Here is a 72,089-nt window from a genome sequence, read left to right on the forward strand (position 1 = left end):
CTAGCACCAGGTGTGCGTAAAACAGGTATGCCAAGCTCTTCATCCAAACTCTCTGAACTAGATGACTCATAACCTGTGATTCCAATTCCTTCGACTTTCTTCTTGCCTTTATCCATAGCACTACTCCCATTGCTCACACTCTCATGCCTCAACCATCCTGACCATGGACGTACATTGCTACTCTCAGCTTCTGCTGTGCTGGCCCAGACAAAGTAGTAGAACTAGAACTTGCTTGTGGTGGCAAGTTCACAGGCACATAAGCCTCAAGTGACTCAATGACTCCCTCAGCTTTTGCTTTGTACCAACTAGCAAGCTCATCAAACACCACATCTTGTGAGATGACCACTTGTCTAGTTTGAGGGTTATAACATTTGTATGCCTTTCGATCCTGTGCATATCCAACAAATACACATTTCTCTGCCTTAGGATCCAACTTCCTTCTTCTTTCATCAGGCACATGTACATAAGCTATGCATCCAAAAACTTTGAGATGTCCAATGTCTGGCCTGTAACCTGTAAGCCGCATCTCTGGCGTGCTTCCATGAATGGCTGATGTAGGTGTTTTGTTCAGTATATACACTGCAGTAGCACATGCTTCTGCCCAATAGTAATCTAGCATGCTCTTTTCATTAAGCATTGCCCTTGCCACTTCACATATGACTCTATTCTTTCTCTCAGCCACACCATTCTGCTGAGGTGTATACCTGTAAGTCAACTGTCTTCTTATTCCATGCTTCCTCAAGAAATGCTCAAAAGCCTTTGAGGTGTATTCACCACCTCCATCTGTCCTCAGACATTTAATCCAACAGCCATATTGCTTTTCTGCAAAAGCTTTGAAATCCATGAACTTTTCCAATACTTCACTCTTCTCTCTGAGAAAGTATATCCATGTCATCCTGCTGAAATCATCTATGAATGTAACATAGTATAAACTGCCTTTGATAGATGGGTTTTGTGCAGGACCCCATACATCACTATGTACGATCTCAAGTGGCCTGTTACTCATATTTCCTTCTCTAGGAAACCTCAACCTTGCCTGCTTTCCAAACTGACAGGCTTCACAAACATGCATATGTCCATCATATTTGAACCTAGGCAATCCATTGACAATGCCTCTTGTTTGCATGTTCTTTAATCTCTATATATTGACATGTCCAATCCTCTTGTGCCACATATCAATGTCCTGTACCACATTTTTACTTTTAGAGAACATGGCTGATTTTAGCTCAGGAATTCCAACATCCACCAGCTTAAACAATCTGCCTTCTTTCTTGCCTTTAGCAATTACTCTACATCCATGTTTGAAATCTTCAATGAAGCATCCATGCTCATTGAAACGAACCTGTAATCCCTGTTCCACCATTTGACCAACTGAGGCCAAGCTCTTTGTGATAGAAGGCACGTATAACACATCAAATATAGACTTTGTTTGACCATTATGCATGACCAATGGTACACTTCCAACATGTGTAATGACATGCTGGGTATCATCACCAGTTTCCACATAGCCTTTTACATCCATAGGCTTCATATGCTCAAACCATTCACCATGACATGTCATATGGTTTGGTGCTCCTGAGTCCATATACCATGTGTCATCATTCTTAGCATTTGTCGTCATAGAACCCACAACATGCTTCATGGCAAACAAATGATTTGCAGTTCCATCATTACTGCTTGATGCATAGTTTCCACCATGTTGTGCATAATTTCCACCATAATGACCACCATGCTGTGCTCTACCCCCTCTCAAATCATTCTGTTTGCGGAAACAATCTCTCGCTATATGTCCAAATTTGCCACAATAATGGCATTCCACATCTTGCATAGAATTTTGTTGGCCTTGCCAACGTCCTCGACCACGGGGGTTACCTCTGCCTCTTTGAGGTGCATATCCACGAGCACCTCGAGCACCATATGAAGGCTGAAAATTCTGTTGTGGAGGCCTGTCCTGCCATCCACACGACCATTACCACCACGTCCACGTGATGCGAATCTCCCCCTGCCTCTAAAGCCTCTCTGCGAGTAGAAAGCCTAATTTCTGCCATCATCATGGCTAGTAGATGCATCCAGAAATGAATCACTGAGCTTGATTTCCTCAACCAACAAGAGTGAAACCAACTCATCGAAGTCAGGTAAACCTGTACTCCTCACTGAGATAGATGTATCAAATGATTTGTATTCCTTGCCAAGACCACGCAAGGTAATATCCACCAAATCATCATCAGACATGGGGGCATTTATTGTGGCCAATGCATCTGCAAACTTCTTGATTTCTTGCACATAATCATGTATGCTCCCTTTATTCCTTTTCACATTGTGTATCTGCTGTCGCAACTGAGACTTGCAAGCACTCGTATCTGTATCAAACATCTTGACCAAAGTATCCCATGCATCTTTGGGATTCTCAGCATCCTGTATGTGTATGAGCATAGCATTAGAAATACATATAGACAAATAATGCAGCACTTTGAATGCTCTCTCTGACCATTGCTTATGAGCAATAAGCTGCTGCTGTGTAGGTTGTCGAGGTAGCTCAGGCTCGGGCTCAGCACCTGTAATGAGATTCCAAAATCCTTTTCCTTTCAAGAAACTCTTTATCCTGTACTTCCATGCCTGGAAGTTCTTCCTATCCAGCTTTTCACCAACAATCTGAACTGGATTATCCGACATGTTTGCTCAATGAATACACCTTCCGCACACTTCAAATCTGTAAATGAGCCTTCCTCAGCTCAACCACACTCCAATGAATGTTCCAGATACTCCAAGATAGCCAACAAACTCCAAATTTGATGTAGAAAATCAACCTGTAATCATCCAAGATGAACTGGCTCACGCAGTCCGAGATACCCTATTTTGATGCGCTTCCACGACTCTAAATCACAATGTAATGGTGCAATCAAGTATGGGCAACTTGCATTGACACCTAAACAACCTCAATGTAGAGTATCAACACCATCTGACATGTGTACATATCAATTTTTGAAAACCCCTTTCTTCTCTGTTTTTGGAAAAACCAAAAAAACCAGTAGGAAAATGGCTCTAATTTCTTCAATATTTGACCAAATTGAGAAACCAGGCATTCATTAGCTTAGCAATAGTGTCCATCAACTCCATGTAAGAGGAATTTGTCCAATTGTAAAAGACCAAAGATTAATTGCTCAATTAAAATGCTCTGTTTCTCTGCAACCAGTGGACAGCCTGTTTTAATCAGCTCATTCCCAGCTCAATTAAGCATCATTGACCAAACAAATCACATAGCCCTCTTCTCCAAAGTGTAAAGCATCCAATTTCTAAAGAAATTATGGAAGATATCAAGCACCCAATGTCGATCTCCTCATAGACAAAAAGTATAAAATCTGCTCTGTTTCTCTGTTTTGCTGGCTGCGCCGCCTATTGTATGGGGGGTTTAGGAGAGTTTGTGTTGATAATTGAAGATGGTAATAAGTCCCCAAGACACCTAGGTACATGTGCAATCCACCAATGGTTGGATTTTAGCCAAAATCACACTCCAAATGCATCAATTTTGGGTTTCCTTCTCTCTGTTTTGTGAGAGCTCAAAAACTAGAGATTTTCATACATCCAAATGCTTCCAAAATGCTCCAAAATCACAATAGGGCTTGCATAAGAGTTGTCATTACATCCCTCATTGTCAGATACATGTTTGCTTTGCCAGATTTACATGTATTTCCACCATACATCAATGTTCCCAAGCTTTAATGGAAAGCTTCAAAAAATAGAATTTCTCTTTGCTTTGATTTGCTCTATTTTGCTTTGTTTTTGCCTGTATCACCTGCAATCTGCTCAAGGATGTTTAGAAGACCTTACCTGGTAGGCCAAGCTCTCAGATCTGATAGTAGTTGGTGTGCTCCAAGCTTCACAGCTCCAATGGCAAGCTTCACAACTTCTTTTCACAGCTTCTTTTCCCTCTTCACTCACTCACTCACTCATAAACCCTAATAAACAGCACAAGGCTCTGATACCATGTTGAAAGAACGGTAGAGGGGGAGGAGACACACACACAGGAGCAAACCCTAATGTATATTGCAAACCCTAACCATAGAGGGAAGCCATGTCCACTCTCACACAAAGCATAATGCACTAATCCATAATCCACACAACACACTATGAGTTGTGTCCACACTCTACTAACCCTAGCTAATGTCCACACACTATGACCAGCTGGACACGCGGTCATTTATGTCTCACACATGTTCCTACCTAATCTGCCAGCACATAACATAGCTGGCTTATACTGACATCGAGCTTGAATCTCAACAATTTGGTCATTAAGGTGGTTGGACAGATAGAAGTGTTTGTAATTGAGACTGAGGAATCACTAGTACGCAATGAAAAATACCGTGTGACTATGGGAAAGAATCCATCATGCAAATCTCCCAAATTTCAAATCAGGGTAGGTGCTGGACGACTATATTGTGCATGCAAGCACTTTTATTTTGTATATTTGTGTATCTTTGGGTTAGATGCGAACCATAATATGTTTATACATCAACCCACTCTAAAAAAGGAGGACCTAATGAGAATGTTCAGCAGCAGCAATAGGAGAACAACGTGAAAAGGACCTAGTACTGATGACATTGTATTATAGTTTTGAAAAGATCCTTCATGTTGCAATAATAAAATGTCCTTTATCTCAATTCTGTAGCTAAGGACTATTTACTTTTTGTTTTTTTTGTTTTAGCAGGACAAGTAATATGGTTATATGTCAATGGCTTGAATATGTTCATTCCATTCATCTACTTTTCTAAATAGGGGGATAGCCATGCATCTACTTTTCTAAATTTAGGGAAAAGCCATGCATGTACTTTTCTAAATTTAGGGAAAAGCCATGCATCTACTTTTCTAAATTTAGTGGATAGCCCTGCAAAGTACCTTTTTGCTTTTTGCTTTGTGTATCTATAAATTTGACCCCTGCCTCTTACTTTAATCCTCGCTTCCAAATCTTGTTGCCTCCCTCTCCCTCTCATTGTATTTCTCTCCCTCACTTTTGTTCTTTTCCTTACAACTCTCACCATCATCAACTAACCTTTGTTGATCTCTAATGCCTTTTTCCAATGGCCCCAGCTTTACTTCAAAGGAAACCCTCGATAGGGCTTGCAAATATTTATCCAAGAAAATGGACAAAGATGCGACATAACATCTCAGAATCATGAAAGAGGTCCGAAATCTTTGGACAAAGATGCTAGTGGATGAGCCTATTGATTCTAGAGATTTGTATGTGTGGAACATAAATATTGGAAGCGCTATTGGCACTTGGCAAAGTTACGAGTATATTGTTGAAGAGACGGAGGAGCCCCTATGAGAGGAGTTAAAGAATAGAGTAGCCCAAAAAAGTGTATAGGTGTAGTAACCGTAGGTAGTTATGGTATGTTATCAATTTTAAACAATGTTTGATTACAGTAGCCCTTATAGTTGCAGATGTAATAACCTTTTTGAAATAAAGTGGTCTCAACTATAGATCGCCTTGTCTTTTGTATTAATTACCTTAGCAAAATTTCAGTTTGTTGTTGTTTTGATTAATTATGTCAAATTCTCAGTTTGTTATATGTTTTGAATAACAGTTTGATAGAAGAGTTATATTTGGAAGGTGTATGTAAATGAACTTGGTTTTATCTATAATTGAAAGTGGTATTTTCGATCCTAAGGATGTAATGTCTTCATGTTCTTATCTCTCTCACTCCCTCTCGTGCTCTCTCTCACTCCCTCTCGCTCTCTCTCTCTCTCCCTCTCGCTCTCTCTCACTCCCTCTCGTGCTCTCTCTCTCTCCCTCTCGCTCTCTCTAAGGATGTAATGTCATCATGTTCTTATCTCTCTCACTCCCTCTCCCTCTCGCTCTCGCTCTCTCTCTCTCTCTCTCTCTCTCTCTCTCTCTCTCAAATAATTAGACCATGATCTCAATTAGAATTAAAAAATTATTGACCTTAATAAATTTACATTCATCACTGCTTCTTAATATCTAGTACGCAAGGCATAGTGGATATCTTGCCTAGAATGAAATTATCTTCTATGTATAATTCTTTACATTATTCACGATGTTAATTGTGCTCACATGCAATGATATGCCGTGACGGTGGCTGTGAGCCCTGACGTGACGGTGGCTCTGAGGGAGCACGTGATGGTGGCTGTGAGGGTGTACGTGAGTGTGTCTGGGACGAGGTATGTCTCCTCGGTGGACGTGGAAGAGGAGAAGCTGCATGCCGTCTCGTCGGACTCGGAGGAATAGACGGCACTGGAGTGCCCTGGATACTCGCGGTAGGGGTATAGACACCAGGCAGGGAAGGAGGGGGATGAGCATACATATACTCTGTAAGCTCAACCGGACCAGGTTGGCGCCCAAAGTGATTCATCATCTCCATCAACCAATTGCTATACGCAAATGGATCGGATGAAGAACCTGGAATATCCATAAAGAACCTGCAGCAAACATCATCATGTACATCATTGACTCACACATTGTCATTACACAAGTCAAATGCCTGCAAACCATGAAATCTGAAACGCCGCAGTTTTCTGTCTGCAGAAACGCGTGTATACACCCATGCAAAGGCTTCAAATGACATACAATCACATGCAAAAACATGTAACACTATGCAAATGACATGCAACACTATATTCAATGGGCATGGAGTACCATGCAATGACATGCAGAAAAATAACATCTAGATGCAATGCCATGCCATGTATTCTAATAGCACATACATGCATTGACATTCAATTGGATAATAAAGGCATGCAATGATATGCAACACTATATGTAAAGGGCATGGAGTACCATGCAATGATATGCATATGTAATAACATCCAAATGCAATGCCATACCATGCAATGCAATGTATTGTAATGGCACATACATGCATTGACAAGGCAATTGGATAATAAAGGCATGCAATGACATGCAATACTATGCAAATGACTTGCGACACTATGCAAAGGGCATGGATTACCATGCAATGGCATGCACATGTAATAACATCTAGATGCAATGCCATGCCATGCCATGCCATGCCATGCAATGTATTGTAATGGCACATACATGCAATTGGATAATAAAGAGCAGGCAATGTTATACAAATGTAGAAAATAAACTCATATGCAATGCTATGCAAATGCATGTGAAGATGGGGGGGGAGAGAGAAATGAGGTGAAAGAGAGACAGGGGCCAAAGGGAGGGAATAAGAGATTATGCATAGGGAGGGTGGGACAAGGAGAGAGAGAGGGAGGGTGGGAGAGTGAAAGGGAGGGAGGGAGAGAAGAAAGAGGGAGGGTGTGAGAAGGTGAGTGAAAGGGAGGAAAGGAGAGGAAAATGAAGGGGAGAGAGAGAGAGAGAGAGAGAGAGAGAGCTTTCAAAGAGAGCTTCCAAAGAGAGAGCTTCCAAAGAGAGAGAATGATAGAGAGAGTTAGGAAAGAGAAAGGATAGAGAGAGTGAGATAGGGAGGATACATAGAGTGGGAAAAGAGAAGGATAGAGAGAGTGATGGGGGGAGGAAAGAGAGAGTCAGTAAAGAGAGACAAGGGTAGATAGATAGATAGAGAGAGAGAGAGAGAGAGAGAGAGAGGGAAATGAAGGAGAGAGAGATAGGGGGAGGATAGAGAGAGCTACCAAAGAGAGATAAGGATAGAGAGAGTTAGGAAAGAGAAGGATAGAGAGAGTGAGATAGGGAGGATACAGAGAGAGAAAAGATAAGGATAGAGAGAGTAACAAGGGGGAGGATAAAGAGAGTTAGCAAAGAGAGACAAGGATAGAGAGAGTGAGAGAGGGATGGTGGGAGAGTGAAAGGGAGGGGAGAGAGAGGGGGAGGGAAGAGGGTGGGAGAAGGCCAGAGAGGGTGGTGTGGGATGGGTTGGGTAGTGGTGGGACCAGGAGAGAGAGAGGGAAGAGGGTGCGAGAGGAGAGAGAGGGAGGGTGGGAGAGTGAAAGGGAGGGAGGGAGAGGAGAGAGAGGGAGGGAGGGAGAAGGAAAGAGAGAGGGGGAGAGGGAAATGAAGGAGAGAGAGAGAGAGAGAGAGAGAGAGAGAGGGGGGGGGGGAGGATAGAGAGAGCTGTCAACAATGAGAGCGAAGGATAGAAAGAGGTAGGAAAGAGAAGGACAGAGAGAGTGAGATAGGGAGGATATAGAGAGTGAGAAAAGAAAAGAGTAGAGAGAGTGAGGTAGGGAGGATATAGAGAGTGAGAAAAGAAAAGGGTAGAGAGAGTGATAGGGGGAGGATAGAGAGAGCTAGCAAAGAGAGACAAGGATAGAGAGAGTGAGAGAGGGAGGGTGGGAGAGTGAAAGGGAGGGAAGAGGAGGGAAGAGCGTGGGAGAAGGGGAGAGAGAGAGTGCTAGGTTGGGCTGTGGGCTGGGCGGTCGTGGGCGGAGATGGTGATGGCAATAGTTAGAGAGAGACTGTTCAAGTAGAGAGAGAGGGTACCCAAGAAAAGCTCCCTCCACCAAGCTCCCTCAAAAATCGCACTCTGAGTGCATGCCTGAGAAGTTGAAGCACGGGGTTATCAAACTCATCCCTAAGTAGCTCATTTGCTATACCTTGATTCACTGGAGAACTATTACCATGCTTGGGATCCTTTATAAGATTCTAGCCAAAGCTCTTGCTATTAGAGTTGGGCCCATTTTTAGAACGCATATTCACACGCCTCAGTATGGTTTTGTGGGTGGTAGATCCAACATGGACAACATTAATCTTACTATTTAGATTGGTATGGACTATGCTATGCACACTAAGCAGGATATGGTTATGTTGTAGCTTGATTTTGCCAAAGTTTTCGACAGTGTTAGATGGGTTTTCATTAATAAGGTCATGGTTAAGATGTGCTTTACCCCTAAGTTTGCTAATCTTATCTTTATTTTGGTTGAAGGTGCTTCTTCTCAAGTTGGCATAAATGGCACACTCTGTTAGGCAAGGTTGTCCTCTCAGCCCTCTTCTTTTTGGTATTGCTACTACTCACCCTTTGTTTATGTATCTTGATGCCATGTCTGATGAGGGTAAGATTTTGGCTCAAATAATATTCATAAGAAGGTTAATTTTTGGAAGTGTTTTGGAGTGGCCCCTTTATGTGAAGCTTGGGATAATTTAAGCCATTTCCTTACATTTTGTATTATCTCCCTCTTTTCGATTGGAAAAGGTCGCATGAAAAGGTCGCATGTTGGCTTGGTTTGAAAGCCCACCCTCCTATACAATTCTGTTAACCCAACAGGGAACCTGTGGAGGTCACGCCTGCCTGTGCAGGAACGGTGGAGGTATGTGCTCATTATATTCTTGTTAGCGCGTAAGACAATTGTTCCCCAAGTGCAACAAATTCTTGCTGTGAACTATTAAGATCCATGTCAAACTTTTGCATTCTTTTCTACATAATGCCTGTTGCAAAGCATGCTTTAGGCTTGGATTTGGTAAAAACACAGAGTCTTTTAAGGGCGCAGGTGGCAGAATTCAGGCATTTGTATCGGTGCTTTTTGTGAGGTTGAGGAGCTGGAAATAGGCACCCTCTTTCTTGAGAAGCTCTCTGTGAGAGCCCTGCTCAATGATGGCGCCGTTCTCAAGTATGGCAATGGAGTCAGCATCCTGGATGGTGGAAAGCCGATGGGCGACAATGATGGTGGTCCTCTTCTGCGTGAGCTTGTCCAGGGCCTGCTGCACTGCCTTCTCTGACTCCACGTCCAGTGCACTTGTTGCCTCATCCAGCAGCAAAATGGCAGGATTTCTCAGTATGGCCCTCGCAAGGGCGACCCTTTGTTTTTGCCCTCCGGACAACTGCATCCCCCTCTCACCTACCTCAGTCTTGTACCCTTTGGGCAAACCACATATGAAGCTATGTGCATTGGCGGCCTTTGCAGCCTCCACCACCTCTGCGTCTGTAGCGCTGTCTTTCCCATACTTTATGTTGTCATGTATGCTGGCTGAAAACAATGCAGGCTCCTGCTGCACTAACCCCACATGCTGCCTGAAAGACCTCAGCTTCAATCTCCTTATGTCCTTCCCATCTACCAGCACTTGCCCGCTTTGTGGATCATAAAACCTCAGAATCAATGCAATCACAGAGCTTTTCCCGGAGCCACTTGCCCCAACAAGAGCCAGGTTGCGGCCTCTCCAAACAGTCAAGTTGAAATCTTGAAAAACCATCACATCTAACCTTGCTGGATAGCTGAAATCAACATGCTTGAACTCGATTCCCCCCTTCACTTCTGCCACATCTTCTGCCTCTGAATCATCTGGATCGATAAGCGTATGCCGATCAAGGATTTCAAACACAGCATCTAATGCTTGTGACCCCTTTGCCATGTCAGGAGCCAAGGATAGTGCCTCCGCAATGCCGAAAGCAGTAATGATAAGCACCATGAAGCATTTCATGACTTGCCCGAACCCGGCATCCCCCTTTTGTATCAATGTTGATGCGTACCAGAGACCTAAGCCATATGAGCTGAACAGACAAAATTGAGAAAAGCCATACCCAAGCCCTGCTGTTTGTCCACGCACCAAGGCTTGCCTCTGGGGTTGTTCAAGATGTCTACCAAAGAGCTCCAACACCTTCTTCTCTGCACAGAAAGCTGCTACTGTGCGGATGTTGCTTACAGCTTCACCTGCTATGGTATTGGCTGCTTCATATGCCTTGCTTAGATCACCAGTGAAGCCTTTCATAAAAAGCATCTGCCAGGGCAGACGCCAGATCAGTGTCATAATCCACCAATAGGAAAAGACAAACATAATATCATACCGACAACATGCAAGAATTCACAGCAAGAAACATGATAAACCCTCATGGTACATCTATGAACTTGATGAGCTGTGATAACAAGGAACTCGAGAGTTGGTATCAAACCTGGCCTAAGTTTGCTCCAATAATAGCTGGATAAGTGGCAATGATGACAAGAGAAGCTCGCCACTGAAGGGTGAAGGCAATGCTGAATGCAGTCACAATCAAGCCAATGTTCTGAAGCAAGGTTGTCAAGCGATCTACAACTGCAGTCCTGACTGAGGTGGCATCTGTAGCCAGACGCGACGCAAGAAGTGTGCTGCTGTTCTCGTCGAACCAGCCGATTTCATTCCTTAGTATAGCTGTTGACAAAAAATCAGTGCTGTTAGACTTCCTGCTGCTGCTTGCAAAAAGTGAGGTTCTTACCTGTTTAGCTTATACCTGAAAACATCATCTTTCGTACACGCATTGTAAGACTTTCTCCTACTATTCCTGCAAAGTAGAATTCACCCGTATGTGCCAGCAATGACAGCACGCCGATTGCACAGCACAGAAGGGAAACTTTTGAAAGGCCCCTCTTCATGTGAGCTTGGTCAAGCGAATAGAAATACTCCAGAGCCTCAGTTACTGTCAATGCAAACAAAGGTATTTGAGCACCTGCTAGGATGGCACAGAGTGCACCAGAAAGGCCATAAGGCCATTCATGTAGGCTCATCATCAACAATTGCCGTAGAGATGGTTTAATCCTGACAGTACCGCTCATTCCAATCTCTGAGCCCATTGTTTTTATTCCTATACCGACAGAATTGGCTGTTGATTCTGCAATTGATCTGAAGCTAAATGTCCTTTGTGATGTAGATCCACAAGAGTTTCTGCATGGAAGCATAACAAAATCAATTTGATTTTAATTCATGATGTAAGACAAAGCATGAGCTTTTTGTTCCTCCTGAGTTAAAGAGTCATGTTATTGCCTGTGCTGGTTGGCTCCCTCCTGGGTCTGTGTTGAGTCGTCTTGAATTTTCATTAGAGAAGCATACACTCCGCCTTTCTCCCTCAATTCGTCATGCTTCCCGAGCTCCACAACTCGTCCTTCCTGCACAACAGCGATCATGTCTGCTTTTTGGATTGTTGACAGGCGATGAGCTATGACAATAGTAGTCCGTCCCACCATGACTCGATCAAGGGCCTCCTGAACGCTCTTTTCTGATTCTGCATCTAAGGCGCTTGTAGCTTCATCAAGAAGCAGAATTGAGGGATTCTTAAGCATGGCCCTGGCTATTGCTATTCGCTGCTTCTGCCCTCCAGACAGTTGCACACCTCTCTCCCCTACCTGAGTTCAGGGCAAATATGTTAAGCCGATATTAATCATGGCAATGTTCTACCACATCAAGGAAGGTTTTTGCCAATATGATCAAAACAATAGGGTGAAAAGGTGACCTGAGTCTCATATTGCTGTGGAAGTGCATCAATAAAGTCATGAGCACAAGATATAGCTGCGGCCTGGACTATTCTATCCATGGCAACGGTTTCTTTTTTCCCATACAAGATGTTTTCCCGAATGCTGGTGGCAAAAAGAGAAGGTTCTTGATTTACCAGACCAATCTGCTTCCTTAGCCACTTCAACTGCAGGTTCTTCATGTTGTGTCCATCCAAGAGGACTTCACCTATCACATGCGAAGGCCGTTATGAGAAGACATGCTGAGTCGAAAGCAAATCCTTTGTCCAAAAGGATGTGGAAATATACCTGATGCTGGATCGTAGAACCTCTCAACAAGCGAGATTATGGTGCTTTTTCCTGACCCGCTACTGCCAACAATTGCCATCATTTTCGCAGCTGGAATTGATAGTGAGAACTTCTGGAGGACGTTGACGTCAGGTCGAGAGGGATAATGGAAGCAGACATTACACAATTCAATATGACCTTCTGTTTTGGCAAGCTTTATGCCACCGTCTGTATCATGCCCGATTGCTGGTTTCCGTTTAATCATCTCCATAATCGTGTACCCTGAGACCCTTGCTTTGCCGAATGCAGCCAAGTCTGGAGCTGCTTGACCAAGAGCACTGCATGTGAAATTGCATGTGAGGATTAATAAATTAGTTTCTTTAATTAATGTTGCATTGCTCTTATTTACACATTTTTTCAATTCAAGGTAGCAGCCATGTAAGATTTTAAAAGCAGAGCTGCTCCATTGTTTTTGATAGCTGTCATGATGTTGACTAGATGCATCATGCTGCTGAAAGTATGGCAGAGGGCAGCTAGAGATCCATTAGAATGGTGTAGAAGAAGCTGAGGGCTGGAATAAACCCAAGACTATGTGGTGTTGGTGGTGAAGCTGGCCTGGCAGCCAGCCAACCATGTTGGCTAGTGCAGTTTTCCATGTCTGCAAAACATTCCTCGTTGATCATGTTGGCCATGGGCTGCTGGTAAGAGCTTCTTCATGCTTTGTTTGGTTTAGTGATCTAAGGATCTGCAGACATGTGACTTTATTTTGCCTTTCCATTCATCACCTTTGCTCTCTCTCCTACCTAGCTGTAGTGCCCATGTATGTTGGAAGTTTGGCCTGTACTGCAGGTTGGGGATGAGATGCTACCCTGGAACGTCTTGACAGGTCATGAACAAACGATACCATGAGTAGAAGAGGAGCTATGTTACTGGCCAATATGCTCTGAATTAGTGTTCCCATGTAAATACGTACATGCATGCATGTACCACACAGGTTTTTACACGCACTACCCCCACCCCCTCCCTTCCCTTCCTCCCAAGTCTTCTTCAATTGATGTCTTTGTACTAGTTGAATGTCATTGTGAGTATGCACAAGCTGCTGATTAGTCAAGAGGAGAACACATCACATCATGGTTACTAAGATGGAAGAGGATGATGGTGTGGACATAGAGGCACTAGAAAATATATGCTAGTGCCTTTACATAGGTCTTTTTTGGTTCAAGTAATAAGTTCTCTTCCAATACTCAAGTCAAGCTCATAGTAGGGGTTCAAGATTCTCTATGAGGTTTGGTGTTGGGACGATGGTCTTTCTTTGCAAGGTTTTGTTCTCATTCCCTCAATTGTACTGTCACCGGTCATGCTGCTGCTAGAGGAGAAGGCATACTGCTTTGATGAGTGTACAAGGTGTTTCAAAGCCAAATTTTATGGAGCCTCAGCTTGCTATTTTAAGTGATGCTTTAGGTGCATGGGATAAGGCCGTAGAAGCTATAGTTTCACTAGATGATAAGGTGTCCAAGTGGCTCCACCCAGCAGCCTTGGGGAGGGCCTAGGGGAGGCTAAATACATTGCACCTTTTCTTCACCAAGATCTGATACATCCTCTCCATTGCCTAACAAACAGAGGGCAATCATTATGAGAAGGAACTCAGCTCAATCAATCACTGACAAGCCTAAGTGTCCAAAACCTTCAAGTTTCTCTCAATGACTATGTCAGGGTAATTGTTGTGCTAAACAACATATAGTGCTAGATCTAGAATAATCCCACAAGTCAATATATGACCCTGGAGTCCTAGACATCTGCCACATTGAAGGCTAAAACATTTGCTTCATTGAGGGTCAGTAAAACCGCACACATGGTAGATTCTGTCAAAGTTGACAATGCGGAAGCAGTATTGCGTTAGTGAGAAAACGCTAAGGGAGAGAGGATGAGAGAAAACGCTGGCAGAGAAAGGGAGAGAGAGGGTACACAAACGCTAGAGAGAGGTAGAGAGAGAGAGAGTATTCGAACCAACACAACAGCAATGAATTAGATGAATTTTTACAATGGAGCTAGGGTGCTTATATATCCACAAATGGACTTGGCCGACCTCACTTGAGATGCATGCAAAAAATTTTAACACCCTCTCTGCAGCTCATAGTAGACATAAGTAGGAATACCAAGTCGATGAAGAAGCTACCATGGACACCCCAGCAGTGGCCAACCACTAGGTACACCTCGGATTTGCAACCACCAGCTTGTCACCACCACAAAAAATGCCATCCTGAGCACCAATAGCCTCAAAGAACATTGAACTGTAGACCACACTACGTCCAAGAATCCCCATTCATGAACTGTGAACACATCACGGCCAAAAAACTCCACAAGATAATGAACTTTGGTACACACCCTGTCCATAATCCCGAAAACAACAATGAATGACTGCAGCACATCCATAGTGTTTTATACGCCATGTTGGTTCCTTGCCAGATGCCTAGTGCTTTGAATTCCGACACACCGATCCAAACACCCAGAGATTGAACTCCAACACACGGGTCCAAGTCGTCAAAACGGGAGCACAAACTGCCCCTCTCTGCCACTCACATGCCTCTCTCTGGCTGAAGCACGTGGTAGCATCCATCCACCAAGCTAGAATGCTGGATCATGTGCCAGTGTAGTCCTCGCCACACCGGCAGAAGCCGTATCATCCTTGGTAGTATCACTGTCATTGTCATCCTCGTCAGCTTTGCCTTTGCCTTTGTCATTCGTCGAGCCTTGAGCTTTAGCTTTGGATTTGCAATCCCGAGCCAAATGCCCTCGCTTTCCGCACTTATAACAACGGCTCCTAGACTTCTTATTGGATTCTGATGCAGCATGTGCCAATTCTACATCCTTCGGAACTCGAATCTTGCCTTGGGAAATGAGCACTGCTTCCTCCTCAATGAGAAAAGAGCTGAGATCATCAAATTCCAGCTCTTCCTTCGTGACTTGTAAGCGTAATGCCCTCGAGACCATCTCATACTCCTCAAGTAACTTCGTAAGCACCAAGGCAGCTAACTGGGTACTAGTTAACGCACTATTCATAGCTGATAACTGATCATGGATAACCTTTGCCTTCATTAGAAATGAAGGCATAGAGGTCCGGGCTTCAAACTTGATGGAAAACAACTGGCCGAGAAGGGTTACTGCTCGCATTGTTGAGTCTCGATCAAACATTCCTGCAAGCTTTGACCACATTTCCTTGGCCGTCTTCAAAGTTTGTATGGTAGGGAAAATTCCCTTGGTGAGAGATTCTGCAATCGCCGACATTGCCTTTGCATTGTGAGCATCCCAATCCACAAGAGATTTGAGAAACTCCTCCTCCTGAAGACGTGTGAACCGATTGCTATCCCTTCGGGGACGTTCCTCCGAGCCATCAACAATGTCTCATAAGCCTTTTTTGCTAAACCATAGCCTCATGATCAAGTTCCAATGCGCATAATTGTCGCCATTGAGTTGTCGTCCTTGTTTGAACACGGGAGACCCATCTCCTTCGTCAATCCGATCCACCTCTCCCAAAAAAACGCAGCCCAAATCTCGTCCAACTTCATGCTGAGAATCAGTAGCACTCCTCCGGCTGAAAAACGCAGATTTGAAGGGGTTCTCTGTGATGAAAACGCTGCTAGATCCGATCAGCCCCCCTCTTATAGCAAAAATGCTGGTCCAAGGGTGCTTCTCGTCGTGATGAAAACGCAGCAAATCAATCGCTCTCCTGCCGGCTGAAAAACGCAGCCGAGATCTGCCTTCTCCTCGCGCTCCGGTCCCCTAGGTGTTGACGTGCCTTGGCTCTGATACCATGTCAAAGTTGACAATGCGGAAGCAGTATTGGGTTAGTGAGAAAACGCTAAGGGAGAGAGGATGAGAGAAAACGCTGGCAGAGAAAGGGAGAGAGAGGGTACACAAACGCTAGAGAGAGAGAGAGAGAGAGAGAGAGAGAGAGAGAGAGTATTCGAACCAACATAACAGCAATGAATTAGATGAATTTTTACAATGGAGCTAGGGTGCTTATATATCCACAAATGGACTTGGCCGACCTCACTTGAGATGCATGCAAAAAATTTTAACAGATTCTAGCATCCCTTACCTAGGAATGTCCCATATACATCCATCACTTACCAGTTTACGGACTCTGGAACGTTTCTCGAGATATATCAAAGTCGTAGGTTAATATGGTTTCACCCCACCCGACCTACCGTAACGTGCTTTGCCATCTTACCTGCACGTAACGGAAGCCCATCTTTTGTAAGAAGGTGCTGGGATTTATAAAGCAGCCTTACCTTGAGCTTAATGCCAAATAGGAAAGTCACCAACTTCGTGTATATACTTGCTTAAGACTAGAACTAGTGGCCTGAGACTATTTTTAAGTTTTGTCCGCCTAGTGTGAAAGCTAGTCTTTTGTATACAAGTCAATTTTGACATTAAGCAATGCACATTCATTCCCTTGCAATTAAGCAATACACATTCATTCCCTTGCAATAGAATCCTTGTGAGCTCTCTTTCTTCCCCTATGCTCTTGCTTGGCTGTATTGTGTTGGATTCTTGTATGCTTGATGGTTTGCTTGCTTGAATAGGTTGGAGTGTAGGCTTCTTCCGTTCATGAGCTTCTTCTCCATCCACCTCTTGTGAGAGAGAACCACCAGGAAGGCTCCTCTTCTTACCTTTGTCTAGACAAAGAGAGCTCTTCCTTCACCCTCATGGTGATTTACGCATTCTGATGTGACAATGGAGTGAGGACGTGACGGATGAGCTAACGCACTCACAAGGGAAGTTGCATTTGCGGCTCTACGACAAAGTACCAAACAACACTTGTTTTGACAAAGGCTAAGTGTCACATGCACTCTGCACTGTAGTGCATGGTGACAGATGGCTCATCATCATCAGTGCAACATTGTACAGTATTAGTACCCTTTAGGATGATAATTGTCGTACACCGTGACCCCATTGTAATCCTCAATCTAGGATTATTAGGCACGAGCTATGTAGGTCATTCCTCAGCCTTAGACAGTCAATCAATCAGTCGAAGTCCCTTAACCCACATGGAGAGAATCATTCATGCATATAGAAGTCATAGAAAGCCTTAGGGTTTGGATCAGCTCATGGTTGCATTTTGCATATCATCCATCCCATAGGCACATTAGACCACATAGACCATGGCAGAAGAATCGGAATATTATTCAGTATTATTCCAATATTTTTCGCATATTTTACAGCATTGAACTGGCATTTTTACCATATTTATCCATTTATGCAAGACAAGATGCAGTTGGCCAGCTTTGCAGCCAGCCGACCAGCATCAAAAGCCTATATAAATAGTTCAGCATTGCATCATTCATTCATCTCATAAATCAGCCCATCAAACGTTGGAGCCTTCAGCACAAGGAGCATAAGCAACTGAAGCATTCAGTCCTAGATCACATTAGCCCTCAGCGTTTTCAGTCCACAACACAAGGGGCATCAACGCATGAAGCATTCAGCCATCCATCATCAAAACGCAGCATCTACAGCATTCAACCAGTAGGAGCACTTCAGTACCTTGCGTTTTCAGCACACATACAATTTTCAGCATACATACATATCATCGTTTTGCTACAGCCCTATCGGTGAAGGTAAAACGCATTCGTTCATTCATTTTCAGCATATACACACAACCTAGAACAGTCTCAATCAACCCCTTCTCTCAGCCTTAGATTTGCAGCCTTCCCTCATTCCATTGGGAAGAGTGCATAGGCTCGAGATTGGTCATCATTGGTGCTTCTACAACTGTGTACAGTTCAGCCTGACTCTTGGTCCTCAGAGATCTTGTGTTTGGCTTATCGTCAGTCTCTTCAAAGTAATAAAGCAAATACTATTCCAGTAACGGGATAGGGGGCCCTTCAGTGAGTAATTCGGGACCCCATACGGTGTAAAGATTATCTCTCTCCCTCTCTAAATCTCTTAAAGTTTGAAGTCATAAAAGTGGATTGCTAAACTCGCGAAACTCAGGATACAGAAGGTGGTGTGAGACTTGTGTTGCAGGATCCTTAATTACGAATACTTCCGCTGCATGTTACACTAAGATAAGCTTTTTTCTTGAATATATTTGGCGTTGCTGACGGGGATTGGCCTAGGGTTTAGCTCCGTTTTTCCGGTCATTCCAAGCTATCAAGATCACCCAATATTGTGCGGTGCTGATTAGGAGGTCACACTTCGAAAAACATGCCTATTAGTTAAACGTAATATTGTACCAGCCAATTAAAACTTCCTTGAAGACTTGTAAGGACATACCTACTCATAACCTAAAAAGATTTTCCTATCATACAATCTGTACCAGCACCAAATTCCAAGGAAATTATTGTCCTTTGCAATTATTGGAGTGGTAAGTACAATTTTTGTCCAATAGTTGCTCACCAACCGTGTTATAGGCCCAAAGCCCCATGCACCACTTGAAATCTATGCCCAATTGTGTGAGCCCTCAAGGCGTGAGTTCACAAAGCGTGAACTCATGAGCCTACGGATGTGATGCGAGCCTACAAAAGAAAAAGGTTTTAAGAACTAAATAACAAAAAAAAGTTTTATTTTTTGCAACTTGGGTAGAACCCACGTGTCTGAATCCATTTACACCTACATACCAAATACCAATTCACCATAGAGAAACCCTTTGATGTCTCACCATTTGGCGCCCAAGTGGCTCTCCGCTATTTCATGCCAAAGTACGGGAGGCCAAGGAGTTTCGTGTCGCCCATGCTGAGGTCAAAACTCGTGTCACCTACGGTAGGCCACTCTCGTGTCACCCGTAGTGTGGCCAAGACATGGAACCCATATCAGGGATCCCAATTTAGGCTTCTCACTGAGCCAGTTCCGTGGTGGGGAAGGCCTGCTATTTACAGGTTCTAGGAACTAGAGATATATCCATTGCATAATGCATGTGCATGCATCTCTGATTGCTTGAACTTGATTTCGCATGACTTGTTTTTGTGTGACTGCTGCTATGACATGTCCAGTTTACGGGCAGGGGACGCCGAACTGTGAACCATGCAAGTGCCTTGGATTTTGACATGGTTTGTGGCATGTGAACAGGTGGTAAGTATTCATTTAGACCCTTGTTTATTATTTTAAAGGTTTTATAACCTTTGCTATTCACATTCATTAAAGTTGGGCACGAGGCGATTCACCAAAGAGAAACCCTTTGATGTGTCACCATTTGGCTGCCCAAATGGCTCTCCCCTATTTCATGCCCAAGTACAGGAGGCCAGGGAGCTTCATGTTGCCCGTATTGAGGCTAGGACTCGTGTCATCTACGGGAGGCTAGGACTCGTGTCACCCGTAGTGTGGCCAAGACGTGGAACCCACTGTTAGGGATCCCAGTTTAGGCTTCCCACTGAGGCAGTTTCGTGCTCGGGAAGATGTGTTATTTACAAGTTCCAGGAATGAGAGATATATCCATTGCATAACGCATGTGCATGCATCTCTGATTGCTTGAACGTGATTTCGCGTGACTTGTTTTCATGTGACTGATTGCTATGACGTGCCCAGTTCACGGGTAGGGGACGCCCACCTGTGAACTGTGCATGTGCCTTGTATTTTGACATGATTTGTGGCATGTGAACAAGTGTTAAGTATTCATTTAAACCCTTGTTTATTAATTTAAAGGTTTTATAATCTTTGTTGTTCACATTCATTAAAGTTGGGCATGGGCCACTAGCCAGGACCCAAGGGACCCATGTATGGGCAGCCCAACCTTTGGGCACCCTTTTGATCATGTGAACCCTCTTTAATGTGTGGGCACTAATTGGAGGTGCCCGCCTTTGTTTGAGGTGGGCTGTGCCACATGGCACACAGGATTTGGACCCCTTCCACCTCTAGCCCACCAACCTCACTCGACTCTCTGTCTCTCGGACGCTTTTGGTGAAGCATCACTCCCTGCTCCAAAAAGCTGCAAAGCGACACATTCACAAGAGCTCCCATTGCTGCCAACTGTACTTTCTGTAGTTGACAGCGCCTTCTGTACCTACTGTACCTGACTACACTTATTGTACTTGCTACCTTACTGTTGTACCTGACTGCATTTACTGTACCTGGTGTACTTTCCACTGTACCTACTGTACTTGCTGAAAACCCTACCGTCCATGTGTACTTACAGTAGTACTTGCTGAACCAACTGCTGTTCATGCTGAAAACCCTACTGTACCTGCTGTGCTTACAGTAGTACTTGTTGCACCAGATGTACTGGCTGTATCATCTGTACCTCTTGTACCAGTAACCAGCTGTACACCTTGTACTGGCCGAATATCACACTACTGTGGTACCAGATGTGCTTGCTGTGAACCGGCTCAATGTATACTTGTTTGAGTACCTATTGGAAACCACGTACTAGTACCTATTCGTGTGCACGTACCTGTTTGTGTACTTGCACCAAGGAGTCTTCAGCCAGAGTCTCTGTGAGGGTTGTCAGAATACGCAGCGGAGATGATGACGAGATCTGGGAATGCGAGCAAAAACGCATGCAGAAAAATACAGCACAAGAGAGAGAGAGAAATAGGCGTGTAACTCTGCTCTATATACACAAGAAGATCCCGGGGATGATACACTAGTGGCAAGGGGGCTGGGGGCCTATTTGTATGGCCCCACATCAGCAGTCGGCCTGCTGTAGGGCAGCCGACTGGCCCTGAAACTCCACGACCAGCAGACATCTCCAGTCGGCCAGATCATCAGCAGTCGGCCACCTCATTGATGGAGTCGTGGACCAGTTCAGTAGTCGGCCAGCACCTGCCTCCCAAGCCACAGAAAAAATAGGAAAAACAAGGGAAAAATGCGGGGAGTGGGGAAAAATGATAAAACACCTCATAAGGGCGGGCACACCCACAACAAAGGCCCTGGTGTATAAAACTGGACAGGAGATGACTTCTAACAAGGGTGTGAGCCAGGCTCTAGTACAAGAGCGCTTGTTCGTGCGTGGTCGCGAACGACAATTTCGCGTTCACTCCTCTCCAGGTGTATGAGACGGGTGGCCATGTTATTTTAACTCTTGCGATGAGTCCGGCTTCGACAATCTACTCCAACACACCTCTGTTTGGGTAACTTGTCTTCGTATTTGCATTGCATTGGAACTTTGTACAGAGATTAAGTACTCCAATAATATACTTCAGTATTGAGGGAGGGATCGTGTCACCATTTGGTCACCCAATTGGTCCACCCGTGCATTCTCATCATGTATGTACATTGGACTGGTGTCCATGGCAGTTGTATATGCCGGGGATTGATGCCACTCATGTGATACTGTGGACTTGGCTTTCCGTTGGGACTTGTGCCTCTGTGTACATACCCGGAAATGCCTGGTGGATTGGTGTTCCATTGGGTCTGGTACTTCGTGTACTTGCCTGGAGCACGTCTATTTTGGTATTGTCTCATGAACGAGGATTGTCCATAGCAATGCGCATTGCATAGCATCTTTATGTGCTTGCTTGTAATTGAAATTGCATGCTGTTTTCATGCTTGCTTGACCAATGTGTAGTTCCGGGTAAGGAGACGCCTGCCCGTGAACCGTGCGTGTGAAACTGTTTGCTGACATGGTTATGTGGCATGTGGCAGGTGGTAAGTATTGGTCATAAACCTAGCCTTAGGAGTTAACACTAATTTATAAGTGAGTGTGTACACACTTCATTAAGTTTTGGGCGACCAAAACTCACTTATAAATTATGACCAGCTGATATCAGTGTGTACACAGTGATATCCCGAGGTAGACAAAACCCAATGTCCACCGCCCAGAGCTTATCCCCTTTGTACAAAGGGAGTAACCAGCCATGTGTCCACTCTAGCTTGCTCCACAAAGCACCTGCTTGCCACCTACACTGGATAACTCACCATCTTACTCCTCTCTCTAGAGATAGGCGCCTCCTTCATGAGCGCATTTGGGCTGTATTTTCTGCACTTTCTCCTTCCCAACTCCATATCCAAGCTTGCTAAGGTGTTTCCCAAGCTTCCAAGTGTGTTTCCGGGTGCTAATCACTCTCTTGCACACTCTCAATGACTAAAATTCAGCAAAACATCTCTCTTTATTGCTGTAATTTCTAGTCTTTTTGCTGGAAATCCTAATTTCAGCCTTCCTTTCTCAAGTTAAACCATAGGGGAAGCTTTCACAGGGCTCCCTTCATCCTCTTGAAGACTTTTGTTTGCGAAGAAATGCGACAAATCGAAGATCTCATCATTCCAAGGACTTCCATCGCGAAGACTTTTGATGTCACCGACTCTACTTGTATTGGTAAGCTTTTATGCTTAAATATGGAAGCAAGTAGCAGGAGGGATGAACCAGATTACAAGATCACATACCCTGTGTAGTGTTCTCTTGTCCTACGTGCTATCTTGCAGATTGTTGCTACCATGTGTTGGTGGAACAATAGAGAGCAGATGGTAGGGAACATGGGCACTTGAGAGGTTTGTGTGAGTTGCAAGTCTACATCGACAACCACTTATTTGCAATACTGTATTTATATGCATTGGTATGGTATTCTGGTCAGAAATGCCCATGACACTATGTACTTGATTCTCCCAAGATTAATATACTTTATTTAAGAGAGGGGTTGGCCATTCCGGCTCATTGTGTGTCTTTTGTTAATTCAGCAAATTACTTCTTGTGTTGAGCATGTGTCTATCTAATCTTAGTGTATTTAAGTGTATTGATTAGCATTGTGTTCAACCAAGTTACATTGGTATCAGAGCATACGGTTCTCTTTCACTTCTATCGTGAGAGACGATTACCGTGAACACTAGCTCTCTCTACACTTAGAACATTATGGACAGCCATATAGTGAATGTTGGAGATGCTAACACAAGAGGCAGGGACAATGAAATGCATGTCTCCAATGCTTTACAATATGAGTAAACTCATGTGGGTGCACAATAGGAAACATGAATATGTGGGATAGTCGTGCCGTGGCAAAGAGAAGATGCAGGAAGAAGAGTCCATAGTCTTGAGGGCTGAACTTACTCGAATGTAGGCTTTTTTCCATGCACAACAAGAAGAATTGAACCTCTACCGCCGCGAGGATTCATTGGTACATGACCGTTTTGAAAGCCAAGAAAGCTGAATCTTATATGGATCATGCAATGGCAATGATTGCTCAAGAGTTGCACATGCAACCGAGGGATGCAGCATGTGCATACTTGGCTCGTACCGAGGATGCCTATGCAGAAAAGGCAACCATCCCACATATCTTGGAATGCCCACAGGTGCCCAAATAAGAACTTATGTCTAAGAGGATGAATCTCCATGCTATGGGAGAGGAACAATCGGCGACTTCACGCCATGCAGGAATACCTTATGTAGCCTGTGAAGGACACAATGTTTATGGCAATGTTCAAAATGTATATCAAATGCCATTGCCGGTTGAAAATGTGCATGCACAAGACATGCAACATGGGCTGCAATTTTCTGTTGGTGCAGGTATTCCGCGTATCTCTCATGCCACTCATGCCTTCGAGTGTACTCGTGAGGAGGAAGCTATGGCTGAAAATGTACCAATGCACGTTGAGAGGCCAGCCATGCCTCATGCTTACAGAACACATGTATCTATGCCTTTTGCATCACCTTTTGCTTCTAAAATGATGCCAGTCACACAGGGGCTGTCCCAATGGACAAACATGGGGAAAAACACGTTGCGATGTAGGCACATGCATCAAAATCTTGTGACTTCAAAGCCAGAGACAAATATGTGAAGTTTGACACATATCGTAGGGAATATGATGCATCAAAGGCGCTTGCTCTTATTGCCCAGTTTGATATTGCTTTCAGTGATGAGGATTTCACTCAAAAATCCATGATCTGGCATGTAAGCATGTTCATGAAAGGCACTGCTGCCCATTGGTGGCTCACGGAAATGCTCTCACCGAATCCTGTTAGATCATGGGAAGAGTTCAAGGAGAGGCTCTATGCTCAATTCTTGCCTTCCAATGCATTGAATGAGATAACAATGAAGTGGGATTGGGTGAAGTAAAATGAGGGGGAAACAGTGAATGCATATGTTCAAAAGTATTGAAAAGTGCTTTTGGAGGTGTTTCCATTTATTTCAATCGGAAGGACTACAAATGTATCTTGGTCACACCTTACATCAACTAATCGCAATTGCCACTGCCATTAAGCAATTGGAACTCAAATTTAGTCAATCCAATAAGGCTAAACTTTCATTTCAAGGCAAAGAGAGGGCTATCCAAAACCTGCAAAATAATGGATAGCCACCTAAAAAGGACCACCTAATGGATAGCCACCTAAAAAGGACCAAAACCAAGATAAAAATGGTCCAAAGGCTGAAAGTAACACTACCAAGAAGCGTCCCTTCAAAGTGAGAGACTATGGTCTCACTTTGGAGCAGAAAAAGTAATATATAAGCTAGGGGTAATGCTTTACTTGTGGTAGCACCGAGCATATTGCAAAGGCATGCCCAAACAAGAAGCGTGATAATGCAAATGCATCAAAGCCCAATGTGCTTATGGTTCCAGATGTACAGGGCAACATTCACATGATAGCAAAGACAGGGTTGTATGTAAAGCTTGGGGACAACTTAAGGATCGGCCCGCTTTGTTCATGTTTGATGATTGTGCAACTGAGAACTTCATATCTACATAGATAGCAGCGGGTTTTGAAGTGGAGGACATGGGTCCTCAAATTGAAGCAGGGACTGTCTTTGTTGGTAGAGAAGCGCATGTCATGCCTATTATTGGCAAGTTGCGTATACACATTCAAGGCTATGTGGATCATGAGGATTTTCTTGTGGCGCCTTTGAATGGCTGTGATCTATTGCTTGGAAAGCCTTGGCATACATGTATTGATCTGTGTAAGGCTTACAAGACTAACAGGATCACCTTCATGCATAAAGGCCGAGAGCATGTAATTGATGCTGGTGAAGAGGGTGATACTATTCCCCTTGTACAAATTAAGAAAGTAATGAAAAAGAGTGTTTTTGCGTACTTGATTTTTGTACGGGATTATATTGAGGAAAATAATTTACATGTAAATACTCTTAGCAATGATAGGCTGAAATTCTTGTAAGAGTACAATGATTGTTTTGCTGATGAGTTACCAAATGAGTTGCCTTCAGTACGACCGGAAGATCGTCGCATTGATCTTGTGCCGGGTAGCTCACCATCTAATAGGCCAGCTGATCGTGTAAGTACATCCCAAAAAGAGGAGATCATGAAGCCGGTGTATGAGCTTCTTGAGAAGGGTTTAGTTCAGCCAAGCTCTTCCCCATTTTGTTCACTCGTCCTCTTGGTTCAAAAGAAGGATAGATCTTTTCGTATGTGTGTGGATTATAGAGCTTTGAATAAGCTTACCATTAAGAATCGGTTTTCGATTCCCCACATAGACGACATTCTTGACAAGTCGGATGGATCGGCATGCTCTAGCCGAATTGATCTCAAGAGTGGGTATCATCAAGTGTGTGTAGTGTCTGAGGATGTACACAAAACTGCTTTTTAGACAACATTTGGGCTTTATGAGTATCTTGTTATGCCTTTTGGTCTTACGAATGCCCCGGCTACATTTAATAGAATGATGGATCGCATATTCCGTGGGTACAAGAAATTTACAAGTGTATTCTTTGATGACATCCTAGTCTTCTCGAAGACCGAAAAAGAGCATAGAGCTCGTTTGGCCATTGTTTTTGAAGAATTGCGTAAGCATAAACTCTTCATAAATGCAAAGAAGAGTGAGTTCTTCTTGTCAGAGATACATTATCTTGGGCATATTGTGTCCAAAAAGATAGAGTGCGGATGGATCCTGCAAAGATTGATGCAATTTGGAATTGGCCCGAATTGAGTTCAGTGCATGAGATCCGTAGTTTTCTTGGATTATGCTCTTGCTACCGCAGGTTCATTCGGCACTTTGCATGGATTGCTTCTCCTTTGTATGATTTGACAAAGAAGAAGGTCGCATTAAAATGGACTAACGTAGAGAGGGATGCATTCCTCAAATTGAAAGATGCAACTACTCATGGTCCAGTGTTAATCATTCCGGATTTGCAAAAGCCTTTTAGTGTGGAATGTGATGCATCTGGAAATTGCATAGGAGCTGTCCTAAATCAAGAGGGACATGCAGTGGCTTATGAGAGCCGTAGATTGCATAATGCAGAGCTATCTCTTGCATGATGCAGAGCTATCTCTTGGCTGTAATTCATGCACTTACTATATGGAAACATTACCTTCTTGGGACTGATTTCACTGTGAAAACAGATCACCAGAGTTTGAGGTATTTTCTTACCCAAACTAAGTTGTCAGAGAAGTATATGAGGATGGCCAATTTTCTCTCTATGTTTTATTTTCAGATCGTGCACACCCCAGGAAAGAAGAATGTAGTGGCAGATACACTGTCACGAAAGCCGTATGTAGCAGCTATCTCGGTTGCCTCTCATGGAGACTTGTCTGCCATGCGTGATTTGTATCGTATGGATGCTGATTTTGCCACTATTTGGATTGATTTGATGGCTGGTCATGCACATGCCTCATATGTGATCAAAGAGGGTTATCTCATGAAAGATAATTGCCTATGTGTGGTGTTTGACATGAGGCAAAAGGTTTTGGATCAGTGCCATGCTCCTCCATATGCTGGTCATAGAGGCATAATGTCTACTATGCACATGATTGAGCGGTATTTCTTTTGGCCAGGTATGCGGAAGGACATAGAAGCACATGTATGTGCATGTATCACTTGTCAAAAGGTGAAATTTGATAGGCAAAAGGCACCAAGTTAGCTTCAGTCATTGCCTATTCCCACGTAGCCATGGGAAAGTATTACAATGGATTTCATTATGGACTTGCCACGGACCCAATAGGGTAATGATGTAATTTAGATATTGTGGACAGGTTTAGCAAGAAAGCTCACTCCTTGCCGGTCCAAAAGACCATCAAAGTTGAGCATATGGTTAAAATATATCTTGCACAAGTGTTCAAGCATCATGAAATGTCGAAGTCCATTGCGGGGGATAGAGATCCCAGGACTACAAGTCTCTTTTGGCGGGTATTATTTGATAACATGGGCACCAAATTGGACTTCTCATCAGCTTATCACCCTCAAACGGATGGGCAAAGTGAGGCTGCAAATTCAGCCGTGTTGGATCTCTTGAAGTGTTATGTGGCGGATCAGAAGTCTTCTTGGGAGAAGTACTTACTGCTTGTGGAATTTGCATACAACAACACGGTGCATGCATCTACGGGAAGGGCCCCGCCTGAGATTATTTATGGTAAGGTGGTTTTACCACCCATCCTTCGCACAAAGGATGAGATATTTGCAGCTGATGATTATGTAAGAGACTTGGATATTGCTTTTGCTCAGGTACGGACAGCCATTGCAAGGTCACAAGACAAGCATAAAAAGGCTGCTGACAAGCATAGAAGGCAATTGGATGTTAAAGAGAATGATTGGGTATTGCTGACATTTGAGAAAGCAAGACTTGCAAAGAGAGTGCATATCCTAAGCTTGCAACCAGGTACTATGGGACTTTTTTAGTACCGAGAAGATCAATGAAGTGGCTTTCAGATTGGCATTACCTAGTCATTGGCACGTACACAATGCTTTTCATGTGAGTCTCCTTCCCTAGTATGTAGGGCCGGAGCCCAGTGAAATGGTCATTGAGGATCCACCAGAAGTGGATGAGCTTGAGGAGATCTTGTAGCTAGAGCAGATTGTGTATCACAAGGAACGCAAGCTTGCTTTCTGCAGGCAAAGTTGTGAGGTGTTATCTTGCGAAGTTTAAGAACTATCTTCTCATTGATGCTAATTGGGTAGATGAAGAGTTCTTCAGAGATTGCCTGCATGTGTTTCAGACATATTTGGATGCTTTTCAGTTGTGGACAATTGTTTAGAAGTCGGGGAGGGATGTTATCATTTGATCACCCAATTGGTCCACCCATGCTTTCTCATCATGTATGTACATTGGATTGGTGTCCATGGCAGTTGTATATGCCGGGGATCATAGTTCATAACATTCGTGTTTGCTTCATGAAGCAAACGTTTGCAACATACGTGTTTGAAACTCATCTTTCATACTTGCTTTAAAAAAAAAAGCTTTTCTAAGGTTTTACGTTTTTTGAAAGTTGCTATGTTTTTTTAATCGAAAATCGGTCCACGCAATGAGCATTTATGTAACTTGTAAGTTGTAACTTTGTAAGTTTTTATAATGGAACTTGGAGAGCTTGAGTTTACAATGTATATTTGTATCTATTTGTCTAAATCTCGTCCTTTCTATGAGGTATTATATTGGTCACGTATGTTACTCGGCCCGAGATTGAAACATACTTGAAACATTCTTACATACCCGAATGCGTATGCATTTGCTAAACGTATGTTCACTATCTCACTCCTCTCTCTAGAGATAGATGCCTCCTTCATGAGGACATTTGGGCTGTATTTTCTGCACTTTCTCCTTCTCAACTCCATATCCAAGCTTTGCTAAGGTGTTTCCCAAGCTTCCAAGAGTGTTTCCGGGTGCTAATCACTCTCTTACACACTCTCAATGACCGAAATTCAGCAAAACAGCTCTCTTTATTGCTGTAATTTTTTTCTATTAGTTACCAAGAAAGCAACAAAAATGGCTAAATACAAATCCATCCCCAAAGGGGAAACACTAGTCAAGATGAACGAAGGGGGCGGATGCACTTCTCCTTCGGCTGGCCGCTCTGGGAGGAGAAAGCTATCTCATACAATTGAGCGGGCAAGGGGGGGGGGATAGCCACACAGGTGGTCTGTTGTAATGCCAAGTGGGCTCGCCACCACTATCTTGAGGAAGGCCTCCCGATGCTTTCTCATGCGGTCTGAGCCGCCCTGAAGCTGCTCCCACTAACCACGGAGGGTATGAATGATATCAAGCCAGATGCTCGAGATAGACTTCGCTGATGGGGTGAGGGTGCCTTCGATGGCTTCGTTGCAGCAAGCTTTCCATATATGCCACGCGACTATACTACTGCAAATCTCCTATCTCTGGTAAGAACTTAGGACCAACGACCAGTAGGCGGAGCTGGAATTGGTAGAGTGGAGATATGAAGGTGAGAGACTTGAAGGGTTAGTCTGGTTAGTCCCCACCTTCCTCCTCATATGACATGACGATCGCTACCTCAGTGGTCCAAGCAACAGTGTCCCACGTAACAATACGGGCGGGAGCTTGATCCATAGTGAAAATGCGTAGGATCCTTTGCTAGACTTGCTGGGCCTTTGGGCAATCCCAAAGACAATGACGTTAAGACCTGGGGAAGGCCACACCTCTGATGTTACATGCAGAAGCTTTGAGATGCTTCTTTTAGCCCTAAACACATCTAGAACATGCAGATGCAGAAACACATACAGAAGAGAGAGAGAGAGAGAGAGAGAGAGAGAGAGAGAGAGAGAGCTGGAAATTCAATATATCATATGGTACAAAAAGGTACATAAATCCTTGCAGCCATGGACTGTCTTCTGGAAAAGGTGAAAAACCTACATCTAGGCCTAATCTATGATCCAGCCAAGCAAAGGGGCTGAATGATAAAAAACGATGAGCAAAAGAGCCTTTTATAGGCTGGACATGACCATATAAACTGGCTGACTGTTGGTCGGCCAGCTTCCTGGACAACTTTATTCCTTCGCTGCAGCCGACTGGATATAAACCTGCATATTGTGGCCGACAGAACCCCATGTCCACCAATCAGTCAAATCCCTTCCAAATCAGCATCATATGCTCCAAATCCTTGGTTCTGATAAGTCTTTATTTGGTTGCTCTCCAGGATTAGTCCTAAGATTAGCATGTACATGTGTGTGCACATGACATCTGACATTATGCTGGTCTGCCCCCAATGGCCAACCAAATGCCAATTGCTAAGCTCCTATTTGTCAGTTGCCACATGAAAAGATCGATCTTCCGTGGCCAAAAGCTGTTCCACAGCCGCTTCCAGAAATCTGTGAGAAAATGTGGCGGGAGCTGGAACTGGCACAGTGAATATATGAAGGGCTAGTACCCCACCTTCCTTCTCGTACGGCATGATCATCACGGCCTTAGTGGTCCAAGCAACAGTGCCCCACGTAACAATACGGGCGGGAGTCCGATCCATTGTGAAAATGCGCAGGACCCTCTGCCTGACTTGCTGGGCCTTTGGGCAATCCCAAAGACAATGATGTTGTGCTGACTCCTAGGGAAGGCCACACCTCTTAGATAATGCTGGTCTGCTCCCAATGGCCAACCAAGTTGTAACATGCAGTGGAAGTATTCGTAATTACGGATCCTGTCATACAAGTCTCACACTGCCTTCTGTATCCTGAGTTTCGTGAGTTTAGCAATCCACTTTTATGAGTTCAAACTTTAAGAGATTTAGAGAGAGAGAGAGAGAGAGAGAGAGAGAGAGAGAGAGAGAGAGAGAGAGAGAGAAACTGTACACCGTATGGGGTCCCGAATTACCCACTGAAAGGCCCCCTATCCCGTCACCGGTATATTATTTGCTTTATTACTTTGAAGAGACTGACTTTGGACTGATGATAAGCCAAATGCAAGATCTCAGAGGACCAAGAGTCGGGCTGAACTGTACACGGCTGTAGAAGCACCAATGATGACCAATCTCGAGCCCGCTAAGCAGTAAAATATGAGGGAGGCATGCCGGCTATATATACTCCTACATGTAGGCAGCGGACTGGTGGTAAATATCTCCACGACTGGGAAAAATACCCAGGACCATAAATGGGGAATAAATATGGGTAAAATACATGTGAGAGGTGACCAGTCCCTAAGACTAACATGGTCAGCCCTAGAGGCTAAACTAGGACACCAAATAGGAAGCCAGCAAATAGGGGATGATATCTAACACCCCCTCTCAGCACCGGATGCTGAGCAAACTCCAAGAAGCCAGAGACGCCGTCCTCGATCAAAGATGAAAGACTGCAAAACAGGTACCAAGAAAGCTCCACAAGCAATCTCCTCAGCAACTCAGCTACAAAAGCAACATAACAAGTTGCCAGGTACACCGCTCCTCTGGAAGAAAACAACCATATAGGCTGCGACGTGCTGCTCCAAATAATGGTTCCAAACCCAAGTGTAAGAACACTCCCTGAAGTTGAATGTCGTGTATCCAGTCTAGAGAAGGTATGAAAAACCTCATAACCAACCAAGATCAGATCCTGTAGATAATCAATCCTGGGAGAAGCAAACTTCTCCTCACTGGAACCCTCAAAAGAAATAGAGTCAATGTGCTCCAACTCTGTACCAAGAGTAGCCAAATGCTGTATAAAAGCATCCTTTGAAAAGGTCGGCATCGCAAGATGTAAAGACCTTGTAGAAAAGATGGGGTCCATCTGCTCAAATTCTGTAACATGAGTTGCCCAATGCTGTACATAAGTACACGCCACTGAGGTGGGCATCGCAAGATGAAAGGACTCCACATCCCCCTCTGAAAGGTATCGTTGGACTGATATAAGTCCAACCTGATTGTGATCCAAATCCAAAAAACTCTGGAAGTACCATTATGCCCCAAGCACGGTTAGCAACCACAGATCCAAAGCATCCCACTGGGTCCAAAAAACCATCCTCCAAAACAACAAGCCAACAGAATTGGCAGGGGGAGGGGCATCCTCAGACGCATCACAACGAGATGAAGAGATAGACTCCTCACAATGAGGAAGGGAAGTAGGAATATAAACTGCAGTGGTAACAAAGTCCTCAAAAGCATCACAGATAGCAGAAGACTGTTCTAGAAGTAGAACCAGATCCAGCACCAGATAAAAGATCCATGTGAAAGGATCACACCGCGAAGGGCAAAACACCCTCCTTTTTCGGCAAATATTGCAAAGAACACAAGCTCGGACAAAATAAACTCTGCTCACAATCTCTGAAAAGATCACTGCTCTCCTCCAAATAACTATAAACTCCTGTCAAAGAAGAAAGTCTCCACAGATACAACACAGCTCCCGAAACTGATCCTCAAGTGAAGTAGCTGGAGAAAGGCCCCCACAGAGTGTAGAAAACACTTGTGGGAAGCAAAACGCAGCCAAAACATTGCTATCCAGCAAAAATAGCACTCCACCGCCAACAGAAGGCAAGGAACATGTAAAAACCGAGAAACCAGGTAGGCCAAGAACAAAACATAGGTATAGATGCTCCAAAATCAGCAAAACGCTGACTGAAATCTGAAATTTAGAATCCTCAAGTACCAAACTGCCTCCGAAGCCACAATCCAATCAAGAAACCCCCTCTGCAAGTGATCTGTGTCCACTAGAGAAGAAAACGCAGCCAAACAAGGGCTACAAACCTGAAAATTCAGGCCAACCAGTGTCCACACCTCCTATGAGGAAAAACACTGAAGAGAAGGTACCTTCGGGTCCAACTGATGAAGCCCAAGTAAAGGTAGAGCTAGCAGGAAAATCGGTTCAGAAAAACGTAACAACCATGGCTGCAAATCTGAAAACGCAGAGGTAAAAGGGGCTGTAGAACGGGCTGAATATGGAAACGCTGAAGCCTCAGATCAAGAATTGCTGCAGAGGACAATCAGGGGGTGGGAGGGATGGAGAGAGAGAAAGAAAGAAAGAAAGAAAGAAAGAAAGATATATTAACGTCTACGAGAGGCCAAAGTCGGCCTATGAGACAAAAAATAATACAACTGTGTTCTTCCGGTCATCGGAAGAACAGAAACAAAAGAAAAAGTGTGCATGTGTCTGGATACAACTGTGAATCATCATGGATCGGTGGAGCCCATATACAAACAATATAAGGGGGGTGGGGATGTGGATGGAGTGCTAAGGCAAGATGCATCTCTATATGCTGAAGGGGTAGTACAAGCATGCTATGCAGATCTATGTCTAACTCCAGCCAGTGCCATAAGAGGGATATAAGATATCATACATCGCCGATGCTGAGGCTGTGAATGGCATGAACATGTACCCTGAGTCTGAATGAAAGCGAGCTAGCCTCTCCTGTGTCTCCATCTGGTGTCTCATTCGGATAGCTGCTATCTCTCGGTGACGGAGTCGGGGTGCTCTATGTCGAGTCTGTCTAGGTCTCCTCCTGGCTCTCAATTCCTCAACTCTCTGTGCGGTCACCCCACGTGGTACATCAGCTGGCACTGGCATAGCTCTCTGGAAGAAATCTGTGAGCTGGGACTGTCTCCCACCCCTAGTGGGAGCGGGTGTTTGGAGGAGTCTCTCTCGAGAACTATGAAGCTCTAGTAGTAGTCTGCCAAGTTGTCGCTGGTCCGAGGCCTCCATCAACTGATGTAGTGAAGAGTGCTCCTCAAACAATCCTGCATATCTATCTCTGACCCCCTGGTGGGCTCTACATCTACATACAAAATGATCCTCAGTCTCCACCTCCTCGCAGCACAATCTGCATATCCGCTCAGCTCTGGGGACCCGTGCCGCTCTCCCAGCCTCTATCTCTAGCTGATGTGATGAGACTCGTAGCTGTCCAATAGCAACGCGAGAGCTGTGTGGCATGTATACATCCATGTACCGCGGTCGATGTATAAACCCATCCCCTGAGATGCTCATAAAGTGGTCTCTGTAATACAGCATCTTCGGTGGTAGTGGGCTCTCTAGTGCTATCCATGTCTCCTGTATGTAGTGTTGCCATATGTCCTGTCTCATCACTGTGTTCCTCTCATTGAGAGAGAGGTAACCCCGTGGAGCAGACTGATCATACTGAAAAGGTGGCAACCGCTCAATGTCTATCCCATGATGTGAGAACCACTGTAGCATCTGTGCATACCAAGATCCAGTGTGTCCAGCCTCGGCCAGCTCTCTGGATGCCTCAAAAGCTCGGCGGGATAATCTCTCCGTGGGCATCTCCCTCATCCTGTATATAAAGGAGATCGTCTGGAACAATGCCTCCACTACCATAGGTGGTGCAGCAAACTCAGCTCGAACAATGTCGTGCGGGACGGATGGTTTGCTGCGTATCATCCTCAAGAGCATCAAGATCTGTGGTCTCTCCAGCTGTACCCATGTGGAGGCTGCAAGCCCTGGTGCCCAAACCGCTGCTGCATACATCAAGGTTGGTGTCACTAATGTATCAAAGAGCCACCCCTTCGTGCGGGGTTCCTGAAAATGTGCCTGATGACACTGACGCTCAAGGCCAGCAAGAGCTGCATACCCCCGGGTCACTCTGTCTCGGACTGCCTGAGCCATGGAGAAGCGTCCAGCTGAGCTAGTAAATGTGATGCCAAGGTAAACATAAGAGCTCACCACCTCGACCCGCTAATGTGAGTAGTGTGGCTCCTGACTGCAGGTGAAGTGTGGAAGATCATAACCTTGGTTTTCCCAAGGTTCACTGTGAGCCCTTGCTGTGCGCAGAAGTCATCAAGAGCCACAAGGTGTCTTTGAAGCCCAACCTGCGTGTCGGATACCAAGACGATGTCATCAGCATAAAGCATAACATGGACAGTAATACCTGATAGCTCAACCCCAGAGCCTCCTCCCTGTGTGATGTAATCGACCACCTCATCAATATAGAGCCCAAAGAGCGTGGGGGAGAGCGAGCACCCTTGCTTCACACCAATGGTGCTAGCAACTGTGTCGGACAAGCCTCCTGGGCATCGGACTCTCCCAAAGACTTGCTCATATAGCCTGTATATGCCCCACATCATGTCTGAACGTATGCCTAGTGTCTGTAGTCGCCGAAAGAGGCGCTCTCTGGGCACAGTATCAAATGCCTTGCGGAAATCCACAAAGCAACAATAGAGCCGTTGCCTCCGTGCCTTGGCCTGATCAATCAGGCACCTCAATGTAAAAATGTGGTCGATGGTCGAGAAGGCTCGACGGAAGCCTGCCTGGCCTGCTGCTCTCAATCCCCCAACCTCTGCATGAGTGCTCAGCTCTGCCTCCAAAACTGCCCCGTATAGTTTGGCCAATATATGGCCAATCATGATGAAACTGAAAGAGAGAGAGAGAGAAAGAGAGAGAGAGAGAGAGGAAACTGAAACCGGCCTTCAGAAATCTGATGGGCGGTGGAACAAACACTCGCACACAAAACATTTCATCACCCATGGGAACCTGAAAAGGGAAAACAAACAGTGGAGCTAGAATGCTCCTGCAAATAGTACAAGGACACCGATTGGCCCCAAAACGCAGTGGCACCCCTTGTGGTATTTCTTTACTTGATCAAGTATGAGTACAAAGTACAACTTGTCAAATCCTTTACCAATAGGATCCCTTTTTAGCTTTTCACCCAGGTCTTTTCAAATAAGAACTCTCGCTATTACAGCTAAGCATTTCCATAGAGATGGCACACCTGTACGACCTCTCCCTGCTTGAAAAGGTCTTCTCCATCTCAACCATGGATCTCACGAACCCTTTTCCCAGACAGCAGTAGGGTTGTACCAAACCATATGTCCTTCCTATAGTCACAGCCTGCATGTAACCTTGAGAAAACTAGAACCTGTTCACATGAATCCAAAGACATGCTTTCCACATGAAACCAAAGACCTGTATTTGATAAACCATAGACCTGTATCCTTGATACCAAAGTCTTGTTTCTTCTCAAAAGACCAATGTCCTGTTTCCATGATAGATAAATCCACATGTGCACCATCAATCACGATGCCAAAATCTCTGAGAGAGAAAGATAGAGGATGTGTCAAGCAATCCCTGAATACACATAGGTCCAAGACAAAGAGCAACACACATCTCTTCCAAGAACATCATCTTGTGCATCTTAACTTGATCCAATCTCGTAAACAAAGCCTGCTTGCAAAGAGAGAGAGAGAGAGACCCCTTGGCTGTTCGCCTCTTGGTGCCTCCTTCAGCTCACCTTCTTCAAGAGAGAGAGAGAGAGAGAGAGAGAGAGAGAGAGACCCACGCTGACTGCTTCCACACATGCAGCCTCTTGGCGTAGAGAGCCTCCCATCCGACACTCGTGTGGTGCCAAACTATCTGCAAAGAAATTCTTGCTCGACGCGTGCCTGGCTGTAGCCCATAGATGATGTCGCCTGGTCGCTTTTTACTTGGTAGAAACCCATGCTCAACCACCTAATCACCTGCCTGACTGCCAATGTGCAGCAGCACCCTGCTGTAGGCCATGTGCATCAGCACCTTGTCAGCGCCCAGCAACAGCAGAGCAGACGACGGCGGCAGCACCCAACGGCCAACAGCAGCGGCCAGCGGCAGCATCAGCACGTCATCAGCAGCATCAGACGTCAGCAGCAACAGATTCTGGCGGTGGTAGCAACAGCAGCAGCTAGCGTAGCAGTAGTACCCGGGGGCAGCACCTGGCGGTAGCGGTGGCTGTACATGGCGGCAACTGCTGTACATGACGGTACCCGGCGGCTGCGACACTTGTGCTCGGTGGCGGCACCACCTGTACCCGGTGGCGGCTCCTTTATACCCATGTAGTAGCGCCTGGCTCCTGCGCAGCAGCACCACCCGTGAAGGGTCATACGGCGATCTCCCATACGGCCTCACCACCACCCTGCTCCTTCGAATCTCCACCACTTTTCCTTATATAAAGAAAGGATGCGTTTTTCATAAAAACGCCAAAAACCAAATTATTAAAAAGGCATGCTTTTCAAATAATAATATTTATTATTATTATTATTTTTTCATCAAAGGTTTTAAAAACCTTATAACTTTTAAAGTTCCTTTTTGTCCCCTTTCACACTTGGGCTTGCCTCCAACATGGGTTTCCTTTTCACATCTAACTGATGCATGTCCACACTGTGCGTCGTGTGCCCGTGCCCACCTGCTCGTTGTCCAGAAGGAAAAACAGAGGGTCGTAACAGGAAACACAGGTGAGAACCTGCTCTCAATATCATCACCCAAATAGGAAGCCAACAAGTAGGGGATGATATCTAATAGGTTGTAGCTAATTTGCTACACGACTTGTCCATGATGATAAATGGTATTAAATGCTGGAAATTATGTGAAACATGCTAGATAAATGCTAATAAATATCCTAAAAATACTAGATGCTATTTCAAGGCTTCTGCACTGATCTATATGCAATGGATGAATGATATGCAATATGCAGAGTGCTTTCTAATGCAAACCCTAAGGTTCCTATACTGACTCTACATGCATGAATGAATCTCTTCAAGTGGGTTAAGGGACTTGACTGACTGAGTGACTCACTATGGCTGAGGAATGACCTAGGTAGCTTGTGCTTGACATATCCTGGACTGAGGATTACAATGGGGTCACGGCTTTGGGAGTCTTCTTTCAGCCCTAAACACTCTTGGGAACATGCTGATGCAAAACGCAGATATAGAGAGAGAGTAGAGAGAGAGAGAGAGATGTGCTAGAAAATTCAGTATATTTCATGTAGTACAAAAAGGGTACTTTGCTACAGCCCTAGGCTGCCTTCATAAAAAGGTGATAAACACCCTAAATCTGGTCCCTACTTGGACCCCTAAGACCCAATCCCTAGAGGATTGAATGAATTGAAAGAGGAGCTTCTTGGCCTATTTATAGGCCTTATTTTGCTTGGGGAACTGGCTGACTGCTGGTTGGCCAGCAGTCTTGCCCCCTTAAATCCATAAAATCTAGCGCTGCCCTCTGGTTGGTCCAGCCGCCTCTTGTTTTGGTCCAGCTGCCCACCTGCTATAAGCAGCCGACAGCCCTTCCTGGTTTAGTCTCAGCCGACAGCGCAACATTCCATCTCCTTGCTCCAAGTCCAATCTATTACCTTATCTACACTCCTTGCTCCAGCTTCTGGTTCTTATCTGGTTCATAGTCTTTATCTGGCTGCCTCTTCTGGATTAGCACCTGAGGATTGTACATGGCATTGATCATGCACATGACATCCCCCCTCTGCTAAACTTGATGACGGGATTCCAACCTGTTCTTGGATGACTGTCATCATCCCATTCTTTTTCCGAAGTCCCTCTATCATCCATCCATCCATCCCTGGCAACCCTTTTCTCTGAAATCCTGGCCCGGTCTCCAAACTACTCTGTCACAGATTAAGATCTATGCATCTGTTTCCATCTAGTTCACAATCCATTCTTGCCCTGACTCTGGACACTGTCTTCGTCTTCATTCCTGAGAAATGAGTCTAGCACCCTCACATCACCCTTGGAGGATAAACCTCCCTTGGGACCGTTGCCCGAGAACCTATCTGGCTCACAGGTCTGCCATCCCCTTTGGCTTTGTGGAACACCACCAACAAACCTCCTGGGAGCTCTTCCCGATTCTGTGTTCCTTGCCTTGGGCTTCGTATCCGTGTACTTTCCTGTACCTTGGACATGTACACCATCATATGGGACTGAATCAATGTTTAGCTTTGTTGAGCCTGCTGCTCTGATACCAATGTAACACATGGAAGCTCTGGGAGTCTTCTTTCAGGCCTAAACACTCATGGGAACATGCTGATGCAAAACGCAGATATAGAGAGAGAGTAGAGAGAGAGAGAGGTGCTGGAAAATTCAGTATATTTCATATAGTACAAAAAGGGTACTTGCTACAGCCCTAGGCTGCCTTCATAAAAAGGTGGTAAACACCCTAAATCTGGTCCCTACTTGGACCCCTAAGACCCAATCCCTAGAGGATTGAATGAATTGAAAGAGGAGCTTCTTGGCCTATTTATAGGCCTTTATTTTGCTTGGGGAACTGGCTGACTGCTGGTCGGCCAGCAGTCTTGCCCCCTTAAATCCATAAAATCCAGCGCTGCCCTCTGGTTGGTCCAGCCACCTCTTGTTTTAGTTCAGCCGCCCACCTTCTGTAAGCAGCCGACAGCCCTTCCTGGTTCAGTCTCAGCCGACAGCGCAACATTCCATCTCCTGGCTCCAAGTCCAATCTATTACCTTCTCTACACTCCTTGCTCCAGCTTCTGGTTCTTATCTGGTTCATAGTCTTTATCTGGCTGCCTCTTCTGGATCAGCACGTGAGGATTGTACATGGCATTGATCATGCACATGACATAGGAAGACGGACCAAAGGATTCCAGATCAGAGGCTGCCGGAGCTGCCCCTCGGAGGCTATTGGAGCTCACCTTGCTACAAGGCCAGCCTGAGATGATCCCAAGCATGCAAGAGACTGTCACATGCGGAAGCTCGGGGGCCCCTAAACACCTTCTCGGAACATGCTGATGCAAAACGCAAGCTAGAATGCTCTTCTTGGGACTCCCCCATGCCCTGCTCATGCCCTAGCAACTGTGTTTATCTACTGCCTATGAGAGATTACCCTGCACATGATAGACTGGCAACAAATTTGTCCTCAAATGCTAGGCTAAAGCCACGTGCCCACATCTCTGTGAAGATCCATCTCATACTCTGAGGCTAAGGGCCTCCCAGGGTCGGAGTGCGAGCGGAGATCCTAGCTAGGAGGAAGTCATTCCAAGGCTCACCGCCTGGAAGAAGACCATGAACAATCAACTTGCCCAACATGGCACGGCTTTGAATGGAGGGGTGGATGATGCCCATGCCCCCTCTGCATTGCGGTTGAATGATCACTCTCCAGTTGGCCTTGGCCAGTCTCCCATCACTACCCACCCATAGAAAGTTCCGGATCAAACACTGAACCTGACCAATACATGCCCGAGAGAAAGACGAGCAGGAGGTAATGTACCACATAGTGGCAAGAAGAATCTGGTTCGCCACCACAATCCGGCCAGCTAGGGAAAGCTTGGCCAAACTCCAGTATAACAACTTCTTCCGAATGCTTAGAAGAAGGGGAGTGAGCTGTCGGGGAGAAAGGCTCAATCTCTAGCTAATGGCCTTGGCCAGAATTTTGTAGACAGTCCCTAGGAGGGTGATGGGTCTCCGCTATTGGATCTTTTATTTGTCACCACCCTCCTTGGGAATCAAATGAATCAAACCCTCTGACAACCTCACTGGCATGGCTCTTGTAATCATTCTCTCATTAAAGGCAGCCTTGAGGCCACTTTCCATGAGATCCCAATGTCGCAGAAATAGAGAGGCTGGAAGACCGTCCTCTCCCGGGCATTTGCCCCTCAGAAGTGCCGTCATAGGCTCTGCCAACTCCTGAGCTGTGAAGGGGGTCAGGAGGAAAGCCCTAAGAGAGTGAGGGACCACCTCTCTCATGTGTCACCACACATGCTCCTGTGCATCCATCAGCTGTGCGGAAACGGGAGCACCGGTGAGAAGAGTGCTGAAGAAATCTGTGGCGATGGCTCTCACATGCGAGGGGTCTGTAACAACGGATGCATCTGGGCCTCGCAATTTGTGGATACCCTCTCTCCATCTATCTGGACCTCGCAATCTGTGGCGGATACCCTCTCTCCATCTATGTGGGCTTGCAATCTCAAAGAAATTTCCAGTGACCCGTCTCTCGCTTGCGTCCAAAAAGAGGCTCTGGCATGGTATTTGTACTCCACCCTCTGCTCCTCAACAGATTTGAGCTATGTAAGGGTGGCATCCAGTTGACTCTCAATCCATGGGTTATCTGATGCACTCTCCTGAAGCCGCTGTAGAGAGGCAAGACCCGTGCGAATACTTCTCTCTTGCTCTTGGAAGCCAGCCAATCTCAAAGAAATTTCTAGTGACCCGTCTCCCACTTGTGTCCAAAAAGAGGCTCTGGCATGGTATTTGTACTCCACCCTCCGCTCCTCAATGGATCTGAGCTACGTAATGGTGGCATCCAGTTGACTCTCAATCCATGGGTTATCTGATGCACTCTCCTAAAGCCGCTGTAGAGAGGCGAGACCCGTGCGAATACTTGTCTCTTGCTCTTGGAAGCCAGCCAATCTACTTTGCAGTCCCTCCTGTAAAAGACTCCTAATCTTGCCAAGGCCTGCATCCAGGGCTCTTGCAGCTGTTCCTCAGTGAAAATTCAGCCTCTCCCAAAAGTTGTTCCGGAGTGAAAATCCAGCCTCTCCCAAATCCCCTCTATCTTGTAGATCTCTGGGTCCTGAATGAGGCTATATGGAATCCGGGTAGTCATCTGTCTATCTTGCCTCCAGGGGTCGTCCAGGGAGAGAATAACCGGAGCGTGGTTAGAAAAAGTAGTGCCAGCCAAAATACCAATCATGCCACCAAGCCCACAAGCCCACTTGTCAACATAGGACCAATCGAGTCCGGATAGGTTAGGGCCGGTGTTCCTCTTGTTAGATTTGGAGAAACATAGACTCACCGGACTGCGTCCGAATTCTTGAAGCTGCCAAGGGTCCTGTCCCTTGAATGCCAAGATCAACTCCTCCCATGCCGAGTAGTAGAATACTCTGCACTTGATATAGTGGCCATGCCACCTCTGAGTCTGTCATCGGTTGACTCCAGTATGTTAAAGTCCCCGCCTCTACACCAGAAATCTACTTGTGGTAGGGACTAACAGATTGTACTCTAGAAGGTGGCTCTGTTGGCTACCGAGTTTGGTGCGTAGACATTTAGGAAGCCAACACAGTCCTCCCCTATCTTGATAGTAACCCACTGAGCCCGTCCACTGACAATGGTGCCCGATAGAAGGTGGCTCTGTTGGCTACCGAGTTTGGCGTGTAGACATTTAGGAAGCCAACACAGTCCTCCCCTATCTTGATAGTAACCCACTGAGCCCGTCCACTGACAATGGTGCCCGAGTCTACCACTGCCGGCAAAAGCTGCACACTGATGGAAATGCATACTCCACCCTGTGTCTTGTGGAGGGGCCAAAAGAGTGGGACTAGAGGGTGCGACTCTTGACCTGTAAGATCTTCCCGCAGTAGCGGCGGGTCCGTCCCTCTGAAAGATGGTGCTTCTGTAAGAAGAGAATGTCAATGGGTCCACCAACTGTTGCTCTGTGGAGCTCCTCTCTAAGGACACCACGCCGTTGCATTGTGCCCCCCCCCCCCCCCCCCCCCCCCCCCCCCCCCCCCGACCCCTGGATGTTCCATGAGACAATCCGCATAGCTAAGAGTGGTGAGAAGCAAAACCATCGGAACTGCCCTCCACTCGAAGGTTCTTGTTGTGCATTGGTTTTGATGGCGAGTAGTCACTGCGAGTCCTGGGGCGAAGCCACGCCAGATGGGCACGTACATTGGCCTCCATGTGGACCCACTTTGTTCGAGCCCTAGAGTATGCATACTCCAGACTCCAGCTCTCACAGTGCAGGTATCTGTAGGATGGGGGAAGAGGTACTGCCACACAAACATGTAGGAAAACAAAAACCAGCACCTCCAGGCTGGAGGACACCATCTCCCCTGCCTGATCCTTGAGGTCTTGTGTAGGAACTCTTGATGCAAGAGCAATCAGCATAGACAGAGAATAAAGAGAGAGAGAGAGGTGTATGTGTATTCAATATATTCATATAGTATAAAAAGGAAACATAATACCCAATCTATGACGATGCTTAACAATGAGCAACAAGGTGCCTAGGCGTTTGGAAGAATAAACAATTGGTTGACAAGAAGGAAACATAATACCTAATCTATGACCTAACTCTATAGGGAGTGAGATGCCTTAACAATGAGCAACAAGGTGCCTTTTATAGGCCTTTGGAAGAATAAACAACTGGCCGACCTGTTGTCTGCCAGTTCCATAGACCCTAATAAATCTTCATGCCGTCAACAAGAAGTACATGCCCTCCTAAGCCTGGCCAACAAGCCAAGCCGTCTAGCCTCTGACAGAATATAATGTTCGAATCCTGATGTTTATTTGCTGCAGCGATTAGCTTGGGATTAAGGATGTCCATGTGCATGCACATGACATTTGGGCTTATTGCCATTCGGGGATTGATCAGCCACATGATCCCTGCACATGTTTACATCATCACTATAGGGGGGATTTGTAGCCACTTATATGGTAGTTATGTGTGGACATAGGTTAATAATGGGCTGGGCACTTTTCCCCTCCTTAGGAGGTTTTTTCCCTCGAGCGTGTGTACACTATTATGGGTGTGTGTAAGTGACATTATCGTGTCACTTCACTTATACTTCACTATTATGTGTACACTATTATGGGTGTGTGTAAGTGACATTATCGTGTCACTTCACTTATACTTCACTCATTCTCATTAGTCTACTTTGAGTGTTATGCTTCTCTCTATCTTTGCTTGCCTGTTGGATCTGTGTGTGTGTTGTCATGTTTGTCTCGACTCCAACATTCTCTATATTGGTAGAGACACCACGTAAAAGGAATCTAGAGTAGAAGTGCTCTCTTATGCATGTCTTTTAATAAGTTTAATATTTAAGACAGGTATAAGAACAAGTTTGATAGGCACACAAGGTCTCTTATACATGGTGGTGGGGGGGTGTGTGCGGGTGGTGTGTGTGCACATATGTGTATGTGTGTTTAAGGGTAGTGCGAGGGGGCATGCATTGGTCAATGTTTTCTGGGGATGAGTTGCGGCTGTAGAGCTGTGTAATGCTAGGGGGCTTCCTTCAGCAGTGTTGGGCATTAGTTTAAGATCTTCCACTCCTACTTGAAAAAGCTCAAATCAACTTACTAGTACAGACTGTGAGACCCCAACAAAGATTCAAATTTACAATGTGTTTCAAAAAGTGGTAATAAGCAAGGTGCTAAGAATTGTGATATGTTTAAGAAAACGATGTAACCAACAAGGACATGAGGTATCTTGCAAGCAAGTGATACACTCACAATGAGCTTGCAAGGACATTGAGAATCGTGGTAAATGCTCGCCCACCATTTGCAACTCCATGTTGGATAAGTTTTCCGCAATACCATAAAAGCAATGAAAACATACCAAACCCCAATCCATATACTATTCCAATACCCAGACCTTTGACTAATCCACTTCTATTTCCAAGCTTTTTGGTTGGTAAAAGAGCATCTGTGTAATATTCGCAAGCTTTGTCCTCACCCACGAAAGCATGGACAGAGTGTATTTGAGCCACTGTCTAATAGAAAAACCAAGGAATCATCCTCAAAACATTTTCTTACTATTATTACATCAAAAGGAAAAAATTAAAGTTAATGGCATGTATGCCAAGACAAGGCTCACCTCTTGTGCTATTTCCCCAGCTTTCACATATGCACGTTGGCCCTTACTCATGAGTCCTACCATGATATATGCATAGCTACCTCCAACGATGACCAGTAATGGCATTACAGAAAGAGTTACTAGGGCAACTTGCCAAACTGAGGTGAATCCAATCACAAAGCCAACTGTAAAGCGAGAGATGTAGTGTATAAAACTCCCTACCTGCTAACATTAAACTTACCTGTTAGTCTCTGTTCATCGAGGATTTTCATAAACAAAAACACAAGTGATTTTTAGTGGAATTGATTGTAACTGATGACGAACATTGCAGATTCGCTAGTAGATTAGTAAGATGTTCTCATGTATGTTTTCGTTTCTGGACCGTAGATTTAGCGCAACATGGTCTTTCAGCTATCTATTTGGTCTCAAAGGTCATTTTGGCCTTCTGTAGATGTTAATATTACTTGCTTTCTTTCTTTCTCTTGCCCTGCCTTCTTCCATTTCCCTGCCTGTTCCCACACCCACACCCACACCCACACCCACACCCATGCTTCAGCTCCCCTATTTCTGCTGCCCCTCCCCTGCCCTTGTCTACTCGTCTGCTCCAGTTGCCGTTGCCCGTGCCCTGTTTTGTGCCGCTGCACACCCCCCCCCCCCCCCCAACCCTGGGTAGCCGTGCATGCCATTGCTTCCCTACCACCTCCACCTTCACATGCATCCACTTCTATCATGATCCGGGCTCGATGTATGATGATCATTTATAACGTCAGATAGTCGTTCTTGATCTCTTGTCACCTTTGCCTGCCCTCACCTCAGAGTTTACCTCTATTTTCCACAGATCTGCACAGGCTAGCTTTTATTTGCTCTACTGCTTTAACTCCTATTGGTTCACAACCTCAAAATGGGTGGTATGATAATGAGTGCAAGGTGAGGCGGTTGTTTCCTACAGGAGAAAAGGGCGTGGGGACAGACCTTTGCACACAGAATGCAGAGATCCTTCCACCGTTTCACCCATTGGAAGAAGTGAGTATTTGTGGCTAAGCTTGAATTGAAGTTATACTGAATTTTTTCAGTGCGGACATGCTTGACACATTCTCAAGGAAAGGAACCCATCCATACCCATGGGCCATCACAGACCCCCATACATGAAAGGTCTATGCACATCACCTCAAATCAGCCCCCACCAAACATATCATATGTCTCAATCCCCACTTCTGTATCCCTCCTTACTAGAGCTAATGTCACCAAAGCCCTATCAAAGATACCTAATGGTAGAGTCAAGGATCATGAAGACCTCCACATGGAGCAATTCAAGCACGAACACAACATCTTGGCCCCCATCCTAGTTCACATCTTTCACATGGCTTTGTGTGAAGGTTTCCCTCCTTTTAGATCACTAATTTCATTGTCCCTATCTATAGAGTAGGATGTTGGGCTAGGGTTTGTAGCAGCGGCACACAACCACACACACAGATCAACAAGTAAAGAGTTCGTGAGAGAAAGAAAGAAAGTTATATCAACATCTACAAAAGGCCAAAATGACCTATGGGACCAAAAGATTACATCATGTCCATGGAATACATCATCATGTTTACTAAAAATAAAAGAAAGGAACAAGAGCTGAAATGCCAAAGCTGATCCCAATACAAACAGCATCAAGCTCTCACATCACCCTAAAATATGCCGCATAGGGCATTGCATTGTGGTACCCAATGTAGTAAAGCTAAGCCAGCAAGTCTTGTGGTGGTGAGAAATGATGGCTCTGATCCTCCTGTGGTGGTGATGCGAGCGTGGGCAGGGGCCATGTGGTTGGGGGCGTTGGGCTTTGCATAGCTCAATGGCTCTGTCTAGTGTCACTCCTCTCGCCCGGGCTCTTGCATCAAACTGGAGGTTGAGTGTAGTGGATGGATCTACTCTCGGAGCTATAGTCTGGAAGAAGTCAGTGAGAGCTCTCTGTGCTGGTCCTTGGCCGGGTGCAACCGGTTTGGGTTACAATAAGGACTCCCTGTGTTTGCGGAGCTCCACAAGGAAGACCCCTAGGCATCTGTGGTATGGTAAATCCATGATCCTGGAAAGTGGTCCAAATCCGTCTCGGAAGAGGTAGTGGAACCTCCCCCTGATCTCATAGTATACCAACCGCATCAGCATATATAGTGGGCCCCTCTCTCAGCCTCTGTATGACAAAGTTGGTATATCTTGTCCTCTGGTGTAGCTGCCCTCGGCCCATATCCAGGTGTCTCCACTCTCAATTGATGGGATGAGGTGCGGATTTGTCAAACCCCAAATGACAGATGTGTGTACATGTAGCATGGGCTTATGATGAAACTGTACTTTGTCAAGCGAAGAAGATGATCTTTAGAGAGAGAGAGAGAGAGAGAGAGAGAGAGAGAGAGAGAGGGAATGAAATCTGTCGTAACGTCTTCGAAAGGCCAAAATGACCTATGAGACCAAAAATTACAATAATCTGGTTAGATGAAGTACAAATGTTAGTGGTGTGTAACAGAAAAAAGTGAGGAGATCTAAAGATCTATAGATCTAAAGATCTATAGATCTAGAGATCAAGAGTAACATGGGAAAATGGGAAACCTGGGAAGTTACTAAGAGAGTGTCCACTCAGAGACATCTTTGGGCCTGTGAGGCCCATGAATGTGTGAGGGTATAGACGGGCCCTCAGTGGATGAAATCCCTCATAGGTCGCTGAAGCATGAAGACAAGCTCCTTCGGGGTGAACTGCCTGGAGGGTATCTGCTGGTGATTTGAGAGAGAGAGAGAGAGAGAGAGAGAGAGAGAGAGAGAGTTATATTAACGTCTACGGAAGACCCCAAGGGCCTATGAGACCAAAAGTAATACAATGGTACCATGGATATACTGAGCCATGGAAAACTAAAAGAAAAAGTAAAATGAAAAACATCTCACAGTATGTGTGATCAGCCGGTGATCCTGTGTACAGTGAGATATGCTGTAATCAGCTAATGACAATACCTGCCTTGGCCAGAACCGATCTAATGGTGGAGTGAATGTCAGGCCTCTCTGATGGGAGCGGGACATGTCAGCGGAGAACCTCACGAATTTGTCTTTGTGTGGTGGAGGGTCCTGATGCTCTGGGTTGGGGACGTCTGGCTTGCAGAATGGATCGAGCTTTCTCACTAAGAACTCCTTTGGGGCGTGGCGCTGGAGCGTGGGTACGGGTGGTGGGCTCTGATGTCGTAGTAGAGGAACTATTGTGGGCAGTGGATTCCGATGTGGATGTCTGTACCACAAAGAAATCTGTGATGGCTCTTTGTGAGGTGTCCTGTTGGAGCAGGGGCTCTCTCTCAGCATACTGCCTCAACACTACATCTCTGTGTCGTCTTAGCTCCATTAAGTACATGCCCAAGCACCTTTGATCCTCAAACTGTATCACCCGTGTGAGTGGTCCGAATCCCTCTCGGAAGAGGCAGTGGAATCTCCCCCGTATCTCTTAGTAAGCCGGGCAACTGAGCATATAATGGGCCTCATCCTCTACTGCTCCTGTGATGCATACTGTGCATGTCCTCTCCTCATGTGGGATATCCTCAGCTTTGCCAGTCTCTACTCTGAGGCGGTGGAAGGATACCTTGAGATGGCCAATCATGATACGCATGGCATGTGACGTGTATCTTAATGTATCGTGGGATCTCAAAGAATCCATCCTTGGAGAGTCTCAAGAAGTGATCTCTGTAGAACTCACACTTCTTACCAATCTCTGACGGAGACACCCATGTCTGGTGTATGTGCAGCCCGAGTCTCTAACTGGATGATCCGGTTGATCTCCTGACGTGAGAGATCGAGGTATGGGGAATCCAAGCTATATTGAAACGGGGGGAGATGGTCCATCTGTATGCCATGTGCATGAAACCACTCGACTACCTCAGGATACCATGCATGTGTCGGTAATGGTGGTGGCCGTGTCGCTCAGGAGGAGGGCAGTCCAGCTCGTCTCAATCGCTCCCTCTCCCTCTCGCCGTATAATTTGCATAGAGGACTCTAGTGCTAGTCGTGGGAGGCGATCTCTGTCAAGTGTGTATACATGCTGAATATAAGTGACATTCTGAAAAAGGGCATCTGTAACCAGTGAGGCCACCCCAAACGCTGCATGTAGAATGTCATGTGGTACAGATGGCTTACCCCTGATCATGCATGACAACATCATCACCTGTAGCCTCTCTATGCTCCTCCAGTGATCCTTCCCTAGGCCTGGCCCCCAAAGGGCTGCACCATACATAGCTGCTGGTCATACGAGAGTATCAAAGAGCCAGCACACTTAGTGCGGGGTTCTTGGAAACACTGTCTCTCCGTACGGGCTAGGGAGGCGTGCCCCCTTGCAAGTCGGTCAGTGGGGGGCAGCTGTGGTCATGCAAAACAAAGGGCCTGTAAAAGTGACTCCTAGATACACATACTTCTGCATAATCTCCATTGGGGCATCTCTGTATATGAAAGAAACATAATCTCCAGTGGGGCATCTTTGTATATGAAAGAAAATCGTGAGGCGACTACATAAGATGTGTTGAAGAACATAACCTTGGTTTTGCCCAAATTGACCGTAAGGTCTTTCCCCCTGCGAAATCTGTCTAATGAATTCAAGTGTTTCTGTAAACCCTTGGCTGAATCTGAGATCAAGACAATGTCGTCAGCATATAGCAATATGGGCACTATTGTCTGAGCCAATGGTGAACCTCTACCTCCGAAACTATCCACAAATACTTCGGTCTCATGAATGTATAGGCCAAAGATTGTAGGTGAGAGTGGGCAGCCCTGCTTAACCCCAATAGTGCTACATATATCTCTCCCGAGGTCCCACCCGGTGCACGTACTCGGCCGAGTACTGCCTCATGTAGTGCCATCACACCCCATATCACCTCATGTGAGAATTGGAGCTCCTGCAAGCATCCTATCAGATGAGATCGAGGGACGGCTTTGCGGAAATCCACAAAGTAGCAATACACGTGTCTCTTTGAGGACCTCGCCTCCTCTATGATAGCCCGTCAAGTAAAGATATGGTCCAGCGTGGAGAAGTTTCTCCTAAAGCCTGCCTGGCCTGATGCTCTGTTTCCCATCCTCTCTGCCATAGAGCTCATCATGTCCTCTAGTATTGCCCCATAGATTTTGGCCATTGTGTGAGCAATCATGATAGTCCTATAGTTACTTGGGTCCGTGGGATCTTCTGCTTTGTGGATGGGGACAATGGTGTTGGTAGTCCAGGAGGGTGGGAAGCCTTCACAGAGTGCTCTGTTAAAAAGATTGGCAAGAATGGGAGCCAATACGTGGTGCCCGTGGGTAAAATGTTACACGCCACGTGTAGATCCTCATGATCTTTTGCTCTGTCATTATGCAGCTTTTTAAGAGCCCTAGTGACATTGGGGGAATCAAAGAGATAAGATGATGTAGGCCTAGGGATGTGTGACATTTGTGGTATAGGCTGGTTTGGCACATCATACAACTGTCGTGCATAGGATTCCCAAAGGCTAGGATTTGTGATAGGTGTAGGTGCTCTTCTTTCTTCCTCCAGAATGCACCAAGCTTCTGAGTTGTCCTCGCTTCAAAAAGAGCTGGTATAACTCTTGTTCTTGTCTAGCGAGAAATGCCCGTTTCTTTCGGCGAGTGAATGTACATGTGCTGAAATCAGCCCATGTTCCCTCTCGCATAAGAGGCGAAGCGTGGTGGTTTTGCACTCTTCATCATACCATCCATTCTGGGGTTGGGATTGTCAAAATATGCAGCGGAGATGATAACCAAATCTGAGACCACAAGAGCAAGTAGAGTGCAGAAAATAGACAGCACAAGAGAAGGAGAGAGATAGGCATGTAACTCTTCTCTATACACAAGATCCCGAATACGAAAACAAGATACAATGATGTGGGGGCAATGGGGCCATTTTATATGGCCCCATATATCCAGTCGGCCAGTGGAAAAACAGGCCGCCAGCCTCACGACTGGGTCTTCTCCAGTCGGCCAGCCAAAAAAAGTCCACGATCTCGATAGAATAGTCGGCCAGCTCCATATGCACACGAGTGCAGTCGGCCAGCTTCTGGGTCATCCTGCCAGCATAGGGCAGCCACCCACACCATGGAAAAAATAGGGAAAAAAGGGAGAAAAATACGAGGAGTGAGGAAAAATGAGAAAACACCTACAAAAGGTGGGCACACCCACAACAGAGGCCCTGGTGTATAATAAAGACAGGAGATGACTTCTAACACCCCCTCTCAGTCTCTTGGCTGTGAAATCAACCCTAGGGAGTTGGAGTGCCGCCTGAGCGTAGCCTGAGGTAGAGACTTCGTGAAGAGGTCCGCCGCATTATTAAATGACTAATGACCTGGGGGATAGGCCCCACACTTACACCACTGGCATGGTTGGTGAGAGCATGGGTGATATGCGGCCAGTGGGATGACAGGCTGTGTGAGCCATTCTAGAGACTGGCATAGTTATAGCGCAAGCTCATTTAGTTGGGTTCACACTATAGAGAACCCTAGTATGTATTTGGTTGAGTACCTTTTCATATTGTGTGTACTCTTATCTTTGTATATGGTGTGTTGAGTGTTGTGTGAAGAAGAAGATTTTCAGCCTCTCACCTTGTGTGTTCTCTTTTAGGGTTTTCTGAGTGTGTGTGTGCTTGCAAGAGCACAAGTTCTCTTCTCCCTTGCAGCTTTTCATTAAGATGGGTCGCCTCTGACCCTTTCAGTACAACCTGGATGCCCCTCCTCTCTCATGCTCGAATATCAATGGCATCATCCATTTAGACCTGTCTCAACTTCACACGAGTCAGACATTGTACTCTCTAGACTCCATCAAAGCTTTCTATGAAGCTTTAGTTCTATAGAAAGCATTTTGTGTCACCAAGGATAGGTTTGTTGAGGAACCAAGTTATCTTTATAGACGCATGCCCCATGGCATGAGGATCACCATTGGTCAGCTGAGGGTGTCTTTCCACTGCCTTCGGATGGAGACATGGAGAATAGAACGGAAGCGGATATGCAGACTATGCACAATTGGGGGGAGAGAAAGAGGAGCATTATCTGTTCAGATGCCTAGTTTGCTATGAGGTACAAAGGAGGTATCATTGTCTCTTCAAAGAGGGGTTTGGTACTCTGTTAGGTGTGATTCATTACAAAGATCAAAGATGCTTGGGGTTATACTTGCTAGAGTTGTGCTGGCCTTGATGAGGACACATGCCAGGAGGCAAGGCGAGCAGGATGCCTCTCAGATATCTATTACAGACTTCTTGAGCCCTACCCCTAGAGGTCCGGGCCCTCTTCCCTTTAGCTTCAGATTCAGGACATACTCCCTGAGCCCGAGATGTGTTAGTCCGTTTGGTTGTGTGTGTTTCATCATACATGGAGGAGGGCTCGTGTGCATCAACAATGGTGACTTTTTAGTGGGGTGGGAAGAGTACTTATGTTTCAAGTCCCAAGGTGCTACAAAAAGTTTGATTTGACTGCGGACAAGTCGTGAGGTCTAGCTAGTCGAAATTGCATAGTTGTCAGGTAGTACGATACCGCATGGGAAAATACGGTATGATATAATTATTTCTCTTATTGTATAATAAAATACGGTGTTTTAAAAAAATACATATAAACTTAGGTATTTCCAATTTTGAGATATGGAGTATTTTAAAAACGGGAAGCATCATAGTACAGAGGAAGCTCAAACAGCCATAGACAAGCAAAAACAAGACCATTACTCTCAAAAAAAATATTTTGAATTTTTTTTCCTGAAAAAATCCGTACGAGCCCATACGGTACCATAACGTATGGTATTCCATATGATATGGCATTGTACGCCGTACGGAAACAACTATGCAGAATTGTGACCTCTATATTATCACGCATACAGCACTCAATAGTTTTTACTTGTCTAGAACACATGTTCATGTAGGTCAATTTGTTCTCCAGCTCAATGGTTCTTAAGCTGCATGTGATTTGAAGAATGCAATTACTATTCACCATGAAACAATCAAAAGTTGCTCTTATGCTCCATGAGCCCTAGAACATTAACAGACCTCTTTAATTCATGTCCTCTTTGACATCCTTTACCCTTGGTGGTCTCCTTTAAGATGATACATTTTTAAGGGCGAGTGATTTGAAGAATACAATTACTATTGACCATGAAACAATCAAAGGTTGCTCTTATGCTCCATGAGCCCTGGAACATTGACCTACCTCTTTAATTCATATCCTCTTTGACATTCTTTACCCTTGGTGGTCTCCTTTAAGATGATACATTTTTAAGGGCGAGTGTGCCAACAATCGACTCTTTAGAGTTGGAACTAGTAAGGCTTACATATAAGACTTCTAATTTTTCAAGGTAGGATGACACATTTTTGAAGGTTGGACTGTGCAAACAATGGACTTTCTAGAGTTGGAGCTTGTAGAGCTTATATAATATGATTTTGACTTTTGCATTGGACAAGTTGGTTATGAAGCCTGTATTGGAATAAGCAAATAACGAGGCACATCTGTGCCTAGTTGACCCCGGCTCGAAAAACAAAACAAAAAAATAAGCAAATATGTATTATGAATATCTACCGTGTTTGTTCATTTTAAAAAAAATGGGTATACCTAGATGGTTCTTCTACAAATGGTCCTAGAACTCCTTTTGGGTGGCTAGACATCAATGGACTTGATCAGCTGAAGCATGATGTAGTAATCACCCTATCCATTATCCATGATGGTTGATTTCATTTGCTGAGATGAGAGTATGACATTCTTAAAAAAATACGTGTGTAAAAAAAACAAACAAAAAATACCACATAAACCAAGTGGGTTTCTATGATCTATTATTTAGATTCGATTGGTAATAAAGGCTAAAATGGTTGAGATAATAGAATTATAAGAGCAAGGGGTTGTCAAGAACGTGACGTGGTAGTTAAGTGTGTGGACCAAGCTAATGTCGTGATTGATGCTTTCTAAGCTTTATATTCCATTAAAGTTTATAGTATGCCTACTTCACATAGACACCTCATTTTAAATGGTTTTATACGTACACAAGCTAATGTCATGATTAGGGTATTAAGATATTAAGATGTACTTGTGCTATAATAATAACGGCCTTTGTCTCTCTCTCAGAGAACCCACTACCCGTACCCATGCTCCAGCTCTACGTCCCAAAGGAGTTCTTAGCGAGAGAGCTTGATCCATTCTACGAGCTAGATGTCCCTGACCTAGAGCATCAGGACCCTCCACCACACAGAGATGGATTCGTGAGGTTCTCCGCAGACATAACACGCTCCCATCACAAAGGCCTGACATTCACTCCACCATCAGATCGGTTTTGGCCAAGGCGGGTATCGTCATTAGCTGATCATAACATATCTCACTCTACACAGGATCATCTGTTGATCACATGTACTGTTAAATGTTTACATTTACTTTTTCTTTCAGTTTTCCATGGCTCAGTATATCCACGGTACCATTGTATTACTTTTGGTCTCATAAACCCTTGGGGTCTTCCGTAGACGTTAATATAACTTTCTTTATTTCTTTCTCTCTCTCTTTGGCTACTAGTTCCTCTTTGGCACAATGTTATGGCTAGTTGTTTTTCAGTTTATGCTTTTCATTTTCTACTCGGGATATTTAGTTTCCTAGAGTTTCGGATGTATTGGTACTTTAGTCTCATAGGCCACTTTGGCCTCTTGTGGACGTTAATATATCTTTCTTTCTTTCTTTCTTCTCTCTCTCTCTCTCTCTCTCTCTCTCTCTCTCTCTCTCTCTCTACTTGAGAGGAGTACCCTCGACTGGCCTTGGTGCTTCATATTCTCAGGCACTCCATGATGAGATTCTCTTGTGCTAATGCTTATAGATCCCATGTATTCCCAGATGATGTTCATTGTATCAACATCTACTTTCAGAGAGCTATGTTACTTGTACTTGTACTTGTTTTCCTTTTCCATGATGAGACATACCATGGATATCATTGTATCACTTTGGTCTCATAGATCCATTAGGTCTTTAGAAGACGTTTAATATATAACTTTCTCTCTCTCTCTCTCTCTCTCTCTCTCTCTCTCTCTCTCTCTCTCAAAGGAGATGGGGAATAACTATGTAGGCAGATGGGCATGGATGACCTGCCTTTCACGGATGTGTGGTGAGCACAGAAACAAAGACATGACCAAGGAGAGGCCTCTTTTGCTCAATCTCACGAATGCTCTTGCATGGCTAAATGGATTGCCTTGAAAGGCACCAAAATCTACACAAGGGGATGACCTTACCCCTTTGTAGTGGATGGAGCAAAGGAAGGTTTGCATGATTCAAGTTCTCGAGGCACCAAAGCAAGGAATTGGGATGTCTATCATGATGGTAGGATCATCATAATAGAGAGACACCTCACATGACAAGGTAGGGTCCATGAGACCAAGGATCCAGTCAATGGGACTTTATAGCCCAACCTAGGTGGCTTCGTGGAGACTGCAATGGATGCAAGGGACTTGATTGAATATTTAAAAATAAGAATTCTGTTAACATCAAGGTTATTATTAGTACCAAGCTCTAACAAAAGACACTTATTTGTAGTTTGAGAGAACAATAAATTGTGATTAGTTAATGTGTATAATGAGTCAACTCACTAATTGCAAGCTCAACATTTGAACAAACTCTTTCCCTAAAGATTTCACCTAGAATGAATACTTGCTCGATCCAAAGGTAGACCTAAATAAGCAATAGTAAGCATTCATAATCAATAGATATGTAGCACTAAACCAATGTCGGCATAGCACTTATTTAACTTGAATATAAAAAGCGAGTTTTTAGAATTTCTAGATCATGGTAGTGACTCAAAGAATGTAAATTTATATATTTCAGCTTCATTACACTATAAGTGTCACGTTTTAATTCTCCAATATGCCTTGCATGTTTTTTTCTAAAGTGATTAATGCACATTAATGCTTTTCTTATTGAAGTTTCTTAGATAGTAAACATAATGAGGCTCTTGACAACTAAGATACAAAATCAAATGGTTTGAGAATGCAGACCTTTGCTCCAATGGCTTCCTGTATGATGGCGGTGTCACTAGATATGCCAACCACAACTTCACCTGTTGAAGTTTCTGTGTCATAAAAGCCCACGTCTTGGCTAACTAGTGCTTTCACGTATTTCATTCTGATCTTTGCAACTTGTCTTTCTCCAGTGTACATCCACATAGAAACCTCTACATACAAACAAAACAAGAAGAGATTTCACTAAAAGATGATGTCATGGGAAAAAAGCCCAGGAGCTTCACCTTAAAATATGTAAGTGTAGAACATGAATTCATCAGGAGGGGTATTTTAATTTAAAAAAGTTGTAGAATTACATGGGAAAAAAGATGGTTTCCTTTCCTTCAAAGCATTCATGTGAATTCTAAAAGGCCATTTACACATATAAGTAGAATGGGTGGGGATGAATGGGTATGGAGGAGGGACCAAGTGTGGAAACAACTGTTATTAATTGAGTGTTTGAAAAACCCAAGCATTTCCTCTACATGTAGTCGACAACCTAGCTTTCCCTTTCTTTTTGGTGCTAATTTTAAAAGTCCTTCATGGTCAACACTTGAGAGGCCCTTTAGTCAATGAGGTAAATTCTTTTCTACTAGACTATTTCTATTAAGATGTGTAATTTTTTGTTTTTTGAGTCAGGGTCAACTAGGTACATATGTATCCCATTAATCTCGAAAAATTTATAATTCACATCACAAAAAGAGTGGATAAAAGTCATAAAGAGAGTAAGAATTTTTATCATGTTATTATATCTTTGAATTTGGGAAAAAATAGATGTATTAGACATATATATTTGTTTTGTCACAATTTTCATGTTCTTATATTTGAACACAACAAAATTACTATATAAACAAATCTATTACTCATAATTAACCTCTTTTTTATTTATATTTTATAAGTAAAATTTATCTTGCTAAAAAAGCCAAATATGTAATATATTTACATGTGAAGAAAATGTTCTTTCATCTAAATTTAGTATCCTTTGATAATTTCTATTTCTTGCACATTAGTTAAAGAAAAAGGAAAAATAATTAAAGGTGACACCTAGCCATCCCGACACGAACAACACGAGGCTCAAGTAAACGAGATACTCGGCGTCCTGCAAAAAAAAAAAAAAAATCAAAGCAAGGCGCTGGATTAGAACACATGATTAGTTTACAATCTGGATTAGAAAACATATGATTAGTTTATAATCTCTGAGAGAATTGAACTTATAATCGCTGCATGGGTTCGTTTTTTTTTTTCGTGATTAGAGCCCAATACTTGGTTATTAGCGCAATTCACGTATAAATCACTTCATTCTATGCCAAAGAAATATAGTTAGATGCAGTGGTTTTTTTAAAGCTATCGTAATTGTTATCATTATTATCATAATTGTTTTGAATCTGAAGTTACGATAGCTAAGTATCCATAATCTTAGATTAATCGCGTTTGCATTGTAAGCAGCTCGCCAAAAGATTGATAAAGTAGCTTCTGAATATGGGCGGTTGATGGTAGCAGTAAGATTATAGGTGATCTAAAGCAGCTTAACAATATTAAACGTATTAATGAGATCAAGTTGGCAACCTGTTTGGGATGATTAATTTTTCTGCAACAGTGGACTGCTGCAAATCAAGCTGGCATTAATTATATGTAGATGAAGTTAAACTTCCCATTAACAGTGCTAATTAGCTCGCTGCATGTTAATTAGAGGGCTAATTAAACCAGCTAGGGTACATGACATCCCTACAAAGGGTGTCTCTAAAAAGGCTATTTAACCACCATTGTTTACAATAAGTTGACGAGATTAAGCCATGTCTAAACTTGAATTAATGACGATTAAGAATAATCACCTTGGCAACCTGTTGGGAGACATGAGGGTTAAAGGTTCCGAGGGTGTCAATGAGCTTGCCAAGAAAGATGAAGAAAATGGGGAAGGCACCGCCATGGACTGCAGCAGCAAGGCCTCCCACAATCATGAGGCAATAATCCAGCGTATCGGCAAAGCAGAAAAGCTTATGGAAGGGCAAAACCTTCTTCTTATGGTCATTAATGGGCTGATTAGCATGGTAATCGCCAGTCTCGGGAAGAGTTTTTCCACTAATGTGATCATTTTGGTGTTGATTATTCTCTAAATACAGAGCTCCCTCCATAGGCACTCTCTCTCTCTCTCTCTCTCTCTCTCTCTCTCTCAGTACAGACACACACACACACACACACACACACTATATATATATCTATATATAAATATATAAATATGAATATATAAGTATGAATATATAAATAAAAACATGAATATATAAATATAAATATATATTTGTGTGTCGTTGGCACCATGCGTATAAATGCTTGACACGAATCAAGACCGCGAGAGACGCGATGTTGACATAAATTCATGAGTAGAAAATTAGCAAAATTTGGGTGGTCGAAAAAAAAGGGGGAAAAAAAAACATACCGTTTTATGGTTGGGAAAATAATTTGCGATTTTTTCATCACTGATTGCGCTAATTATTACTTCATGTGGAAAAAGCAATAATAATAATAATAATTAATTATTATTAAGGCTTGGCTGGAAATTTGAAAGCCTAAAAAAAAGGAACCCGAATTATCTCATAATAAAAAAACCGTCGAAATTTCAATAATAATTCATCTCTTTGAAATATAAGAAAGAATATTTAAGAAAAAACGTGTGTGTAGTAAATGTCGTGGTCAAAGACATTAAAAAAAAGAAACTGGCTGCTTATATTAAGAAGTTAGAATGTCGTGGTCAAGGACATCCGTTAAGGACTCATCATTAAATGTGCGGTCAAGGTGTCCGTTAAGGACATTTAAATGTGTCCGTTAAGGACTCATTTAATGGAAACAAGCCTGGCCTGTCTTTGAACGTGCCAAAATAAAAGAGTCTGAGTCACCAAGTGTCACAAATACACTTTTTTTTTCACACTTTTCTTTTAATTTAAAAAAACTAGCCTCTGATAGAAAACTGAGAGAAAGAAGGCGGGAACCTGGGGAAGATGAAGCAGAGGTAGGCTCTGGCCCTCGTATCACCACCATCTCCCACATCCCCCTTCAAGCTTCTCACCATTTAACCTTGCATCGAAGACTTTCCTTCTCCTCGGGCGGTGGGTGAATGGATGAGATGTGATGGGATGTGAATCGGGACGACAGATGTGAATGAATGAGATGAGAGGTGAAATGGATGTGAATGAATGAGATGAGAGGTGAATGAATGTGATGTGATGAGATGTGGATATGGATGGATGCGAGTGGATGAGATGTGATGAGATGTGGATATGGATAGATGCGAGTGGATGAGATGTGATGAGTATAAATGTGGAAAGATGTGATGAGATGGAATATGAACCGAACTCGGAAAAACTTCCCTCGCCCGGAAAACACGAGCGATTCCTCCAGGATATTTTTACTCTAACGTAGTCAAAAGCCTTAACTAACTAAACTGATCTGACCAAACCTGTAAGTCCCATAGTCAGATGAAGGAAAAGATTGCACTTGGATCATAGAGACCAATGCTTTTTTTCTCATTGAGAGGTACAGGTATTGATTCCTTTCCATAGAACAATTTTTATCTAGGATTTACTTTATCTATCATACCATAACAGAATTGAGTCTAATTTTAAGGATCCATCAGTCCCGTGGGTTAGCCAACCACCCAACCACTATAGTGATGGGATCCATTTAAGAATTTGGTTAGGTTTTATCCCGGGTACCAGGGAAAAGAGTTCCTAGGCCCCCTAGCCGGATATTCATGCAAACAAAACTAGACACACCACTTACACACCCAATATGAAATTACCTTTTTCACAGATTCAGCTGTCTTTAAAACAATCATTTAATGAAACTATAGTATCACTGATCATAATTCTCCAAAATATCCCGTTGAATTCTAATTTCCAATTTTTTCTTCATTGGTGTACCTATGGCATCATTGGCAACCAGAACGCTCACCACTTGTCCACTCATCAGGGGCCTTTTTTGATAGTTCCTAGCTCATAGTAATCCGGCAATATTTTCACTTATAAAAATCAAAATGGAATCTCCATTGAAGATTAGCAAGATCAACCAACAGATCCATATAAAAGAGCCATGGACTCATCCGTTTGATGAGGACCAGCAAGTCAATCAACCAGATTCATGCCCGAATTTAGAGAACAACTCTTACTCCGTGTTCCAATATCTTCCCCGACGCACGTGTGGATATCTTCAGCGACCCATAGCCCGAGCACCGTATGGCCAGCACCCTCTAGGATCCTTCGCAGGTCACCTAGCGCTTCACTCATAGGCTACTTCCTTGGTCCCTTATCCACCATATTGGAAGCTCACCATTTAAATCGAACCGAGGCTGGTCAACCTTGCTACGCGAGACGTCCTCCGTTGACTCTCGGTCAGCTATTGTAACTTTATCAGATAGGTCCCACGACCTCATTCACAAGACAATCAAAATGCTTCCCCAGCATTTTTGACATAAAACAGTCATTTAAAAACAGGTCATAAATACAGTTTCTATAACGAACTCTCATCTTTCCACATTGTTCCACATCAATCCTCATTTATTTCATATGTATTCCCATTCACATCACATCTTTTTCCATCTTTTCTTATTTATCCGTATCAGTTCTCATCACTCGCATCTACCCATATCCACATCTCATCACATCATATTCATTCACATCACATATCACATCTATCCCAATTTACATCACATCTCATTCACTCACATCCCGATTCACATGACATTACATCTCATTCATTCACATCTTGATTCACTTTTTATCACATCTATTCACATCCATCACATTCATTTACATCCATCACATCACATTCATTCTTTCACATATTCATCCACATCCATTCTTCACATACACATCCACATCCATTCTTCACATACACATTCACATCCATTCTTCACATACACATCCATATCCATTCTTCACATATACATTCACATCCATTCTTCACATACACATTCACATCCATTCTTCACATACACATCCATATCCATTCTTTACATACACATTCACATCCATTCTTCACATACACATTCACATCCATTTTCATCACATATTATCCACTCTCACATTCCATATCATTCATTTACATCCTGATTCACATGACATCACATCTCATCCATTCATTCACATCTATCTAATTCACATCACATCTCATCCATTCATTCACATCTATCTAATTCACATCACATCTCATCACATCTATTTACCTCACATCTCATCACATCTATTCACATTACATCCATCCATCCATTTATTCACATTTATCTGATTCACATCACATCTCATCACATCTATTCACCTCACATCTCATCACCTCTATTCACATCACATCCATCCATCCATTCATTCACATCTATCTGATTCACATCACATCTCATCACATCTATTCACCTCACATCTCATCACATCTATTCACATCACATCCCATCCATCCATTCATTCACATTTATCTGATTCACATCACATCTCATCACATCTACTCACCTCACATCTCATCAGCTCTATTCACATCACATCCATCCATCCATTCATTCACATCTATCTGATTCACATCACATCTCATCATATCTCATCACATCTGTTCACCTCACATCTTATCACATCTATTCACATCACATCCCATCCATCCATTCATTCACATTTATCTGATTCACATCACATCTCATCACATCTATTCACCTCACATCTTGTCACCTCTATTCACATCACATCCCATCCATCCATTCATTCACATTCATCTGATTCACATCACATCTCATCACATCTATTCACCTCACATCTTGTCACCTCTATTCACATCACATCCATTCATCCATTCATTCACATCTATCTGATTCACATCACATCTCATCACATTTGTTCACCTCACATCTCATCACATCTATTCACATCACATCCCATCCATCTATTCATTCACATCTATCTGATTCACATAACATCTCATCACATCTATTCACATCACATCCCATCCATCCATTCATTCACATCTATCTGATTCACATCACATCTCATCACATCTATTCATAGAATTTAAACATAGAATTTAAGAGAATTCTAATTTTGATATAAAAATTCTTTATGCATCTATTTATGCATAAAATCAACTTTAATGAGAATAACACTTTTGAAATAAAAATAAATCCTTTATGCATCTTTCTATGCATAAAAATCAAATTTTATGAGGATAACACTTTTGAAATAAAAATAAATCCTTTATGCATCTTTTTATGCATAATAATCAAATTTTATGAGGATAACACTTCTGAAATAGAAATAAATCCCTTATGCATCTTTCTATGCATAAAAATCAAATTTAATGAGGATAACACTTTTGAAATAGAAATAAATCCTTTATGCATCTTTCTATGCATAAAAATCAAATTTAATGAGGATAACATTTTTGAAATAGAAATAATTCCTTTATGCATCTTTCTATGCATAAAAATCAAATTTAATGAGGATAACACTTTTGAAATAGAAATAATTCCTTTATGCATCTTTCTATATGCATAAAAATCAAATTTAATAATTAATATCAGTGATATCCATGCATATTTATAGGTAAATATGCACGCGGAGTAATTAGAATATTTCTTTTAGATGCAAAAAATGATCGAAATTACTCTTTTGGAATAACATAAAAACAAACTTTCTTTTCCACAAAATTCTAGAAAATTTTGCAATAACCTCCTTTGTATGGCTGACCATTTCTCATTTTTATCATTCTTTATTTAATGTAAATCAACTCAAATTAGATTTATAGAACTCTAATCTACATAATTAGATTTATAGAACTCTAATCTATATAATTTTCTAAATTCAAGAGAGTAAACAATAAAAAGAGTTTAATTAATCCTTTAGTTAATATTTCTAAGATTAAGAAAGGCTAGAATGTAAAGAAGAGAAGGGGGTGGCCTTTTCCTCAAAAGCATAGCATTTAATTCAATCAACTGTAAAACATGAAAATCAAGAAAATCATAGATTTAAAATTAAACAAGTAAGAAAATTAACTTACATAGAGCTTGTAAGCTCTCCTTTGGCTTGAGGGATTGAGGGTTCTACTCTTGTTTGAAGCAAGAGCGGCCACCAATTCACTTTGGAGAGGATTAGGCCAAAAACAATTGAACTATTAAAAAATTCAACGTAGATGGCTCAGGATAGTGGCTCAGGACAGGAGTAGAGTAATAGTGCATAAACACCATTAAGATTTTACAAAGGGGAGGCTTATATTTATAGGAAAAAGTGAACCCCTAACCAAGCAAACTGGTTCTAGAATTTTCCAGATCAGTTTGGTCAATTTTGACCATTTTCGGGTCAGTTCAGCTTACTTTTTGGATCTAGTTTTGAAATAGGAGAGAGGAGAGATGAAATATCTCATTTTATTGATTTAAAATTAGGAGTAATGATGAGAAAAAGGCGCCTACTTCATGAGGGGAGATCCCCACATTGAGGTGTCAAAATTTAATTTTTTAATTGTTTTCTTTGGTCCTTAGTCCACTCTTCATCTTATGTGAACATTTACTCATTTTTGGGGGGTTTTCCTTTTATTCTTCAATTTATCTCCTCCCTACATTTGGATTAATCTTATTGGTCCTCCATAGGAACCTTAATTGGACCATAATCCAAAAATTTCTGAGAATCTGGACCCTTAGGCTAAGGTCCTTTATACCTATTTTTAATTAGTTCCAATTGCACATTGGAAAGTTCTTTTTGAATTTTTGTTTAAGGAAAAATCATTTTAGACACTAGAATTATTTTTATATCAAAAAATATCTCAATTTTGAATTACCTCCCTCTAGACATTTTCTCTCTCCAAGCCAAAACAGGGTAAAACAGGATCTTTGTTTTGTTTCTGTGAGAGGGGAATAATTATAAGATCATAAGGGGAGGTTCTTACACCTGCACACCTCAAAAGCTAGAGAGAGGAATCTTACACTATGTTTCCCTTCAAGGGATATCTTACTCAATTCCTCGTCCCAATTCTTAGAAAACACGTTGTGTACCTTAGTAGCCTCGAGGTATCTCAGCCACTGGGCATCCAAGGGTTTTCTTTGTAGTAGCAGGGCATTTCGTCAAATGATATATCATTTCTACTTTCGCCATCTTCTAAGGTGTTGGGCATTGGTATGGCCTTGTGATCCAGTCCCATCTATGCTAGAAACTTTCTCCTCTGATTCCTCATCAATGGGTTGCCAATTGACCATACAGACAAAGGTAGTGAGAACAGTCCCAAATTCCACGTATTGGGTTTCTCGGGGTTGCATCACATCTATGGTGGCTAGCACATGTATCCAATTTTCACTAAAATTCGGAGGAGGAAGTGATGCATAGATTTCCACTTCCTCTTCCTCTTTGGAAATTTCCACTATGTGCTTGGCATATTTGTACGGATGTGGTTCGCTCCTGTTGTTGTGACTGAATCATTACCATAGTTGCCCTTCCATGGGTGTGCTTCCCATGTTTGTAAATTTATCTTTAGAATTTGCGAATCCCTTTGAACATACACATGGTCTAATGCCCAATCGTGTTGAAATATGCAAGTGAATGGGTGTGTGCGGGAACAAGCCCTTAGCAAGAGATTGTAAAAGGGAGTCTGTAATTAAGTGGGTAGCAGTGAAATAGTGAGAGATATCTACTAATGAGAGAATCAAGGGTAGCATGAGTGAATATAGGGGTGTGGAAAGATTCTAGGAAAAAGTGCCCCCAGATGTAGGGGAGGTGGCCCAAATCAAGGAGAAATCAGTGGGATTAGACGCTTGGCATCTTGTGGATGTACAACCTATAAATTGAGGCATTGGCCTAATGAGAATTTGCTGGTTTTTGAGTATCCATGCCTACATTAAGTTATTAGTTAACTGTACACTAATCTCATATTAATCATCTTCTAATCACTTGCTAATTATGTTGATTCTTACATTTGATCGACCATAGCTCATCACTTTGCTTGCATTTCAACTTGGTATTAGAGCCCTAGATCCATGCCCAACATGTCTTAGCCCATTATCAACTGCCTTATTCACCTCATTAGCCCCCATAATCATAATTATAAGTTAATCTTCTCTCTTCTCCATAGCCAAGTTGTACCCCGAGCTGATGGAGGAGCTCCCTCTCCCTTCACACACATCCATTTCCCAAGCCCTTTTAGAGGCAACAACTAGACTCAAGGCTCTCCACGCAGCTCTAAGGAATCGGCCAATTTTAGTGCAAATCGACGGGCGACAATGCGATTATTAGAATGCGATTATCAGACGATAGTAGAATTTGGAAAAAAGCTCCATGCGACGTGCCCGCTTTAAATCTGTCCAATTCCAACTAGACCTAGGGGTTTTCAAGCATGATCCACCATCTGGTCAAGACGGTTTTTTATTTCATCAAGTCTACAGGGAGATCCAGCATTGTGCACAGTCAGGGAAGTGCCTCTGTTAATCACTTGATTAATTCTTCATTAAAGCTTCAATCTTGATGTTTGTGGGCTCAAAACATATCTAGACAATTTATCTACTACTATATTGAAGCATTTTGAGATTATATTTGTGCAAGTGGATCAATTGAAGACTCCAAGTGGGGTCAGTCTTTTGCACATGAACAGTGAATTATCTTGGCAAATTGCTTAATTAATTCACCTAATCAAGGTGTTAATTAGACATTGGTGGATCTAATCCAACATTGGGAAGCTACTACACAAGTGTATGTGTTCAAATTGAATTTTCTGTCATAATCACTACCCTGATTAATCCCTCCAAATTAGAGTTTTTTTTGCACACAAAATAGGGGATTATTTTCACTAATCAATGATTAATCAACGCTAATCACCATATTTTGGTACAATTGATGGTTCAAATTTACCATTGGGTAGCTGATACAGATCTCTATCACTTCAGATTGAAATTCAGAGATGGTTTGATATCCCAACCATTCAGTATAGATTATCTAGAAGGATCGGCATTGGAAAACTTCATGAAGACTCCTTAGGAGAGGAGTCAGGACATCTTTTATGAGAGAGAAAGAGAGAGAAACCCCACAACCCAATGTAACCTACCCCAACAGAGTAAAACCACCTCTGAGCCACCGCTGATGTAGGCCATGTGGTAGATGTATGTGTGAGCACTTTAGTCAAGGTCACGGGCACTTGTAAGTAGCCTTGGACACATAGAGAGAGAGTGTCAAGGACTATGACTTAGGGACTTGAGGCACTGGTCGCGGGCTACCAAGTAAGAGGGAAACTTGGTATAGGGTCCATGTGTGCTAGAATTATTCACTTGAGGGGAGGTGTGCGGGAACAAGCCCTTAGCAAGAGACTATAAAAGGAAGTCTATAATTAAGTGGGTAGTAGTGAAAAGGTGAGAGGTATCTACTGAGAGAATCAAGGGTAGCATGAGTGAATATAGGGCTATGGAAAGATTCTCAAAAAAGGTGTCCCTAGTAGGGGAGGTGGCATAAATCAAGGAGAATTCAGTGGCATAAATCAAGGAGAATTCAGTGGGATTAGATGCGAGGTGGCATAAATCAAGGAGAATTCAGTGGGATTAGATGCTTGGCATCTTGTGGATATACGACCTATAAATTGAGGCATTGGCCTAATGAGAATTTGTTGGTTTTTTAGTATCCATGCCTACATTAAGCTATCAGTTAATTGTGTATTAATCTCATATTAATCATCTTCTAATCACTTGCTAATTATGTTGATTCTTGCACTTAATTCACCATAGCTCATCACATTGCTTGTATTTTAACTAATCGTGCACCAATTTGGATTCCCTCATGAAGGGTCTCCACAATATTATGTCATATGAGTTTGGTTGGCATAGAAATTCCATTACCACAAATGTATGATAGTAGCGAAACGTAAAGAGTTTGAGTCGCACATTCTCTAAGAGCCTAATGGGTCTTGAAGATGTTCCGTTTGTCATTTTAACGATAAGATCTGCTCTTTTCAAATCGAGTTTTCTCTAATTTTTTCAACATCGTTTTGTGATGATGTTGACTCTCATCCCACCATCTAGGATAGCCAATGCATGGTATTTGTTATGATGAAATGGGATTGTAGCATTAGTGTCGTCACTTTCATAATAACACCCTAATTGATTAATCGGTATTTTGATGATTCTGGTCATTCTTTCCCTTGCGTGTTTTAAGGTTCCTTCTACTAGAGGTGACTGAAGCTCCTCTATAGTAGTGTCATTTCCGCCGCCCTCTACCCATTCTTTTATGTCTGCCCATAATGTTGGTCAACTACGTAGCAGTTGTCCCAATGGCATTTGCATGGAAGTGGAGAGTACAACTGTGAGACTACCTATGTCTCTAGGCTCTCCGACAATTGAGGGTTCCTTCCATGTGTGTGTTTCATATCCATCCCTAGGGAATGAATGAATGGATTGATCCTCCGCAACCTCCTCAAACATTCTTGACATCATGTTTCCTTGAGATCCCTCTTCTGATTCTTCTAGAATTGGAGTAGGTATGTCCAATTCTCTTTCCCTTGTTGGTTTGTTTCTTGGATTCATTGTATCCCTGACTTGGTTAGCTTGTAATTTGGCTTCATGAAGTCGTTGACACTCCTCTACTAGGGCTCTTGCTTCTTCAAGCTTCCTTATCATTTTCAGCATTTGGGTATTCACCGACTCCTTTAGGGGTTGATGGTCTTTCCCCTTATGCATCTTGGTTAGGCTCATTTGTTTTGAGCACTTGATCCCTCTCTTCTCTTGATTGAGTGGATCTAGTGTCGATCGTATATTCTTCAGATTCATCTTGAATTGTGGCTCTTGTGTCACCTTTACCCACTTTTTTCACCCTCCTTCTCTTGCCAGTTCTAGAAGTGGTTGCATCTACTGGGTTCTTCCCTTTGTCCCCTTAATGGGCTTGGTCGTCCACGACATTCAGTGGCATGATGTTTCTAGGTTGTACACTTATGGTCCAGACAGTGACCTAGTTAGAAGTGGAAATCAAACCACTTGCGCAGTATGGATAGTATTTGATCAAATGATCAATCCCACATGTAGTATAAGTAAGTACTGGCATGTCATTGGGTGGTGCAGTTAATTATTGAGGTTGATGCATATGAACCACATTCTTGTTAGGATATTCAACTATTCGATGTGGTCCATTATAACCAAAACATTGTAGTGGTCCTCTCCTCATGTTTGCGTTTATGTCTTTACCTTTCCATTGTACCATGGTTTGAAACACAGGTACTGGCGTGTTATTCTCTGTAAGACATAAAATTATGGTGCGGTCTCCACAACTTTCTCATAGTACTCACCACTGATCTCTACTTCATGCATCATATCCATATCCTATGATGGATCCTCAATTAATACTTGGTTGGTTTTAGCCTATGGTGGTTGTGGTGGTAGAACAATTGGCAACAGAGATTAAGTGTCCTATACTTGAAACATCCCCCTAGGTAAATAGGAAGGGTTTGTTGGCTATCTTGCAACTGCAGTGATTTGCACGGGTGGTGCTAGTAAGGCCAGTGGGGCTCTAGGTCCGGCAGCTGTGCTATGGTTTGGAATCTTGGATATCTCCACATGGAGGTGTCATGATTTCCTAATTTTACATAGTGCGCAAAATAGAGTAATAACCGTGCTCTTAACTGTGGGCATTCAGTGGTAGTGTGATTCAATCTACACATAGAACACGACACCAAATCTCTACGAGGGTAAAGATGGGTATGCCCATGCCCAGATGTTTCTCTTCCATTCTTCACCTTCAATTTATCCAGTATGGCATTACTGAGTTCATCCACATTCATGTTCCCAACTTGCTTGCTCCGAGTTCCCATCTCTTGGTGGTGACTCAAAACTCGCAAAGTCGTTGCTCTGCTGAAGATATTTTGACATCTTTTAGCTGTGGCAATTCCAATGTATTGTCTTCATATTTAATTGCCAGCTTACAACATGCATCCTAGGTAGCCAATCGGGCTAATACTAGGTAATCATGTATCTTATGGTCTCGAACTCCTCTCTGGAAGCATGGCAATAACTGATCATCAATTAGTCTCTCCCATAGTTTGCATCTTGAATAGCCATGACACATAGTATCGCATCAACTCAATTTCTTTCTGTTTGATGTTATGCAGCCTACCACATGACTCCATTTGCCACTTTTGGCAAAGCTTGGCACAAACACATTCTTGAGCCGCATGAAATTAATCTTATCTTCTAGCTTGAGGGTTTGAAACCATTGATGAACTTTTCCTTCTAAGGTCAGTGAGAAGGCATGAATCATGGTTACATCACTTACTGGCCCGTAGTTTTTGCATGTGGACTCAAAGGTCTCTACATGTTGAATCAGATCCCCATCCCCAGAGGACTTTTGTATGAGCTTTAAAATGATGTGTGGCTTCATTTGGGATGGTCTGGATTCTAGAGCAGTGCCTAATTCCTTTACCATTCCTTGGCCCATCTCCATAGCCATATTCAACAAATATGTCCTTGTAGCCGTGTAAGATCTATATTTGGATCCACCCTTGGTCTTTGAGGAGCTACTCCCCCCTACCTAGATCTCATCCTCTTCCAACATTGGCTCTTCTAGGAATTTCTGGTCTATAGGACGGTCTGACCACTTCATTCTAGATTGGCTCATCATTAGCAGCCTTTGTATGCCTTTGTAGAATCAAGAGCTCCATGTCTTGTAAGAACGTGGGATGATTGATCATTTGCTTGATGTCTTTCTTGGTGTACATGCGGTCTTCTACTTCACGCGTTTCCCTCGGTAGATTATTCCCTTCATCTTGGGTTTCAAACCCTTCCTCCACTCTTGGCTCTTCATTAATGGTCTCTAAGTTTCGAGTTTCTCCCTCACTCCTATCCATGACCATTTTTGGCTCCACGTGATTGAAACAGGTTCACATTTCCCATCTCCTTTTGTTCGGCCCTAGCAGCCCTTCGAGTATCGATCTCTTGTTTCCTCAAGCTCAATTCTCACAGTTGCCATTCTACTTCAATGCTTTTCAGATCTAATTCTACTTCCTCTGAGGTCGAAAAAAATACTTGACCTGTCTTGGCTGCGCTTTCCAAGTCTCTTCTCATTCTGGGGGTGCCAATGTTAGACAGCCTGGAATTTGAAGGTTAGATTGATGATTCTTGCCTTGGACCAAGTCCAGCATTGGTTGACGGACCCGTGCCCACAGATTGTGCTTCCTCATCGTTGCTTGTTTGGAGACCAAAAAATCCCCTGGCTATATCAATGCTACCACTAGATCTACTAGTAGGAGGAGGGTGGTTTCTCCTCTTCTCCAAACCCAGAGAATCGTAGTCCTTATTCCATGGATTCTTCACTACTAGTCTCGACGGCGGTTAGATTCTTTAAGACACTCAATTGAGTGCTCATTGAGTGGCCTGAACCAACACTCTTTTGATAAAAATATCTTGGGTGATTTGATGCACTATCATTGTTGGGAGTGAGGTTGTCGATGAGCTTTCCAAGCCTTGGTAAGATGTTGTCGATTTGTTTTTTGAGGCCCTGAGAATGCAGATAACAGGTCATGACGTGAGAAGTCAGAGAACCGTTCATGTCGTGAAATGGTAAACTATTCACGTTGTGAACTGATTTCTGTACTTTCACGTGCTCCAAATTTTACTTCGGACTCAGAAATCCACGTTACCTTATGATAATTTTTACTGGTCTCAAGCACTTCCCTAAACTTAATCTAACAATACCAGGTTCGTGAACTAGATTTGGTTAAGTCGTGAAACTGCAGAAACAATTCACGACTTCGTGAAGTGGAAATCATTCACGTTGTGAATTCCTATGTAGTTCATGCTATGAGATGTAATTGGTTCATGCCATGAAAAGTAAATCGTTCACGTTGTGAATTCCTATGTAGTTGGTGAATTCCTATGTAGTTCACGCTATGAGATGTAATTGGTTCATGCTATGAGATGTAATTGGTTCACACTATGAGATGTAATTGGTTCACACAATGAAAAGTAAATCGTTCACGTTGGGAACTATTTAATGTTTCACGTCATGAAGCATTTCTTGCTAGTTCACGGATTATAAATTTTTTAGACCCGTGGTGTCAGAGGTGTTAGGATAAGATGACCTATTTTTAGCAAGGTAATCCTATGAATTGTGGCAATAATTACGGCGATGATTTCGAGAGCATTTCACGTCGTGAGATTGTAGGGAGTAGTTCACATCGTGAACTATTTTCCTACAGTTTCATGTGGAAAATTCTCGCATCGGGGGCAGAGAAGAGTTTGGGTGCAAATTACCTATCCACATGCTTCCAAAATGATTGTGTCAGGCATTAAGAATCTAATACGAGTTCAAGACACAATCAATGGCTCCTTAGTTTTATGATTTTTGTGGATTTTTCCAAAGAAAGAAAAATAGAGTATCACCCTGCTCATGCACGTTCATGATTTTGGTGATACAATCATCAAAATTGAAAGGAAAAAATAGTGGAGCTTTCCTTCAAGGTCACTCCAAGACACAACCACACAACAAAAACAACCAATTTCTCACAAACTTTCACTTCCACTCAAATCTTATCCATTCATTCTATACACAATGCACTACCAGAATGTAAAGGCAATGATGAAACTTATGTAATGGGAGTTGAAACTCAAAGAGGATGGAAGAAACAAAGGTGTTTCCCTGGCAGCGGTGCCAAAAATGTTATGGGCTACCACACCTCCAAGAAGGAACTCAATGCATGCACCTTTGGAAAGAGTAATAGAACACAACTATTTTAGGGTACTTACCAATGCTTCGAGCTCTTGTCCCCTTGAGGTCTCCAAGCTTACTTGAGAAGCTCCAATCCTCTACGCTTTACCTCCATGATGTTAGTGTAGAGTCGCTCAAACTAGCACACAAGGCAATCACTCTCTCTCACTCCTCCACACAAGCATACAAGCATACAAGTATAGAGAAGGCACATGTGCTAGAGAACTCTCTCTCAATCTCTCTCTCAAGAAAAAAGCAAGAACTCAAATAGCACAAAGGGGGATTGTGTCCATTCATTTATGAGAAAATGCCTTGTATATAATTGGCCCTTATTCACACTTGGGCTCCCAAAATTTACTTAACTAAGGCCTTGGGTGGCCAATATCTCATAATGTATAACTTTTATAGTGCCTTTGCATGACACTTATTAATGTACTAAAATGGAGGAGCATATTTGTTAATCCAAAATAGGATTTACACTGTGCCTATAATCGAAGCCCACCCAACTCTTCCCTGTGGCCATCTGGTCACTTGGGTGGTTTTGATAGTGGAGCTACACACCATATGGCACACAATGCTGACATTTTTATCTCTCAGTGTCTTCCTAAGAGTGATGTTCGATGTGGCAACAACACACTGATGTTGCACATCAAATCTATTGGCATTGTTTTAACATTGGACAATGTCTATCTTGTTCTTAACTTGGGCCTCAAATAGTTAACCCAACTTGATCGTGAAGTTTACTTTAACAAGCGAGTCTCATTTTTATGGAGTACTCTTATGAATCAAAGACTTATAGAGTTTTTGATCCATGATCAAACAAAGCGTTCATTTGTCGAGACATTGTCTTTGATGACTTTGCCTTCCACTGCCCATACCACCCGAACAAGATTTTTCGACTGTGCCACATGAATCCCACCAATCAACTCTTACTCCACCTCTTGAGATTCGTAGACTAGACTACTAATTAGTGGACTAGACTATTGTTTAGGAGGCAACTTTTAATTAGTATACTGGATTACTAATTAGTAGATCGAACTATTGTTTGGAGAGTAGTCCACTCTACTAACTAGTAACTAGTAAGTAGTTCAATCACCAAAATAGTAGTCTAGTCTACTAATTAACTCCTAAATAGTACTCAAGTCTACTAATTAGTAGTCTTCTCTACTACAATCAATAGTCTAGTCTACTAATTTGGTAGTCCTATCTACTA

The 72,089-nt window shown here is 43.4% G+C and overlaps 1 protein-coding gene and 1 long non-coding RNA gene across 3 annotated transcripts; one reads left to right on the plus strand and one right to left on the minus strand.

Moving 5' to 3' along the window:
* The first annotated feature begins 9,132 nt into the window (after window positions 1–9,132).
* Window positions 9,133–13,819, plus strand: LOC147627879 (uncharacterized). The gene is made up of 3 exons (XR_015268344.1): window positions 9,133–9,252; window positions 12,925–13,127; window positions 13,276–13,819. It is a non-coding gene; the product is annotated as an uncharacterized LOC147627879 (long non-coding RNA).
* LOC147627880 (ABC transporter B family member 2-like) lies at window positions 9,151–57,358 on the minus strand. Of its 2 annotated transcripts, XM_086814853.1 has the most exons (11): window positions 57,029–57,358; window positions 56,241–56,295; window positions 55,194–55,369; window positions 44,234–44,434; window positions 43,870–44,129; window positions 12,448–12,764; window positions 12,141–12,367; window positions 11,675–12,033; window positions 11,145–11,575; window positions 10,830–11,065; window positions 9,151–10,657 (listed from the first exon to the last, which is right to left on the minus strand). In XM_086814853.1, the coding sequence occupies exons 1-11, from the start codon at window positions 57,326–57,328 to the stop codon at window positions 9,443–9,445; spliced, it is 3,777 nt and encodes a 1,258-aa protein (XP_086670979.1). In that variant the 5' UTR covers window positions 57,329–57,358; the 3' UTR covers window positions 9,151–9,442. The 2 variants fall into 2 exon arrangements, with proteins under 2 accessions (XP_086670979.1, XP_086670980.1); XM_086814854.1 differs by lacking the exon at window positions 57,029–57,358 and having other exon boundaries at window positions 44,234–44,309; window positions 56,241–56,292.
* Between the last annotated feature and the right edge of the window lie 14,731 nt (window positions 57,359–72,089).

Source organism: Cibotium barometz, chromosome 20, assembly GCF_041138505.1.
Source record: "Cibotium barometz isolate CiBa-2024 chromosome 20, ASM4113850v1, whole genome shotgun sequence".
Classification (NCBI taxonomy): domain Eukaryota; kingdom Viridiplantae; phylum Streptophyta; class Polypodiopsida; order Cyatheales; family Cibotiaceae; genus Cibotium; species Cibotium barometz.

Excerpts from the sequence above, each read along its gene's own strand:
- LOC147627880 (XM_086814853.1), bottom strand. The coding sequence starts at position 57,328 with ATGGAGGGAGCTCTGTATTTAGAGAATAATCAACACCAAAATGATCAC. Across the intron at positions 56,296-57,028 it reads TCTCCCAACAGGTTGCCAAG|GACGCCGAGTATCTCGTTTA; the intron begins GTGATTATTCTT and ends TTTTTTTTGCAG. Across the intron at positions 11,576-11,674 it reads GAGGGAGCCAACCAGCACAG|AAACTCTTGTGGATCTACAT; the intron begins GCAATAACATGA and ends GCTTCCATGCAG.